Source organism: Procambarus clarkii, chromosome 62 (assembly GCF_040958095.1).
Source record: "Procambarus clarkii isolate CNS0578487 chromosome 62, FALCON_Pclarkii_2.0, whole genome shotgun sequence".
In the NCBI taxonomy this organism is placed as follows: domain Eukaryota; kingdom Metazoa; phylum Arthropoda; class Malacostraca; order Decapoda; family Cambaridae; genus Procambarus; species Procambarus clarkii.
In genome coordinates this window covers 27951165-28021713 of record NC_091211.1, presented here as the reverse complement: position 1 = coordinate 28021713, position 70549 = coordinate 27951165, and the positions used below count along the sequence as shown (strand labels likewise).

Below are 70549 nucleotides of genomic sequence, written 5' to 3'. Positions count from 1 at the left end.
ATTTGGGATTTTTTTGTCAACAACAGTAAGTTAAGGGTCCTCTGATAGCTTAGGTGGGCAGGAAATTCTCATAAAGTTTCAAAACGGTATGAAAAACGTTATTGGAAAGTTTCCTTTTCTAAGCTGGCCGAGTAAGCCGGACGACTCAAACAGAAAACGGAACAGTACGTCACTTTTGTGAGCCGATTTCATTTCAAATTACGTCCAACTTTGGCCATAGTGCGCATAGGAGCCAAAAGTAACGTTATTTTTAAGAGGACGGGTTGGCCTGAGAGATATGTTAACATGTGTCTGAGTCTGTGGGATTTTTCTGGCAAGGTTAGCACCAACCGATGAAAAGAAGCTATTAAATTAATTTGCCATTTCTTATTTATTTAGTTATTTATATACAAGAAGGTACATTGGGGGGCTAAGAGAGAACATAGAAATGAAGTTCATTTTACATTCTTGTAAAGCCATTAGCGTTTAACATTTCATAGCGTTTCGGGCAAGTCCTTAAACTAACAGATAATTTTAAATAGATAAATTACAATAAAAATTACAGGTACATTGTAAGAAATTTAGACACAAAAACAAAGATTAGAATAATACACAATAATAACAATACACTATAATGAACAAGGATTACTAGGTACATTAGGATAACATTTCAGAGTTATACATTGGTTCACTGAAGCACAATTTGAGGATTTTAAGGAATAATGCAGTAGAATATGCACTCAATATAACAACTATGATATCAGATGATATCTAAGATTACAATGGTAAAGTAATATGGCTTAGGTATAAATATTTGGGGATTAGGTAGCAGTAGATACAGTGCGAGTTAAAACACTAGGTAGGATCAGTTGGGATCATTTCTAAATCAGTTGGAGGTGTATAGTCATCCTTTGAGAGTTTTATCTGGTTATATGAGTGTTGTTTAGTTCTTAGGATATTAGAGATGGTTTTCCATGTGCTTTTCATGTTGCCTTTTGCTTCTTTGAATCAATTCTCATAATAGGAAAGTTTTGCTTTTCTTATGATACTGGTAAGCACTGATGAGTACCTTTTAACTACTTCGTAACTAGGCCAATCCTAAGTTTCTTTTCATATTCATGTCTCTTGTTGATTGATTTGAATATGCCACTTGTGAGCCACTGTTTCAGATTTAGCTACTCGAAGTGTCCATGTAGCACGGGCTATGGTGAGCCCGTAATGTGAGCCACTGATTTTTTATTCTTTTGTCAGTTACTTGCATGGTGAGGAGAGGACAATGAGTGTTGTTGAGGCTTAGAGTTTTGGAGAGGTTATTTTTTTTAGTTTAGTTCATTTATTATGCACCCCATACCCATCTTGTGGGCGGTAGTGGAAATAGTTACAGAACACATAATGGGCTCAAGGACTGAACCCCACAATTCAATCATCAATTACATAAAAATTTGTTTTTGAAAATATGAGAAGTCTTGCGAAACGCTTCTAGGCGTCAGACCATAAATAAAAATGTGAAAATGAACTTTGGAGAGTTAATTTTTCAATTACCCTCGATACAGAATACAACCCCACAACAAGCTGACTAACTTCTGGGTGCCTACTTGCTGGTAAGTGAACAGATGCATTAGGTGATAGGAAACGCACTCAACCGTTTCTGTCCCGCCCGGGATTCGAATCCGGAATTCTGGATTGTGAGTCGAGAACGAGCTTGACTTCTACCGGAAGCCTGACTATATGCATGTTTTCATATGCGGGTTTGGGTGATAAGGACCCAACTAGTGATGGCAGTGTTCAACCCAGTTAGTTTAGTTCATTTATTATGCACCCCATACCCATCTTGTGGGCGGTAGTGGAAAGGGTTACAGAGGCACATAATGGGCTCAGGAACTGAACCCCACAATTCATTTAGCTAAGCAAGTTACAATCTTGATGAGCTAGTTACAAAATTCAATAGAAGTCGTCACATCAACAATGGGTTCGAGACCGACCACAAGTACAGTTTCTAAATTAAGCAACTGACATATGTGGAGAGCTAGTGTCACAATTGATATGTTTGTCCTGCACCCCGCCCCCCATCCAGTGGGCAGCGGTGGATAAATTACAATCACTTAGTTACTACCTACAGTTAGCAAACTGGGGATATTTGGCTAAAATTTCTGGTAGCAGATCATTTTGAATGAAATATTTACACATCGCTGGAACATTGGTTATAGAATTGTCTCTAAATTCACGTATCTTTTCGCACTCCATCACATAGTGACGGAGGGTGTGCGAATGATTTTGTTGACACAGTTTACATTTGGTCAGGTCTACATCGGCAGATAATGAGAATTCCCAGAGATACTTGTAACCGAGTCTAAGCCGAGCAGTAGTAACATCTAGAAGTCTGCTGATTTTATTGGATGATCCATAGATGTGTGGCTCCTCTTGCATGATAGTATGATGATAGATGGAATTACTGGTGTCAATTTCACTTTGCCTCAGATCTACAAGATCTTGTTGAAGTTCTCGGTGTTCTGCTGCTCTCAGATTGCTCATTGACAATCCAAGGTTACACTCAACGACTCCTTTAAAGGCAAATTCTTTGGCTAACTTATCAGCTCTATCATGCATTCGGAGGCCAACATGAGATGGAGTCCACTTGAAATGGACTCTGTTACCATCCTTAATAATTTTGTTGTATTTGTGTCTAGCTTCGGACAAGAGCATGTTACAGTTATGTCTTCAAGAGTTGAGAGCAATTAAGGATGATAAGGAGTCACTTACAATTAATGTATCAAGTTTGGAGACTTGTACACATTTCAGTGCAAGGAGCAAGGCAAATAGTTCAGTCTGAAGGGTAGAGGTCCAGTTGTTTATACGGACTCCCCACTCAAAGTATAGGCCATCGCGCCCATTGTCAGGACAACTGCACTTCCAGCTGCACCCGTGGTGCGGTGTAGGGAACCATCAGTGTATATAATTTGAGAGAGAGAATGCTCTGTGGACAGAGCATCAATATGGCTTAAGGCGTTGAGTTCTGTCTCAAGACGAAGCTTGGGCTGATCTCTAATTTGCTTCTTGGGTGGAAAGGGAGGGATTAAAACTGGAAAGGGTGTAACCTCCCACGGTGCAGGAAAGTGCCGTTGTTGTTTCTCTTGGTACAAATCATGAACCTGATACATTCTTATACTTTAACATGCATTGTTCATTTCTTCCCGCCTTTCGAAGTGAGAGGATTAATTCATTAGCTCCCCCGCCTCTCATTAATCTAATCGCCGAAACTACATTTATCTCTAAAATTCTTCCCCAATACTATGTAAGTTCAATTCCGTCCTCATTATCTCAGTCATAACATTCTTGGTCATCCTAAGATTATTGTGATGACCAAACCACATATCAGAAGGAGAAACGACGTTTCGGTCCGTCCTGGACCATTATCAAGTCGGGTGTGAAGGAGAGAGATATTGTTGTCTTAGATTCAGCTACTCGAAACAAAAGTTCCAAGTAGCACGGGCTATGGTGAGCCCGTAGTGGACTTACCTGGCACAGGAGTGGGGCTGTAACTGTGTGGGCAGGGGAAGAGTGATTGATTGATTGATAAAAATTAAACCACCCAAGAAGTGGCACGGGCATGAATAGCCCGTAAGTGGTACAATTTTTTGTTCAGTAAATCTTTTCAGTGTTCTGAGGTCGCATTTAATCGTCAAGCTGCTATCGCGGGGGAGGATACTGCTTGACAGTCTTTATCAGGGCGTCCAGCTGCTGGACACCTTTGTTGACCACGAGAGTGGCTGTGTTGGTGGCTTCAGGGTGGTTACTGCAAGATTAGGTGATTGATTGATGAAGATTAAGCCACCCAAGAGGTGGCACGGGCATGAATAGCCCGTAAGTGGTGGCCCTTTTGAGCCATTACCAGTATCAAGAGCTGATACTGGAGATCTGTGGAGGTGCAACTGCACCCTGCGTGACGGGAGATGTCTCCCGTGTTAAAGAGGAATGATGATGATGAAGATTAAGCCACCCAAAAGGTGGCACGGGCATGAATAGCTCGTAAGTGGTGGCCCTTTTGAGCCATTACCAGTATCAATAGCTGATACTGGAGATCTGTGGAGGTGCGACTGCACCCTGCGTGACGGGAGATGTCTCCCGTGTTAAAGAGGAATTGATTGATTGATTGATTGATGAAGATTAAGCCACCCAAAAGGTGGCACGGGCATGAATAGCCCGTAAGTGGTGGCCCTTTTGAGCCATTACCAGTATCAAGAGCTGATACTGGAGATCTGTGGAGGTGCGACTGCACCCTGCGTGACGGGAGATGTCTCCCGGACCAAATGGTGACCAGATGGTGGTGAAGATTAGGTGACTCTTAAAGCTCTTCTAAGGTCGTTGGTTGCTTCACATTCCAGGAGATAGGGGGGGGGGGGAGGAACGTGCCAATAAATAATGAAAAAGTGAGGTGAGCAGCAGAAAGAGGAAAAGAAGGTAAGGTGAAAGGTAAGAATAGTATGAAAGGTGTAAATGGGATGAAAGGTGTGACTGGGATGAGTGTAAGAATGGGATGAGGTAAGAAAAAGGAAAGGGGGGTAGGCTTAAGTCAGGTCACGTTTGTTAAGAAGGTTAGGGCATTTAAGTATGTACTGTGAAAGGGAATTACCTCTCTCCCGTTGTGGGCTATTCATGCCCGTACCACTTCTTGGATGGCTTAATCTTCATCAATCATCAATCCTTTCTCCCTCACACACGACTTGATAATGGTCTAGAATGGACCGAAACGTTGTCGTTTCACCATCTTCTGATGCGTGGTTTGGTCATCATCAGCCCCGTTATTGTAACTCATCGTCTCCTAAGATTATTCTCTGGCTTCATTTTATACCTTCTCCAACTTGGTTAGTCTACCTGTACCAAAACCAGAACTGACAAGTGCAGCATAATCAATAAGCTCTCACTGTATACCATGTCATTACTATTGGAATGTGAGATGTAAAAGGTGATTAATATTTATGTACTGTATGGATCTGTGAGCCCTTTGAAGGACCTTAATTTGACGAGGGTAGAAATAGCCTAACTTACTCTATCCTTTTGAGATGTATTTTATTATCTCAATAAACTTACTTGGAATTGAAATAATAATAATAATAATACTTTATTTAGGAAAAGTACATACATAGTTGCAGAGTTAGAGTACAAACATTCTGTTTGATTTAAAGATAGAGGTAGTACATACAATACCTAAAGCCACTAGTACGCATAGCGTTTCGGGCAGACTCAAAAGAGTTTAGTGTTTTTTTTTATTTATTTAATATACTCTTTGTTGCAACAATTAGTTGTTGGGAATATGATGTGTTGTGGTAACTGATGCGGGATGCGGGGTGAGAGTGTAAAGCGTAGAGCTCGAATGCGGGACGAGAGTGTGGAAGCTCGATGCAGCCGGAATCTGGCTGTCTGCTCCGTAGCGAGGCTGAGGCGTCTTGTGGCGGGTGTAGGAACTAGACTCGACGAGTGTTACATTGTTGTTGGTGAATGTTACTTGGTGTTGAAGATCTGCGGTATCTCTCGAGCGTCTGTTCTGAACTACTATTGTAGTTAGACTGACTGATGATTGATTGATTGATTGAGGAAGATTAAGTCACCCAAAAGGTAGCACGGGCATGAATAGCCCGTAAGTGGTGGCCCTTTTGAGCCATTACCAGTATCAAGAGCTGATACTGGAGATCTGTGGAGGTGCGACTGCACCCTACGTGACGGGAGATGTCTCCCGTCGACTCTGATCTGATCTGCTGATTGATTAATGAAGATTAAGTCACCCAAGAGGTGGCACGGGCATGAATAGCCCGTAATCTGATCTGTTGTCAACGGCTTATATTATAAGCTTCTACTCACCTTGCCAAACTGACCAACATCTAGCTGGTTGGGAAGAGATATTAATTGTAATTAGTGGACCTAGGAATAATGTAGAACTTCCTAGAAAATGGAACTCTTAGAGATAAGAAAAGTAGGTTTAACAGGCACATCTAATTATCTGCACTGAAGCTAATGAGAATATGGAGCAAGTGTATTACTTCTTAATATTGTTGCTACAGAACACTGCGTGTTTTTACAATATCGTTTACGATATATTTTACATCACAATGTGATTGCTCGGTACCTATAAGGACGGAAGGGCAGGATGTCTTGAACACGGGAGACTTCTCCCGTCACGCAGGGTGCAGTCGCACCTCCACAGATCTCCAGTATCAGCTCTTGATACTGGTAATGGCTCAAAAGGGCCACCACTTACTGGCTATTCATGCCCGTGCCACCTCTTGGGTGGCTTCATCTTCATCTTAACACATTCACAAAGGAGACATCTCCCGTCATGCAGGGTGCATTCGCACCTCCACAGATCTCCAGTATCAGCTCTTGATACTGGTAATGGCTCAAAAGGGCCACCACTTACGGGCTATTCATGCCCGTGCCACCTTTTGGGTGGCTTCATCTTCATCTTAACACATTCACAAAGGAGACATCTCCCGTCATGCAGGGTGCATTCGCACCTCCACAGATCTCCAGTATCAGCTCTTGATACTGGTAATGGCTCAAAAGGGCCACCACTTACGGGCTATTCATGCCCGTGCCACCTTTTGGGTGGCTTAATCTTCATCAATCATCAATCAATGTCTTGAATCCTGCCTTGAATCAGATCACGATGGAAAGTCTTGATTTGAGAATGCATAGATAGCACCGTAGATATTGTTATTGGACATCACTAGGGGAGTACACAGATATTGACACCGTAGATAATGCTATTAGACATCATTAGAGAATGAACTGACATCACCACCGTAGATTCTTTTATTAAGCATCGTTCTACTGACAATATCTCTTCAAAGAAGGTTGAACTTGATGCATTACCGTGCTTAAAGGACTTAGTTAAGAAAAGTAAAGATGCCTGCCCTTTTAGTGAAAGAGTGGTGTTAGACACATCAAACAATAGATTATCAGTGTATCGACAGCTGTTGATGTAACAACATAGAGGGCTACAGAAAAAGATGTCGACGATGTGACTTGCCATATAACTTTGAAACGACTAAAGATGAGGATTGAAGTGATACAAGCGGATATAGAAGAAGTCAAGAGAGCTAAAGCGACGGACAGAAGTAGTATATTGAAACATTATGCGCAGATAAGCACCATATCTCATCTTTCTCATACTCAAACAAGGTAAACCAACTTAAAACTAGCGATTGAGGTATACATTTAACATTTCGAAGGATTTGGAAGTCATCAGTCGTACAGTTAACTTGTAAGCATGACATTAAAACTAGTATACATGCTAATTACAGTTAACTCCAAGGCAGGTACCTGCTGTTCAAATGTAGGTAATAACTACTGTATATAGCATTAGTGCAATACTAGCAATGTTGGCGATAATGGGTAATTAACCCTCTCCACTACCGCCCACAAGATGGGTATGGGGTGCATAATAAATGAACTAAACTAAAACTAACTTATATCGACGAAGAAGTTTTTAAATTAAGTTACCTGTAAATTAAGATTTTGATTGGTGACGATGAATCACAATAACGTGTCTGAAGAAATGATGACCATATCACAACTCAGAAGATGGAGAAGGGGCGACGTTTTGGTCCGGACTATAATCAAGTTGGGTGGTATAAAGACTTGATAATGGTCCAGGACGGCACACGCAGGGTGCAGTTGCGCCTCCACAGATCTCCAGTATCATCTTTTGATACTGGTAATGGCTCGAAAGGGCCACCACTTACGGGCTATTCATGCCCGTGCCACCTCTTGGGTGGCTTAATCTTCATCAATCATCAATCGCTGAAATTACACCATCTGGTCACCATTTGGTCCGGGAGACATCTCCCGTCACGCAGGGTGCATTCGCACCTCCACAGATCTCCAGTATCAGCTCCTGATACTGGTAATGGCTTAAAAATGGCCACCACTTACGGGCTATTTATGCCTGTGCCACCTTTTGCGTTGCTTCATCTTCATCTTAACACATTCACAAGGGAGACATCTCCCGTCATGCAGGGTGCATTCGCACCTCCACAGATCTCCAGTATCAGCTCTTGATACTGGTAATGGCTTAAAATGGCCACCACTTACGGGCTTTTTATGCCCGTGCCACCTTTTGGGTTGCTTCATCTTCATCTTAACACATTCACAAGGGAGACATCTCCCGTCATGCAGGGTGCATTCGCACCTCCACAGATCTCCAGTATCAGCTCTTGATACTGGTAATGGCTTAAAAGGGCCACCACTTACGGGCTATTCATGCCCATGCCACCTTTTGGGTGGCTTAATCTTCATCAATCAATCTGAAATTATCTATTGATACTGGTGATGGCTCAAAAGGGCCACCACTTACGAGCTATTCATGCCCGTGCCACCTTTTGGGTTGCTTCATCTTCATCTTAACACATTCATAAGGGAGACACCTCCCGTCACGCAGAGTGCACTTGCACCTCCACAGATCTCCAGTATCAGCTCTTGATACTGGTGATGGCTCGAAAGGGCCACCACTTACGAGCTATTCATGCCCGTGCCACCTTTTGGGTGGCTTCATCTTCATCTTCTTCATCTGTTTAAAACACGGGAGACGTCTCCCGTCAAGCTGGGTGCAGTCGCACCTCCACAGATCTCCAGTATCATCTATTGATACTGGTGATGGCTCAAAAGGGCCACCACTTACCAATTCATGCCCGTGCCACCTATTGGGTGGCTTCATCTTAACACATTCACAAGGGAGACATCTCCCATCATGCAGGGTGCATTCGCACCTCCACAGATCTCCAGTATCAGCTCTTGATACTGGTAATGGCTTAAAAAGGCCACCACTTACGGGCTATTCATGCCCGTGCCACCTTTTGGGTGGCTTAATCTTCATCATCAGGACGGCACACAGCACCTCTCCTGTGCCACGTTGGGTGGTATAAAGAGCCCGTAGGCCGCTACGGGCTCACCATAGTCAGTGCTACTTGCCCCGCTTCTCAGCCAGGTAAGTTACGGGCTCACCATAGCCCGTGCTATTTGGAACTTGTTCAGAGTAGCTGAATCTATAACAACAACAATAATCCAGGAAGGACCAAAACCTCGTCGCTTCTCCATCTTCTGAATTGTGGTTTCGTCATCAAGATTTGTATTATGAAGCCGATTTGATGATCCAGCTTCCATAACCTGGGAGCTGACCTCCCATAACCTGGGAGCTGACCTCCCATAACCTGGGAGCTGACCTCCCATAACCTGGGAGCTGACCTCCCATAACCTGGGAGCTGACCTCCCATAACCTGGGAGCTGACCTCCCATAACCTGGGAGCTAACCTCCCACTATAGTCCCAGGGTGGGGTACTAGTGAGAAAATTAGCTGTGTATATAGATTGTACAGTCAATTCTTTTCACATTCGTAGGCCTATATCTGTTAAGTTAACTTTTCAGGAAGTTGACTTGTCATAGCGCCGTGTTGTGGGTGGTGTGAACATGGACAAAAACAACTGCATGCAATTCCTTTATTATTCGTTAATTTATGAGCTTTAATTAATCATTCCATAGCTTAGATATTCTTATTTTTCAAACTTTTGAAAACTTAAATGTTATGTATGCATTATATGCCTGAATTAGAAGCATGTCCGTGTTTCTTCATTTTTCAATATGTAGTACTGAAACACATCGTGAAAAGTTTAGCTATAAGTTCTGTTATGTTTACACTATTTACATATTTTGAGTGTATTTGTGTTTGATGTTGACATTAGTGTGTCTGGAGGAGCGCGTGCGCACAGGTGAGGTGGTCACGTGACCTTCCCTCCACCAATCACATCCCTTCTTGCCATCGTCGGTCCGCGTGCTCTACTATTTAATAATTTTACAACTTTCACCTTTTTTCTTTACCTTTAGTACAAAATTACCAACGTATAATCGCATTTCTTTTCGGATTATCTCGAGTTGAGAAAAAATGGCGTAAGTAGTAATATATTTGAGTTTTCTTATTCGATTGCAAATTAGTGGGTAAATACAGTGATTGGAAGGAGGAGAGAGCAATATGGTGGTAGAGGAATGTTTGGGGGAAGGTAACAAGAGAAGTGAGAAAATTTGCGTGATGACGGCAACGTCGCCTACAGTCAAGATGGCTGCATGTCTCCCGCAAGACGGAGACTCAAGTAATCCGGACAAGCCTGGCTCTTCTTCCTCCTCACAATTCTTGAAACAACAAGCCAGTGGTCCTCAAGGGGGATCCTTAGCCTTGAGTGCCACCTCGGAGGAAATCAAGCTGGAGGGTGACAAGGTAAGTTAATATTTCGACATTGTTTTTGTAGGCGGTGACTGGTGTGGATAGTCGACTAGTGTGGCCGCCTGCGGAAAATAGTGAAACCCCGCCGTTGGTGCGTGGCTGACTGACCTATGGGCGATAGTGTGGAGAGTGAGGTGTATTTTGAGTGTGGTTGGGTGAGGGTGAGAGGGTGACGGGGTGGTTGAGGGTGACGAGGGAGGTGTTGAGGTCAGTGTGAAGGTGGAGCAGCAACGAGGCCACACAACAGGCCTCTCTCAAGTACCTGCTTGTATACACACACACACACACCTCACAACACATCTCACAACACATCTCACAACACACCACCACTGAGGGCTGTGTGAGGCAACGGGCTCAGAGAGACGTTGGCATACACGGTTTACGGAAGTCTGATAACTGAGGTGACTGGCAGGAGGTGGTGGTGGGCCTGACTGTGTGTATGAGAGAGAGCACTACGTCACATACACCGTCATACACATACACACAGCCTCGTCACATACACATATACACACACCACTGGTAAGCTTCTGCCTCGTGTGTTACTCTAATAGTGTTAACTGTGGCTACAGGCGCTCTCGCTAGCTGTGTATTGCGTGACGTTGTGTCGCGTTGTAAGGCTTGTTACTTTGCTCGACCTCGGCAACCTGTGGGGCACAACACATGCCTGGCCTCCCCAGCACATGCCTGGCCTCCCCAGCACATGCCTGGCCTCCCCAGCACATGCCTGGCCTCCCCAGCACATGACTGGCCTCCCCAGCACATGCCTGGCCTCTCCAGCACATGCCTGGCCTCTCCAGCACATGCCTGGCCTCCCCAGCACATGCCTGGCCTCCCCAGCACATGCCTGGCCTCCCCAGCACATGCCTGGCCTCTCCAGCACATGCCTGGCCTCTCCAGCACATGCCTGGCCTCTCCAGCACATGCCTGGCCTCTCCAGCACATGCCTGGCCTCTCCAGCACATGCCTGGCCTCTCCAGCACATGCCTGGCCTCTCCAGCACATGCCTGGCCTCTCCAGCACATGCCTGGCCTCTCCAGCACATGCCTGGCCTCTCCAGCACATGCCTGGCCTCTCCAGCACATGCCTGGCCTCTCCAGCACATGCCTGGCCTCCCCAGCACATGCCTGGCCTCCCCAGCACATGCCTGGCCTCCCCAGCACATGCCTGGCCTCCCCAGCACATGCCTGCTATATTACTGTTATTACTACATACCCTTACTTATATCTGGTGCTGGTATAGGGAGGGTTTGGTATTCACCCAAATTGTGATGGATTGTAGGGACTTGATCATAGCTAACTCTTATTGTAATAGTGTGATAATCTTGATGTGTGTTAAGTGACAATTAGCTTAAGTCTTGCTGGGTTAAAAATCAAATCGTGTCACTATTTTTATGAAGGTTCCAATTGCCTTTTAGAAGTTCTAATCACAAGCCTTGCTTAATTTCCTTATGCTTATAATGTACAGCCTAATTTAATGCTTAATGTTATCTTTAGAGAGGTGCTTTTGTGAATTAACTATTGAAGCATTTATCATGTTTAATTAGTATGTACACTTTTAATGATGATAGTATTGTAATTCTTTTTCATGCCTGATTTATGTAGAAGCATTCCTTTTCAAGTTCTTGTATAGTAAATGTTGGATAGATAAAGGTTGCCTTAACTAATTAGAATGGAGACAATAATAATGTCCGCCCAATCAAACATATCTTAAACTAATCCAGTCATGATAGGTTGGCTGCATTATTCATAAGAACATAAGAACAAAGGTAACTGCAGAAGGCCTATTGGCCCATACGAGGCAGCTCCTATTTATAACCACCCAATCCCACTCATATAAGAACATAAGAACAAAGGCAACTGCCAGAGGCCTACTGGCCCACACGAGGCCAGTAGTAAAGTAAAGTAAAATTCAAAAGTAAAGTCATGAAAAATGTCCTATAATGTTGTAAGTGACCTGAGATCATATGTCTAGAAAAGCATTTCTAAATCATGTAATAATTGAAAAGGTTTTCTGGCCTTCAAAACAGGCCCCTGGACCTGATAAATGGTGCCAGGAGTCGGCTGCAGCATCATTGTTACTGCCTGTGGTAGTGCTTAAAATCTGCAAGTATTCCTTTAAGACAATCATGCGCCCGAGTGGACAGTGCTCGGGAATCGTAGTCCTAATGTTCCGGGTTCGATCCCTGGCGAAGGCGGAAACAAATGGGCAGTTTCTTTAACCCTGATGCACTGTTCATCTAGCAGTAAATAGGTATCTGGGAGTTAGACAGCTGCTACGGGCTGCTTCTTGGGGATGTGTAACAAAAAGGCCTGGTCGAGGACCGGGCCGCAGGGATACTAAGCCCCGAAATCATCTCAAGATACTTAAATCACAAACCTACTCCAAGGCCTCATATCGGGAAGTGAAACTTGGTTATGAAAAAAAGAAACTTAGTTTGCAAGAGTATGAATAGTGGTATTGAGTGATGTGGTATGAGTGAAGTGGGCTGAGGGAATGAAATGTGTAGTGATGGAGTAGGTGAAATGCAATACAGTACAATATTTGTGTACAAAATGGTATGGATATGTAAACATAATGCCTGTAAATTGTTTAAAAGGTATTCAAGAGGGTCCCAAAAGGAAACGAGCAGCAGCTCAGTAGGCCTTTTTAAAAGTGCAGTATATATAATAAATGAGTTGCAACTGGTGTCACTTCTGCCTGGTAGGTTACTAAATGGCTCCAATATTTAACCATTATACAGCGTTTATCGTTATTTGTTGATTCACAGGGTAATGCAGTTATCGTCATATGAACAATTATTGATTGGGTTTTACATGCATAAAGCAAATATGGATGTAATGGAGTTTACCTTGACATGTGGAAAAAAATCCTGGTGCCATTTCATGGTTAAATATACTAGGAACAGCCTGCCATCGTGTGTGTAATTACCTAAGTGTAGTTACGGGATGAGAGCTATGCTCGTGGTGTCCCCTCGTTACAGTACTCTCATATAATGCTTTTGAAACTACTGTACTGATGCTTTTGGTCTCCTCCACTTTCTCACCTAGCTTGCTCCAACCGTCTATCACTGTTTGCAAAAGAAAACATTATAACATTTTCTGGTGGGAGTCCCTTTGGCTTCCCGGAGCTAACCAGGCTGATATGAATGTATTAGACCCTGGCATCAGTCAATGCGCATGGAGTTCTAGGCCTACCGGGGACCACGAGCCAGAACCTGGCCACCTCAGAAAGGCACGGGGAGCAATGGCCTATAGAATCCACCCCCTCCCCCCTGTGGTTGGTAGCATTCTATGCCATTCATTGACTGGGTCAGGCATCCAGAAAGGTAAGCACCCCAAAACTAACCCTTATTCTGGTTAAAATATTTCTACTGAAAGCCAAACTAGTGGACAGAACTCCCCAAATGAAAACGAGCAGACGTTACCGTCTGGCACCTCACGTTTTCACACGCCTTACCCGGGTGATGAGCCATCTATCTCTCTTTGGGGTTCGGGTTCTGGCCTACCTCGACGACTGGCTGGTGTGGGCTCCCAGCCAGTCTGCGTGTCAGCTCACCAGGGATTTGGTTCTTTCCCAGCTCGCTGGGTAAGTCCTTCTTGTTTTGTCCTTGGGTAAGTAGCTCCGGGGATCCGAAGGGGCTCCCGCCAGAAAACCAGCATTGAATGTAATGAAACGCCAGTTTTTGGGTGAGGCCCAGAGGCTCCCGTGCAGCCCTTCCTTTCTCCGGTCGGCGGTTTTTGACATCCAGCCTCAGAACTGCAGGGTGGATAGCTGGTGTGGTGGCCTGGGACTTCCCCTTCTCCCTCACGGGGGAGGGAGGTTATACAAGTCACAGCTTCCTATCATCCTTTGCAGATGACACAAAAATCAGCATGAAAATTACATCTGCTAAAGACATTGAAAAACTACAAGCAGATATTAATAACATTTTTAACTGGACAGCAGAAAATAACATGTTTAATTAACAGCGATAAATTCCAGGTACTGTACAGTGGAACCTAGAGTGATGAGCGACTCAAATTACGAGCATTTTGAGTAACGAGCGCGCCGAACGGCGACAATTTGTCTCGATTGGCGAGTGCTCATTTGATTAACGAGAAAACCACATGCTATGTTCCTGCTGCTTCTTGCACATTCTCGGACGCCTCCGATGATGCAAATAAATTATTTTTTTTTGTTTAAAGATGCTAATAATGCTGTGATGTTGCAAAGCATTGAATTTTTTTTTTAGAATAAACAAAATTTTTTTTTTAAATTTGAAAAAAGAATAAATGTCAAAAAGGTTTGTTCAGTGTTTGTCAGGTAGGCTGCTCCATGTTTCTTAAAAAAAAATTAAAAAAAAATTGAATATTTGAAAAAAGGAAAAATGTCGTAAAGGTTCGTTCAATGTGTGCCAGGTAGGCACACATTGTTCTATTATTAATATTATTAATTATTATTATCTATTATTAATAAATAAATGAAAAATACAAAACAAATTAAACACATTTGAAATAAAGAGTGTCATAATGGAGCATCCTACCTGATAAACACTAAACAAACCTTTGACATTCTTTTTTCCAATTTGTTCAACTTTTTTTTTTTTTAAGAAACATGGAGCAGCCTACCTGACATAAACTGAACAAACCTTATGCTATAAAAAATGAACAAATTTGAAAAAAGGAAAAATGTCATAAAGGTTCGTTCAGTGTATGTCGGGTAAGCTGCTCCATTATTTTAAAAAATTGAATGTCATATTGATGTTTTCGGTGATGGTACGGATTATTTTTATTTCCAATATTTTAAATGGGGAAATTCGTTTTGAAAGACGAGCCTTTCACATGACGAGCTCAGTGCCGAAACCGATTAAATTCGTTAATCGAGGTTCCACTGTACTGTAGTCCTAAAGCTCCAAATATATCAAATAATATACACATGGGAAAATACTGGATGGCCAGGTTCCAAATCTACACAGTAAAATAACAACATACTGGAGTGAACGATATGGAAGATATTGCAGAATAGAATGAGTGAAGAGCAGAGGTGCCATAGACACTATCAGGGAACACTGCATAAACATCAGAGGTTCATGGTTATTAAACGTACTCCCAGCGAGTACAGTATGAGAAATATTGCTGGAACAAATGTGGACACCTTCAAGAGAAAACTAGATAGTTTCCTTCAAGAAGTGCTGGACCTACTGGGCTGTTGTAGATATGTGGACTTGTGGGCTGCTCCAAGCAACAGCCTGTTGGATCAAGCTCTCTCAAGTCAAGCCTGGCCCCGAACCGGGCTTGTGGAGTAGAATAACTCCTAGAAACCCATCGAGGTGTAATCCAGGTACATAACTCATATGTACTACAGTATATTATGTTCTATACTAGGCCTAGGAATGCCTAAAGGCCTATACTGTACTAGGCTTTTAAATTTGGTTCTTAGCTTTTATTTTTTCTGAACTCTATAAAATTAAAAGTAGAAAGTGAACTATGGTGGTCCATCACTACATATTGGTACTGTACTCTCAACCAAATAGCTATTGTAAGTACAGTACTGTGCTAACATTTCAGGAGGATGGATTGAATTTATCACTATTAAGCATAATTTTTTTCCTTTGCCCAATCGAAGGCTGTTGACAGCATCTTGTAGTTTTTCACTGTCTTCAATGGAATTAATTTTCATGCCATTTTTTGTATCTTCCGCAAAGAATGACACGAAGCGGTGACTTGTATTTTTGCGTTTATCTGATAAAAGAAATGAGCAGTGGTGGTGTAAGGACTGTGCTCAGAAGTACAAAGTTTTTCAGTTTGCTTGTAAGTACAGTATAGTACTTGATTTTGTTTTATTGACTTTTGCATTCTGTTTGACAGGAAATTGAATATTCATCACCCTACTTTACCTGTTATTCCCACTGATCTCATTTTATTGGCTATCACTCAATGGTCACTTGATCAAATGCCTTTGTAAAGTCTCTACCTATATTCATCTGCACTTTATTTTTTCTTTTAATGCTTTTGTGATCTTGTCATAGTGGTTGAGTAATTGCAAAAGGCAAAATCCATGTTGACCTTGACTCAAGTTCATTGTTCTCCATAAAACTCCATAAAGTTGATTCCTGATTCCTCGCTCGAAAACTTTTAATTATGTGTGATGTTAGTGTGACTGGTCTATAGTTTGAGCCAATGCTTCGCTGCCCTTCTTATGCAATGGTGCTATATATACTTTAAGGGTTTCTTGTACTGTATCTCCCCTATATACAAGCTTTTTCTCCATATTACATTTAGCACTCGTGCTATTGGTATTTTTAAATTTCTTCATAAATATGGAATTGCAGGAGTCGGAACCTAAGGTTGGTTGCATGGATATGTTGGTTTCGTTTTCAAAGTCTGCTGTGTTCATGTTAATGAGTTAAATTATTAGTTTTGGATATTGCTCATAAAGAAGCTGTTTGGATTTTCATCTTTCGTGTTCTGTATATTGGGGTCGTAAACATAGCCTCACTTCTAGTTATAGGTCCAGTACTGGTGGAGGTTAGAACCCTTAAATCTCTGATCAGCGAGTGTGACATCCATCATGGGAACGTTCCTGGGAACAATAATTACAAAATCTATAAGAAATCTTAAAAAATACAGGTTGATCAGACTCCTAACAATTTGGTCCTGTCTGGTCCATAATTCTGGAACCCACTTTTGTGATTTATTGAATTGAGTGACAGGGGTTGGAATGAATACCAAATATTAAATAACATGCCTGTATCAGTACAGTACTGTACTTAGTGAAGTGTTAATTTATGAAGCATGTAAATTATAGGTGAGGAGATTGTTTTCTCAAGTTGAAAGATAATGTAAAATTTTTCAGTAAAGACAAAATTTGTTGCATGTTAATTTACTGCTTTGATGATTTTATGCATTCATGCAATTGTTGGTAATTATTGGTTAACGAACTGCTGTCGGGGACTTATCAGACTGGGAGGCTTTGGACTACAAAGTGTCGCAATTACTGATTTGAACTGGACGAATTCTTGCCAGTGATAGCAGTCATAGTTTTCTATTGAATTGATATAAATGATAAGATTGTAGCATCCCTTCAGATGGCACATAAGATAAGTTTTGTTTTACATGTACATACATTAACAGTACAGTAGTTGGATATATATAGGCCACGTGCTGTATAGTTTGTTACTAATACTATACAGTACTTGTTAAGATAGGTAATGGTTGGAAATGCCTTCAAAGGGCGGTAGCAGCTGCCCAACCTTGCCTCGAGTTGATTTTGGGGTTCAACATCCCTACATCCAAATCTCTGACCAGGACTCCTGGTTGCTGGACTGATCAACCAGGCTGTTGGATGCGGCTGCTTGCAGCCTGATGTATGCATCATCATCTGGTTGATTAGGTATCATGCAAAGGTGATCTTGCATCACCCAAGATGCAAGAGAAACATTATAAAGTCTAAGGCACTGACGTGTGAATTGCTTAATGACTAGTATGTTGTGTGGTGGAAGATACTAGTATGTTGTGTGGTGGAAGATAGTATGTTGTGTGGTGGAAGATGAGGAAAACTACAATTTTATGACATCAGTGTGTTATGGACTTTCAATGGGTTTGTGATGAATGTCTGGACAATTTGGCAGCTGTGGTAATTGGTGGAAGTAGTGCGAGTGATTCTTACCAAGAGACTAGATCTTCTGGTCAACAAAACTGATAGCTTGGGTGGCGAGTTGCAGAGTTCTGTGATTAAATTGGAGAGCTGCAATTCATTGACGAGCATTTGACATAAAGCCTAGATTTTGTGTAATTGTTGTTGACTGCTTTGGCCCAAGTTACTGGTGTAATTTGTGATGCAGAGTTCTGTGTAAGTTAAAAAGGTGAGGAAAAATATCATGCACTGGTGCTTAGTTGGCAACCTTGTAGGCAGAGCAGAGGGCTTGGGCTTCTATGGTCTTTGCTTCTATGGTCTCTTGTTTTGGTACCAGTACTTAATTTGGGGAATCTTAGCAAAAGATGTTACTCAAAAATTGTATGGATAGTGACCTCTTGTCCCTCTTGAGATTTTCTTTTATTCTCATCAAGAACCAGAGGATAAAGGAACTGTCAAGAGGCCACGCCCTTGTGCTTCAATTTAAGAGACCTAAGGTAAATGGTAAACCAGCAGGTCTGATGCTTGTTCCTGAAATTTTCAGTTATTGTCAAGAATGAATAGCAATTTTATATAGGTTTAGCTCTTGAGATGCACATACGATCCTCAGATGCTCAGCCCATAGCGTGCATAACATCCCGAGATGTTTTGGGCACTGTATCACTTGTAATTTCTGCTGGTACAAGGTGTTCCCAAGCAGCATTTGAGGCCTCCAGTAAGCATCTGCTATTTTGAAAAGTGACAATTTTTGAGACATTTTTTCTATGCATAGGGCATGCATTTTTTTAACGACAAAAACGAAGACAAAAAAAAAAAAACTATTTTTTAAAAGCATTTTTCTGTGCTCATACAGAACAGATAATGCCTGATGTAACCCTTGCCCAGTGCAGGGGTTAAGCAGATTTTTGAAGTGCATGTCAAATTGTGGATGACTAATTCCTACCATTGTTACTACCATTGTCAGGGACTGAACTCTGCAGTGAGATATCCTCTGAAGGCCAGTTCTTCCAGATGTGCATACTATGGTGGCAGTCACAGGTTGAGACACTGTCTGTTCCCAGTAGTGTTAATTGGTCTTTAAAAGTGCTGCAGGGGCTAATGAACCACTGCATCCTGTAGTAAATGTGAGGATATTACTGTTAAATTCCTGGAGGATGGGGCTACTGAATATTTGTAAAAGAAATGGTACAGATTGTTAAAGTCCGAAATTGATTCATTGCTTGCCCTCTTTAGGATTTTTTTTTATGTACATTTTGAACTGGGGCCATATGACCAGGGTACTTTTGCTGTTTAATGGTTTAAAACACACAACCGAGGTCCTCACCATAGAGACCTAAGGTCTGGCTGTCCTTCACTGCCAGTGGCACTTGGCATTTCAGGTGTAGCCTGCTCTTGTGATTTTTTACAATGTCCTAAATATCGTTAGTGTTAAACAGTACACAGGAGAGAGATACTCTGTACTGTACATACAAAGTTAATGTGATTTGGCTTCCATGAAAGGATTACTAGGTTTACACCGAGAGATGAAAATGACAAAAAAGAATGGTAATTAATCAAAATTGGGTTTGTCACTTGTACTTATCGGTACAGTGATGGCCTCGCTCCTCGTAGGTCTGTGTTTGATCCCTGATGGTCCAAGTAGATCGGCACTGTTCCTTCACCCCTTTCCTGTTCTTGTATCCCTTCCATGTATCATACAGCATAGTCATACTGACTTAGGGCTTTCATAATAACCTTTCCTTAATGTAATCTTTTGTAAGAATGTGCTAAAACAAAAAGTGTGGCATACTTCAGTAGCATTGCTTTATTGTAGTAAAAATATATTTTCTTTGCAACAGGCATATGATGAAGTAGCAAATTACAACGAAGAGGACCTAAGGAGTCTCCTGGAAGAAGTCACAAATGCTAGCAAGAGAAAAAACAAGAACACCCTCTCACCCTATGCCTTGGTTAGTGTAAATTGGTTTTATACCCATCGCATCTTTACTTCTTGCTCTCCTCATACTTGATTATTTTTCTATATACAGTGGTACCTCGCATAACGAATTTAATCCATTCCATGTTCGTCATGTGAAACGGACGTCATACAAAACGAGTGTCCCCCCATGTAACCAGTGTGATGCACTGTGTTTATTGTGAAATTCCCCCAGAGGGCATGACATCAAATGTTCCCCAAAATATCATTTTTCTTTGCAAAATGATAAATTACCATCCCTGAACATGTCTATGTAAAAATAATTACCAAATTCCACTTACTTTGACTGTGAGGGCGTGGACAAGGTGCGCTGTGACGTCATCAGGGGCTGGTGGCCCGTGTGTGAAGCTCCCAGACACGGTCGCGCAGGCCATTCAAGCACCGCGTGTTGCCACAAATATATTTTCAAATATTTTTTCTATGCATTTCCAATGCGGTTTTATTTGTTTCTTTTATCGTATATGATGCATATTTGTGACCTTTACAATATGTATACAGTAGAATGTTCATAATTTTCCATGGAACTGTGATACATGTGTCAGTAATGTGTCCACAATAAATGTTTATTGTCACAATATTACGTGGTAAAAATTCACTAAAATTACAATATGTATAGTTTCACATACTATATACACAGTAACACACTGTATTACACACTCAGTACTTTGGAGGTGAGTAATAGTCAACGAAGTAGTCCATGGTACACAGCGCGACTTTGCTCTCCTTGCACCAGCTACAGATAGATTTTCGATCCTGTTTCATCGTTCTGCGTGCTTGCAAATAACACACTCGTGTGCACCCTTGGCTTTAGTACTTGTAGGTGGTATGTAGCCAAGCTTGTAAAGCATAAGGTAGTATTGAAACGATTATAGGAAAAGCTCAATTTGTAAGGTAGTCTTGAAAAGATCGCTTTGTAAGGTCCCACACAGGAAGAGATTCAGCTAGCCTCAAAGAGTGTCCATCAGTCAGGAAGAGATTCAGGTATTCTTGAAAATATCAATGAACACCACCACCATGGAAGCCGCTAACACTTCATCTATGCTACTTGTATCAGATGCATCATCACTGAACGCAGAAAACGATTCATCTATGTATCATCTATATAAATTTGAGATGGCAAGGGTGGGGCTCAGAGCTATACCTGGATACGCTCGCTGTATCATCCTCATAGGTGCTGTATCACTGGCATCCGACCGTTGTGTTAAGCCCTTATTGCGCCTAGCTTCACCAATGTTATGACCCTTATGTTCTTCAAACAATAGGGTCTGAATTGCACCGATTGAGCGCAGTCTTTCAACACCGTGTGGGACAGGTGTTTGAGAGCCAGAGGCACGTGTGCTACAAATGGTTGTTCACGCAGTACTAACCCAGCCAGCAGCCCTAGTCTTTCATATTCATTATAGCAAAAGGTTCGTTTAGTGTTTGTTGGGTAGGCTGCTCCATTATGACAATCTTTCTTTGTTTCAAATGTGTTCCATTTGTTTTGTATTTGTCACTTACGTCTCAATAATGGAGCAGCCTACCCGACAAACACTGAACGAACCTTTATGGCATTTGTCCATTTTTCAAATTGTTTCAACAGTTTTTATTTTTCGTTTTTTTTTTATTTAAGAAACATGGAGCAGCCGACCTGTAGACCACCGAACGAACCTTTTTGACATTTGTACTGGTTTTCAAAATTCTTCATTTTTTTATTATTTACGTTTTTTGTATGTAAGAAACATGGAGCAGCCTACCTGCCGACCACCGAACGAACCTTTTGCTATAAGACAAATGAAAAATAAATATTGAACACATTTGAAGAAAGGAAAATGTCATAATGGTTTATTCAGTGTATGTAAGGTAGGCTTCTCCATTATTGAGACGTAAATGACAAATACAAAACAAATGGAACACATTTGAAACAAAGATTGTTATAATGGAGCAGCCTACCTGCCGAACACCGAATGAACCTTTTTGACATTTGTTGTATATCAGACATTTCATTTCTTTTTTCCTACAAAAACGTCAATGCTTTGCAACATCTCAGCAGTCACCCTTTTATATCCCAGCATCATTAGCATCTTTAAACAAGAACAACATAATTTATGTGCATTGTCGGAGGCGTCTAAGAATGTGCAAGAAGCAGCGCGACCCCACCATGTGGTGTTGACGTTACTCAAACCAGCGTTCGTCATACGGGACGATTTGACGCCGATCGGGCCGTTCGTTACCCAAAATGTTCGTCTTTTGGGGCGATCGTTATGCGAGGTACCACTGTATTTGTATTCCAAGCATTTCTCTCATTTTTCAGACCCTTGACTATTGTCTTTACCTATATTCCTTCCTTATAATTTAAGACTTTATCTCATTGATTTGCAATCTTTTGTGGTATAAAGCCATTCCTAATTTCTTTGTATTTAGCATTAGTGCATTTACTTGAGTATTAGCTTTAATTCCCCTCATTAGCCAGTTTTTCATGTTTAGTGTGTGCATTATTTGTAAGACGTAACACTAATGTACCGAGCCGCCTCCAGAAGTTATGACAAACTAAAACATTAGTGTATAGATTGTGTTGGTGGAAGGGAGTGATGGGTCTCTTAGGATATATTTCTCCACTGCTTTGCTCTATTTGGAATTGTTCTTTGCATTAACATAATAGTAGTATACTATTATTTATAACATGGCACTTATTAAATAATCTTACTGTAAGCGCCTTGTGGTGATATTTTGTCTACAGTATGTTGTTGGTGATAACTCTTTTTCAATGATAAGTTTTAAAACTTTCTGTGCAGATTCCCTAGTGTGTGCTACATCTTATCAACTCTATCGATGAAATACTGTACATAGATTCCAAAGATTTCCACACTATCTTTTCTTACCTTTACACCCAACTTAACCTCAAAAACTTGAGCTTGGATTTTTTTGGCCCAACCACTTGGGGTGGACGGTAGAGTGATGGTCTAGCTTCATGCAGGTCAGCATTCAATCCCCGACTGTCCAAGTGGTTGGGCACCATTCCTTTCCCCCGTCCTATCCCAAATCCTTATCCTAACCCCTTCTGAGTGCTACATAGGCATAACAGCTTGGTGCGTTCTCCTGATAGTTCCCCCCCCCTCTTTGACAGTTCAAAACTACTGCACAAGTACCTACAAATTCAATATGCATTGGTCTGGTTATAAACATTCCTCCATTTATTCCATTGTTGCATTTTTAATGTACAGGTACTTCATTTATTTAATTTAGAATTTTTAATTATTGTACTGTATATCTTTCATGGAAGTCATTGTTGAAAAATCCAGTTTAATTTCTTGAATTCTTGATTCAGGCTTTAATTCTCAAAGAACAAGATGCTTTGAGAGAAGAGTCCAGTTCTGGAGATGACACCAGGGATTTAGCATATAGACATCGAAGTAAAAAGTCACTCGTAGGACGTCGAGATCAGTCCAACGGAGATCAGTCAGCAGCTGCTCGTACAAGTACTGGTGGATCCCTTGGCTCCTTACATGACCTTTCAGAGACTAAACAGCCTAAAAAAGTTGCTGGGCCCAATCAGGGTGTGGCATCACGTTGTAGGGAGGGTGAGTAGAACCTGTATAATGTAGTAAATATATATATTTTCTTCAAGCTAAGAACTTTTGACACTTTCATATACCACACTACAGTATAACTGTACAGTGTGGTTGTATGTATGTATGTAATTTATTGTGTAATTGTTAAAAAACTGTTAAAAACTTTACTGTTAGTGTCACTGTTAAAAAACTTCAGTTTTATTTAGAATACCTTTGTATGAGAGGTTGTTTTACATGAGTGTGATATGCTATGCAAGAACAAAAATTAATATCTAAAGTAAGGTCGCTAATTTTTTTTTTTTTTTTGTTATTTCAACTAAGTGTAAATTAGACATTCAGCATGTCCTCATGCTGGAAGGTTACTTGGCACATACCAGAAATAACTACCAATTATGTTTTAGTATTCCAATACAGTTCCGTATTTAAGTTTGTCAGTTACAAAAATGTACAGTATTAATTTACTTAACAGGTAAATATCCAGGTCTTTGTCATGGCATACATATAAAACCATCTGGTGCTAGACTCCTATTCCATTTTGGTAGCAATATTTTCTTGGCTGATGATCTAAACACTCTTTTTAGCTTGGCAATAATTTCATTAGCAAGTTACAAGCTATCCACATGACTGTTTTAAATTGGCAGCCAAATTATCACCTTACTGATTAGGTTCATTAGTTTTCATTTTCTTTTAGGGTGTTACAGTGGATCCTATTCCCAGCACCTACCCCGGTACCAAATCCAATATATTAAATTTAAAGTAAATTCCAAATGCAGTGGAACCTTGGCTTATGAACGAATTTACTTACAAATTTTTCGAGTTACGACCCCAATTTCCTCAGAAAATTCGACTCGACTTACGACATTGTTGATACTGTATATGTTTAGGTTGACGGAGCCCGTGGTTCCTGGTGGGATGGGCGATCCTGCTTCAGTTTACCAGACCGTTCGCTCCTAGTGACGATCGCGCATGAATTCTTTGTAAAGAATTTCATTGATTTTGTGCTTTTTTTTTTGTTTTTGAACATAAAAGTAGTTATTATATATCATGCCATGGGTCCCAAGAAAGTCAGTGGTAAGGTTCAAATTAAAAAAAACACTTGTGAGGATGACCATAGAGGAAAAACGAGAAATCATTTATTTTGAATGAATGGGATGTCTCACTACAGACAAGTGTGTCGTTAGAGAGATTCTTAATAAGGCAAGCAAGCAGTGAGCCACAACCAGGTCCTAGTGGTATGCAGGCAAAACATAGAGTTCCCCAGAGAAGTCATTACTGCCTGATGTTATAATGTAAGGGGGGACTCCTCCTAACACTAACAACGTTAGAGGGACTAACACCTCTCTTCTTCCCCCTTTTCCTCGGTCTTTCATACACCAATAAGTCGTCAATAAAGGTAAGCTATAAGTTGTACATATTATAGTACAGAATGTATGTGTGTCTTATGTATGAAATGCATTTTGAAGTTGATATTTTTGGGAGTGTGGAGCGGATTAATTCAATTTACATTATTTCTTGTGGGAAAATTAGTTTTGAATTACGAATTTTTGTGTTACGACCCGTCTCTGGGAACAGATTAGGTTCGTAAGTGGAGGTACCACTGTACAGCAGAAAACAGGATGCAATCTTAAGATTGTGATAGTGTGATGACTGATGCAGGGGATTACATATCTGCTCAGTAGATAAAAATTTTATAATTTGCAATGCTGACATGTTCAAAATCAATATCTTGCTTTGTAATACATAAAAATTTGCACAGGATTGGATTGGTTTCCTAATATTGGGGACAGGAAGCCTGTTAGGATTATAGACATAGTCAAGCCTGGCCCTGGGCTAGGCTTGGGGAGTAGAAGAACTTCAGAACCTCATCCAGGTACAATCTTGGAGCCAACGATTGACCTTCACCAAAGTTGCAACTTACAACAGTCGCCTAACTCCCTGGTATCTATTAATTGCTAGGGGGAACACAGGCATCCAAACAAGGTAACACGTATCGCTCTGCCCTAAATTTATTATATCATTCGTAGTATTCAAACAGTGGCCAGACATTGTAAAGGTTGCATGTAATCAATAATGAAGTTCACCGAGGGTCTGGGACCAATAACTTTTCTCAAGCAGGAATCCACTGTATTAGTGAATTCCTGCTTGGACTCCACTAATACAATTAGTTGAACAAAATTCTTAAATAATAATAGTATATTACAGGTAGTTACAATTTTGGAATTGACATGGGTAAGAACTAAGCACAATTCTTCCAGGTGGTTCATGTGGGAACTTGTCACGTGGTTCGTTTGAGACGGTAAAGAGAAAGGGCCGCCGTTCCAGGGACGCTGCTCGGGCAAGCACAAGTCAACGTGAGGGAGGTTCTTTACAGGTAGGATACTTATAGGTTATTCTTTATACTTTTTTGCTTTTATTGACAAAATTAGTCCATATAATTTTCTGGGAGAGCTCCTGTGGTTGCTACTTGCTGCCTGGCAAGTTCCACCTAATTCAATCCATGCCAGGCTCTTGTGAGTCATGAATAAGGCTACACTGGACCAAAATATGACGTGACCTAAAACTACACGAGTCCAAAACTTGACCCCCCCCCCCTTTCCCTCTATAGAGGTGCAAAGAGCAGGGAATGGTAGATCCCCCCAACTAAGAAAAGGTCACCAGAGAACTGTAAAAGAAGAGTCAATGGCAAGGTAAACAAAGTAGAGAAAAGGAACACTGAAGCCTGAGATTAACAAACCACCTGGTGGTGAAGGAATTTTCACTTTAGTTCCAGGGGACTGTGCTAAACCATCAGTGAGTTTACAAGAATCAGGAGGGCAGAAGAGCAGCAGTTTGAGAATGCCATTGCAGCAAAAGCATAGAGCTAAGCTGCTGCACAACCATGTACTGAGGAAAAACAACTGTGTGAGACCATGTGATTAGACTACAGAGATAGGAGGGGGATTACTCTTGGAGAATGACAAAAAAGTGTGTGAAGAACTTGACAAAAGGTTCAAAAAGGTCTCTTTAATCAGAACTAGATTGATGTCTTAAGTAATTAAGAGACAATCCAGAAACAACTCTTACCACCCTTGGCAGTGTGGTCGGTGTTCTTTTTGCTCCTCCTTCAGAATCAGGACCTCATGTCTGATGGACCTGGTGTCTGAAATTTTGATCAGCCACTGTTTATTGGTTGAAGTGTGAGGTTCTTGATTAGTCTTGGCTTGTGGGGAGCCCCCTTTTTTCCTTAGGAGGCTTGGCATGGCATTTACCATACCCGAATGTTTGATTAGCAGACGAGTTTGATTTTTTTTTTTTTTTTTATTGGATATTGCTACCTTTGTGCTGCTTGAGTCTTGCCTGCTTGTGCTGTCCTTATCCTTGCATTTTCAGTGACTTCATTTGTTCAGGCTTTTTGAGGCTGCTATTGTGATGGATCATGGCCTGCATGCACTTGGCTGTGGTATTGCATGTTTGGGCTATCGTGGAGGTGTTCTCTGGTCAGCTCCTTGACGGCTTGGACGTCTTGGCTATAGGCACTTGTATGCCCAGCCCTACAGTTGGGGCCTTGGCCTTCATTGGACCTGGTCTGAAATTCTCAGTTGGCGTCCTATCTCCCTTCTACCTGTGTCTTTGCTCCTCTTGGACACTTTAATCTGGCTGGTGGCGGAGAATCCTCGGGTCACCTGTTGTTTGCCTGAGCAAATAACAAGTGACCAGAGGATCAAACAAGACTGGAGTCTGAACCTTACTGGCAGGTTTGGCTCCAGGTGTCATAGCATTTTCTCTGGTTCTGCTCCTTTCCATGCTGCCAGGACTGTCAAGTGCCCCATAGGGCTCCATTGGCCCTTTGACAAATTCTGGTTCACTGGTTTTCTCTTCTGACTTTAAGGGGGCTCTGTCTCATGGCGCCTTACTATCCTCCCCTTGCACTCGATCTTTTCACTGGCACTTCAGCCCTGGGTTGTGACCAGCATTCACTTGCCGCTCAGCTCATTGGGTGGATCTGTTGAGTTTGTCACTGTGGCATGAAATGGTACTGCAGCTGTACTGGGCAGATGGAATGTGGCACTCACATTAAATAAATTAAAACAAAAAAATGCATTGGCCTTTGAGCAGTGTGAGAATTGGGCAAGATTGGAAGTAAACTCGGACCAAAAAATATAACAATGTACTCTACAATAAAGATAAACAAATAACATCTGAATTACAAAATTCTAGACTGAAAACACTTGGTGAATACACATTAGAACATCATTTGAAAGCTTACGTTAACACGATGAAATAACAGTTGTGACTAAATGGTTGTTACACATGTACAAAACACTACAACCTGGACATAAAATATTGTCTGGAGAAACAGGCTAGTTGTGCCAGGTTAATAATGTTGTAATTCCTGAGCACCCAGAGGGAGACTGAAGATGATGGCGGGGGATATGTGTACTTGTACCCCTGGTTGTAATATCACATCCTTTGTCAACAGTCGAATGGTGTACAGGTGAATGATAATTTGGTGTCTCGCCAGTATATTTCATTACAGTAACAGTATGAGGTTTCTTGGTGTTCCTTCCATCTTTTTCTGTCACTTGTTCTTGGTTGTTGTACCTGTGGTTGTATCATTTTTGTGTATGTTTGTAGATAGCCTTCTCATGATGATTACTGCTGCCTCATATCATTTGGTCTTGGTGTTGTTGCAGCTGTTGGCAATCGGTGTCAACATTTTTTTTTGGCCATTTCACAAGTTATTGGTTATTTTTTCTCCATCGACTTGCTCCTGCTCCTTCTGAGGTGTCCTAATCTTTGGACGAGATTTTAGTTTTCTTCTCTTCCCTCCTTGCTGTTCTGTTGCCCCTACAATTCTGGTTGTTTCCTAGTCTTTGTTTTTGTTGGGCCTTGCTTCTGGTTGTAAGGTTGGGAGGCTTAACCCTCTCCTCCAGAAGTGGCGATTTGCCTTTTTTTTTTTTTTGTCCTTACGGTAATGTTGTACAGTATTTTCATAATCGTAACATTACATCATGTACTTTAGTAACATTGATGTTACTGTATTTATTATATTTGTATGCGTGTTACTGTATTTATTATATTTGTACGCATGTTACTGTATATATTATACAGTATTTGTATGCTTCTATTGTCTGTGGCACCATTAAGTTGTGCCAACTCTCTTTCCTGGGGAGCTGCTTATGTGGCTTTCCCCCACCCCGGTGTGTGTGTGTGCCCTATTTCATTTTTGTGGTGACGTAACATAAAGGAAACGCCATAGGTATCCTCCCATTGGAACAATTTGAAAGTTCAATCATTTCATTCTTAGTTTTTTTTTTTTGTGATAATTGCCAAAATATAGTTTGGAAAAAGTGTTATTTCATATTAAATGCTCTATTCATTATGGAAATATTCATCAAAATTTGTTAAAATAAATTTTGCTGTTATGATTAATATAATTTCAGATGATTTTTTCTATCAAGAGGGCTGCCACAGAAATCCACTAGAATATTTATTCTAATATAATTTATCTAGCTTTCCAATGGTTTGTTCAATTAATGATTGTTTCATACTCTTATACTCGCCCATCTCCCCAAATGTATGGGAACTCCAACCCATCCTCCGAATTTACAGTACGGTTTAATAATAAATGTAATAAGTACATTTCCTTACTGCCATACATAGTACATACATAATTGCACTTATGGGGCTGCTACATTTACCTCCCCATTTATTTTCCTTCTTTTCTGTTAAGACACTCGGAATTTTAGGATGACGTTTTAAAGTTCAGTTTGCTACACACAAGTTTTAAATATCAGGAATTTTTTTTCAGTTTTATTAAACAATAGACATTTTATACGAAATTTGAAAATATCCTGAGTTACTTTACAATTGATTGAAATATTTTAGTTTTATAAAACTGTTATGTCAAACTAGCTATAGGTTAAGTACTATTTGTAATTAAGAAGCAATAAAATGCTTATCTTCAAACACTAAGAAGGTTAAGTTAGGATGTGGTTTTCTATTCAATTTTTCAAGTAAACTCAAATATTCACAATATGTGTATTTGACAGTACAGTTTAATACTAAGTGAAAATAAGTACAATTCCTGACTGCTATGAATAGTACATAATTGCACATACTTGTGCTGTTACATTTACTTCCCCATTTTTGGAGGACAGGCTGGGGAACACACAAGTATTTCTGATAATTTAACTCTATCGCGCACAGCGTGCACGCGGCGCGGACTTTGACGTCATGGGGCGGATGGTGCGGGCGAGCATGCGACGACTCCTAAATGTGTATACTCGTTTCAGTTTTCTCAACTTAATTCTCATGCTATGTCGTTCGTTTTGGTATCATTGTGTTCGCAATTAAATTCCCTGCAGGTGTATATGCATATAATGTCCAAAAGCCTGGCGAGACTCCCCCACAGCAAAGCCTAAAGTTACCAGTTAACGAGCACCAATTTGCACACCACAACCTAATGCGTATACTCATTTAGCTAAAAACATAAATTTTTGTGTTACATTGCTCGTTTTGGTATCAAATTGTTCGCAATATAAAGGCATGCATTTTAAAACTACTCATAATAATAGAGCAATAACTCGAATTTTAACAAATATTTTAATTTTGGATGCTCATAATCACAATTATTTAGATCTTTCCAGTGTTCTGACATCAATTTTCATGTTACGTCGCTTGTTTTGGTATCAAATTGTTTGCAATCTAAAGGCGTGCATTTTAAAACTAGTCCCATAATAATAGCACAATAAGTAGAATTTTAACTAGGACTCAAGAGAAATAAAATGGACGTGATCGGTGTCCAAAGCGAGCAATGGTGTTAAGCACTCTGGTCAACATTTTTTAAATAGAAAAAAAAAACTGAGTTTATTGTAGCATAAAAAGTTATAAATTAAAAAGTAGAGTTGACCTTAAGTACTTTATAATATGCCTCATCTGAGACATTGATAAGTAAGCTCCATCCACAACTACCACCACCTTTACAATTACAAGCACTACCACAACTAAACCACATTATTGATATGGTTATCTTTATGACTGCAACTATTATTCTGCCCCCATTTGAAGCTTCATCTTTTAATCATTGCAACACTTCTACACATTGCGAATTGTTCACATCCTGAGCTACAGTACATGCACTGCTTGTGCTCTTTATAGCTTGCTTACAGCAAGATATATTTTACGTTACAGCACATTTATTATTTAAACAGTTTATGTAATAAAATCATTAATCCTGGAATTCATTCTACAGTATTTCTTCCCATAACAATGTTAAAACCTTCACTGTCAAAGTTGGATGGGATCTTGAGGTGGTGTGTATTTGCATAAAATTGGAGTTCCACTGTATTAATTTTCTCTACAGTTGAAGTATTGAATATATATATTATAAATTTTTACTAAAAGTAAAATTTTTATCATGAACAGAATTTAAGCAAGACTGAAGCTGCTTCAAATGAATCTAAGAAACTCCACAAGTCAGGTAGCCTGAGTCAAGTCTGTTCGGAGGTTGCTGGTGGTGCTCGCAGTAAGGTAAGCAAAATCTTTGGCTTATTTGCTTACCAAGTGAGGGTAGGATATCAATATTAGTCTTGTTTGTGCATCTTTCTATTTTATTTATGCGGTGAATAGAATCCTATACCTACAGTATTTAAAACCATAAATTGGCACAAGAATCTTCATATTTTTTCAGAGAAGCCCTCATGTTCTGAATCCTTTGGAGTAATCATGTATAGTGGAAAGAAAGGGTTTGTGCATCCTTTTGCAAAGAAATAAGAGATCTCTTAGTTATATATTCAATTATACCCATATTAATTTTAAATATAGTGCAGTAATTGTCAACATTTCCTGGAAAGATAAATGTTAGGGAACAAAATAGTAACATGCTGGAAATTTTGGATAGAGGGGAAATATGGTCAGGTTTATTTAAGTTTTGACTTGATGATGAGCATCCAGGATGGACCAAATATCGTTACTTTCCTTTCATTTTATGTGTGTGTGGGGGGCCAGGTTATTTGTTTTCTGCCATGTTATTTTAACTTATTCTTTGTAAGGTAATTTAAATTGAAGTTTCTCAAAATAAATGATCGAATAACAAACGGGCAGTTTGGTATCAACACATGTGTGTTAATATTTACTTAGTCACTGGAGGTTTTGAGAGCTGTCATTTGGGCAGACTGCATCAGTCTGGATTAAAAAAGACTTTCGGTAAAGTCTTGCGTAGGAAAATGTTCCTGAAGTTACAACCCAATGGGTAAGTAATGGGAAAGCTAATTGGGGAGCTGGTCGGCCGAGCAGACAGCACACTTGTGATCCTATGGTCCCGGGTTCAATCCCGGGCACCGGCGAGAAACAATGGGCAAAGTTTTTCACCCTATCCCCCTGTTACCTAGCAGTAAAATAGGTACCTGGGTGTTAGTCAGCTGTCACAGGCTGCTTCCTGGGGGTGGAGGCCTGGTCAAGGACCGGGCCGCGGGGACACTAAAGCCCCGAAATCATCTCGAGATAACTTCAAGATAAGATAACCTAATACCGTGGATGAAAAATTTATACAAGCATGTACTGTAGTAATTAAGACAAATTGCAATGGAGGAATATCACTAGTGGGTTCTTATCTATAGGGCTCAGTACTAGCACTTAGAATGTATTTATGTATAGTACTAGCACTATACATAAATGATCATCCTACAATGATAGTTATTTAAAAGTTTGTAGATAGTAGGAAAAATAAAAATAAAATATCTTGATTGCTTCACCCTTCAAGGTCACCAGGACAAAATAAGTACACGACACAGTAATTGGTCGACAAGATTTAATGTGGACAAATAGCTTGTAAATGAGTGTATGAGATGTTGAGACAAGACCACATTCACTGTGCAGTATAAATTACACTGAAAACTTAAGAATTGTCACGATATTGTATCCTTTTTAGACAAATTTAAGATAATCATTTCAAGGGAGTTGTTGTTGAATATTTTATCAGTAGTTTTTACTTCAATTTGGTTTATTTGTTCATCTTTAAAGAATCGACGACAGAAGACTGCAAGCGAGAGCTCCAGCTGTAGGTATTCTCGTCGTTCAGAAGATCGTGAAGCTGGTGAAGAGAGCTCTTGTGATGAAGCCATTGGGGATAATCGCTGCAGGTTATTAGCACAATCGCCTCACTCTGCAGAGCACACATTTCCTCCAGAAGGTGTTGGCGGGGCTTCTGGAGGAATTGTTCCCGATATTAGCAATGATGTAGAAGATTCTATGTCGGTACGTTAACACATTAATGGCCGCATGTAATCTAAGACCATTTTTGGAAATAACTTTTGATTTGTCATACAGAAGAACACAAAGTTGACAGTAGATTTGATTAAATAAAAATATTTCGCTTGTAAGGGCTTTATGAAGTCCAATATAGATACTCCAAATTTGCTGCTTATAAATACAGAAAGGAGGATTGGTGTAGTGAGGTCAAGGATTATATGACAAACATATTTTTAAGATGCAGTGCAGTAATACTTAAACTGCCAAATTATTGAAATGGTTGCTCAAAATTCTTGGGTTTTGTAGACATCTCAATGATTGCACACTTGGTTATGTATGCCATCACCATTTGTGTAGACCATAAGACACTCATTTTTAAACTTTTGCTTTCAGAAGAATAGTCAGGTTAAACCTTTAAATACAAGCCAGTTCCATTCATATTGTAAATTTGAAATCTATATAAATTGCTTGAAAATTTTTTCTAAATAGAAGCTGCCTTGTATGGGCCTATAGGCCTTCTGTAGTTACCTTTATTCTTATGTTTTTAATTTGTAGGTTTTAAATTTATGGAAGGCTGGACATTGCTCTGATTGGTATTTGATAATTCACCAATAATGATCCTCTTAGATGTGTTATGCCTCTTGAAATCTTGAGTCCCCCTATCACGTGCTTTGGTCACTTATCCCCAATTTGATTGCAAACCTTCTTGCTGTATTTACAACCTCTTTACTTAAGATTCCTATAACCATTGTGTGGTGATGTGTGAACCATTTGTAAATTCTCATCTTTCTGAATGTGTGAGAGTTTCCGTGGTTTGTTATAATCACTACTAGTGCTTGCTCCCTTACTCATTAGAAGTCACATATATGTATTTCCATTTTCTTTTCCAAATATCTGATGCCGTACTTATGCCTATTCTGAATCCTCTTGTCACACTCAGTGGCACAGTCACGTAGTTCAGTGACTAAGCTCATATCCCTGAACATATAAACCATTTAACTTGAACATCACAGCCCTCTTCTCTACATAACAAACCAGCAGAATTGTATCTCCACGAGTCTATGGATCCAGTGACTTTCTTCCCCAGTTTCCTCTTGATGTGCACAGAGCCTAAAACCATTTTTTTTTATTTATATATATATATATATTTGCACTTTCCTTCCTTTTTGTAGATGTAGGTATCATTTTTATGAGGATCCCCAACCCTCCTTCCTTCCTTTCTTCAACCACCTTCCCCCTTTTAGCATCTTGAATACTCAGGCTGCTCTTTACTGAGCAAATATGAATGCTGTAAAATTCACAACACAACATATAAGTGTTTCATTAAATTTAATTCTTTACTTTGTGAGCTCACCCTCGTTATCCTTCCAGACACTTCGTCTACATGTTTTCCCCCCAACCCAACAGGATGTGGCCTCTGCGGGAGAAACTACCGAGGAAGAGGATGAACCTATAGAGGAGAATGGGATAGAGCTACAAAAAGTTACTTGCCACAGAGCTGATTTTGACAACACCCATACTGAAGTAGATAAGGCAATCAGCTTCAGCCTCGGTCGTTCGCAGGTAAGATTAAGCAGTTTATTGAAATTCGTATAAGCCGTGTTTAATTATTAAGGTTCAAGTAAAAAGCATTAGGGGAAGGCTAAATAAAGTTGAAGTTAAATTAGTGCATTTGAGGCATTCAAAATGGTTTGGTAATTTGTAGAGGTGGATGAACATAGTGTAAAGTTCCAGGTCATTGTCCACAAAATCCTTGTGTTTGAGCATTGCATAAAGCTACTGCTAAAAAATACTTTTAAGATGCTCTGGTATATCACGATCGATGCGTTAATATGGAGGCTATGTAGAAATAGTGTGAACTTTGGGAGAACCTTGTAGTTCACAGTAGAGATGTGTATATTGGACCAGATGTGAAGTTGCATTGTCATACATTGAGCAGTGAGTTGGATAAGCTTCAGGATGAATGTTGTTCTTGAGAATGGCACTGTGGGAGGAGGCCAAAACTGCAATTACAAATGTAGGTTATTAGAAAATGGTCAATTGAACCCTTCAACTGCTGAATTAAATTACACTTTAAACAGGTAAATTAACACTTTCGCGCTCTCCGCAAAGGTCACTCAGCCAACTGAATGTGCGCGCTGCGTTTTTATCGCTTAAGCGTAAAAACAAAAATGTGTATACTCTTTTTACTCCTCTGACCTTAGTTCTCATGCTACGTATTTCATTTTGGTACCAACGTGTTCGCAATAAAATTCTCTAGAAGAACATCAGTAAAAAAAGTCACAAAACGTATAGGGATACCAGCACCAAATAAATAACTACGAAGATGACTCGCCGTGAGCGCCCATCAGCAACAAAATGTTTTTACTCTTGGGATTGTAATCACCTCCACACTTGTTCTACAGCGTTAATTTTGGTATCAATGGATTCGCAATGAAATTCCCAACACGGTGATATGAATATAAGCGTAGAATAATGATTGCGGCCCGCCCGCAAGAGTGTGGGAACTGGTGAAATTGTTACCCGGTATCGGTGACGGGACGACGCACGGCGCTTTGAAAGTTTATACTTATTTCACTCTCATGACATTAATTTTCTATGTACGTCATTCATTTTTGCGTCAATGTGTTCGCAATAGAATGTTCTATGTGCCCATAGGTAAAAAATATCAACAAAGCGTAAGTTAGAATAGCGCCAAATATAAAACAACGCTGGAACGTATCAGTGAGCGTCAAACACACACGAAATGTTTTTACTTTTGTTATGTTTGTCAAGTTTATACTTGATGCACACAGTTATTTTTGGTTGTATATTGATCGGAATAAAATTCCCTAAACAGACATATGCATATAATACATGATATGGGGGAAGCATTACCAGTATAAACGGCTAAAGTCACCCACCTGCAACCCGTTTGGGACAAAATACCATTTGATCGAAGTTATCCACACCTTTCATGAACTTATTGTACCATGCAGCCTAGTGGTGAGAGAGAGAGCCTCATAGCGCGCAGTTTAAAACAAACCCAAAGTAAATCGGATAAAAATTGAATTTTATACAAATATTTTGAAAGTTGACATAACTTTATGTCCACTATGCGTTTACGTTAGACGAAACCGGACGCGCCGGCGCGTTCAGATAGCGCGAAAGTGTTAAGTGAGTGAGGGACTTTTCAAATATGCTTAATTTGGTGTTATAATTAAACTCCTTGTTTGTTTTAAAAATTTATAAGCATAATTAAATAATACTTCTTGCTTTTACAGTATATCTATTTAAAAATAATGTTAACAAATTACTATACTGTACTGTAATCTGTACTTTTTGTCAAATAGTATGAGAAAGTACAGCACTGTTGGAAGTGCATTTTCCTAACACACATTTTCCCAGTGAAGGACTCCTGATGTTGTTGTTGTTGTTAAAGATTTAGCTACTCAGGACGAAGTGTCCATGTAGCACATGCTATGGTGAGCCCGTAGAAGGACTCCTTATCACTTAATTGACTGCCATTCATTAGTTTGGCATTTAAATTTTATAATTATATTTAATTAAAATAAAAAAGGGAAAGTAGCAATCTTGTTAAAGGGTGGGAAGAAAGTGAGGTGACTGAATTTTGTACATTTACCTTCAGGAGGACACCATGCTGAGCAGCTGTGGCCGCCGCGCTCTACCTCTTCAGGATTCTCAGTGTATTACTTCTATCTTCAAAGATGAAAAGTTAATTAACAAAGGTGAGTCCTACTATACTTTTGTTATGAGCCAGTGACTTGTCATTTGTGTTACCTATTCATTCACAGGAATGTGTGAATAATTTTCTGGCAAGCACTACATAATATATGCAATCTTGAGTCTAATGAATTGCATACATAAATATTGTACTAGATCAAGGAGAGGTTAGGATGGGCTGGTGCCTTCATTTTTGGCTTGGACAAAATCCAATAAAATGTGTTTTTTTTGGGTGCCACAGTTCACATTTTGCACATATACTTAAAAGTTGCTATGAGAACTATCATTTTGGAGGCCTGTACTTTCTGTACTTCCTATTCTCATTACAATTCCATGTTTTTATTAACCCCCTGGAAGGCACTAACAACACTGCTGTCCACAAGAAAAGAAAAGAAAAATTCTCCTAAGAATGCTAAAATGTGTTCCCTGATCAGGAGAAAAATAATAATAATAATCGTAGGCGACGTATTTTGGCCGCAACAGGGCGAGGAAGTCTGGCAAGATTCAGACATTGACAGAGAAGTCTCCAAGGTCGGTCTCTTCCACCTGAGCTGTCAGGCAGGAGTTGCCATAAAGATAATATTACTTAATTATTTCAATGTCTGATTTTTTTCCAGAAATATTATTCAATAGTGTGTAGTGTGATGTATTTATATATTAAATGTGTGAACAACTTTATACTCAAAAGTATGATGTGCATATGATTCATACTAGTGATTCAGTTATGATCATAAAGCAAAAATATTTTTGCTGTTAGTACACTATATACGCATATTATATATATAAGTATCTGCATGTTTTGTTCACCATAACAAACCACTAAGCTAGTATGGTGCATCGAAAAAGCAGTGGCCACCAACACACCAACCAGCAGACGACGCTACCTCCTTCACCAACATTCATCTTTCCACCATACTGTTTGTGTTGACATTACACTATATACATACGTTATATATACGTACATGTTTTGCTCACCACAACTGTACAACTAAGCTGGTATGATGTCCAAACAGCATAGTGGCCACCCTACACAGCATGACAAGTCACACACCAGCCAGCAAAGGACATCTCCCTCACCAAAGTGACTCCTCCCAACATACTCTTTTTGCTGTTATTACACTATATACACACATTTTATATAAGTATCTACATTTGTGTTCACCATAACTATACAATTAAGCTGGTATGAGGATTTCAGACAATAACAGTAGTCGCCACACACCAGCCAACTGATGCCACCTCCCTCCCTCACCAACACGCTCCTCCCAGCATATGGTTTGTGCTGTTATTACACTATATAAACACATCATATATAAGTATCTACACGTTTTGTTCACCATAACAAACCACTAAGGTGGTATGGTGTTCAAACAGCATAGCAGCCACCATACACTTAGGGGTCTGGTAGCTCAGTGGACAGCACGCGGGACTCGTAATCCTGTGGCCCGGGTTAATTCTGGATTAGGCAGAGACAAATGGGCAGAGTTTCTTTCACCCTGATGCCCCTGTTACCTAGCAGTAAATAGATACCTGGGAGTTAAACAGCTGTTACAGGAGGCTTCCTGGGGATGGGGGGGGGGGTGGGACACACACACACACACACACATGCCCCTAGTTACTCACAGTTGATCGATTGGCAGTTGAGAGGCGGGCCGAAAGAGCAGAGCTCAACCCCCGCAAGCACAACTAGATGAATACAACTAGTCACTGTATAACTCAAGTCACACACCAGCCAGCAGACAATGCCACCTCCCTCACCAACATTCCTCTTCCCAACATATTGTTTTTGCTGTTATTACACTATATACACACACACACGTTATATATGAGTACTGTATCTACATTTGTGTTCATCATAACGAACCACTGAGCTGGTATGGCGAATGACAGTTGTTGCCACACAGTCAGCAGCTGACACCACCTCCCTCTCCCCCACCAAGATTCCTCCTTACACAATACTATACACATCACTAATTCTCAGCATAATGCTGCTATTATCAGAATTCTGGTCACTAAATCCTGTAAATGAACAATTTTCCACAAGTTTATTTTGTAAAGTAACATGGCAAGTTGTTTCAAGATTCTTAGATGGACCAAATAAAGGTAATGTGCTGTGGCTAACTCTAAACATCTTGAACAGCATTGTGTTCACTGACATCTGAACATTGTGCACAGTCTTTTTTAGTCAGACTTCTGTAATACTATCATTGCTAAATAATAGCAGTTACATATATAATTTGACATTTTTAGGCGATGCTCTGGTCACAAGCTGAACAGCAGTGCTGTTAGCTCATGCTGCGTGCCAGCCTTGGTTGCTAACTCAGTACTGAGGCTCACACACCTGGGAATGTTATCCACAATTTTCTTTTTAAGCGGTGTCTGTTTACTAGAGTCCTGATGACCGAGGACTGTTTACTAGCCGCAGGACATTTAAATCTTACATGGTACTTTAAAATGTATATATATGATGTGTGCTGTTTCAGCCAGTTAGACCAGAATTGTATAAATACAATTTGCACTGTTAAAAGATTAAATGTTATGCCAACACGGAAATTTGTCCCCCTGGTGTAATCATATTTTCTGAGCTCCTTGTGGCTCCTTGAAGCCATGTCATAGGTCACATCCATGGAGTTCTGTTTAGCCTACTAGGGAACAGAGTTGGAATCTGTCCCCCCCTTCATTCAGGAGTGCAGAGAGCTTCACCCAACTGGGAAAGCATTTAGGAAGCTGAACCAATACAGACCACTGCTGGATTCAAAGATACCGAATCTTCAAAACTGCTTAATTCCTCCAACGATGTAAACTAACAATAAATCTCTTGAAACAAGCATGAGCTCGTTTCACTACTTTGCCTACCAGCTGGGGAGGAGCAGATTTTCCAGTCCCCTCTGGCTTTCCACACCAATTCTGTCGCTGATGCAGGTGCATGTGACCATCTGTAGCACTCCCGGGTCATCAGTTAGCCGTGCGAATCCCACTGCTTTTAAGCCAAGTGCTGGCCATGCGTGGACTCGTCTTGTGGGGAAGGGGGGGGGGGGGCATTTGCTTGGTACAGTATTGTTCTTTTAGTTCTGCTTCACAAATGTTTTCCGTCAGGTTTGTGTTGTGGACCTGGCTCGTAGGGAACTTGGAGCTTCATGTGCTCAGGGTTACTTTCTTGAGTGCTCCCTAGTGCTGCCCCAGCACCAACAGAGTTCTCTTCTCTGGTGTGTTTGGGAGCTTGCTATCTTAGACACTGGACTACTGGGGTGGGGGCCTCACTTTGGGTAAATTGGTGGGGGTCTTTCTGCTCTACTGTCTGGGCCCCTGGTCAGAAGTGAGCGAGCTGGCTGGGGCGTACTTCTTCACACTGCATACAGAGGTCTGCCCTCACAGCCGCATTAACTAGGCTGTGTCTTCATACTTTACAATATTCGGCGAGCGTCCCCAGTGCCTGGGTGTCCTTTGTTATTCCTTTAGATTCTGGGAATCCCCTACAGGTTTCTGTATGATGCTTGCATTCAGGGCTGATACTTTTCTGGTACCATTTCAGAAGTTCTCGCATTGTTTCACCTCTGACCTGCTCAATCGCTGCACGAGCTCACTTGGTCCTTGCACCATGTCCTTGCCTTTTCTTATTGACAATTTACAGTGTTTGCTTTAATCCAGGATTCCTTTTCTAGTTATTTTCCTATTGATGCTTGCCTCTGGTTGTAGGATTGAAAAGCTTCATGCTCTTCTCCATGGGTGTGGTTTTTGTTCATTTGGCCCCGGTAAGCATTATGTTCATCTGTAATCATTGCCTGCAAAGAATGAGTTGGTGGGCTTCTGGAAGAGTCATATGGGCGCTAATGCTTTGTTGGTTCGACTAGTGGTGCATCATGTGCTGTGTCCGATGGTGGTTCACCACCGCTACCTTCGTGTCACAAGTTCTGTCTCGATTGATGCTTTGTGGGATGATCCTGCTTTCTTGGTTCCTTGGACCAAGGTTATTGTCTCGGGTCATCCACAGTGTCAAGTCCAGCCAGTCTGCAGTGTACCCTTATGTCATGATGTTTGCAAGTATGCTGCTTTTCTGGTAATTTTTGCCAACTAGTCTTGGGTTAATGTTTAAATGTGGAGTTTTGGTAGTTTAACATGGTTCTAGAGGACTGATATTTAGTTCCTGAACTTTTGTGTGTGTGTGTGTTGCTTTGGGCTGTCTCTTATCAGCCTGTTGTATTATCTTGATTGCTTGCAGTTTCTCCTTGCTGGTGAGTCCCTCTTTCTTTGTGGGTAGTTAGCTTCAGGGAGCATTGAATGTAATGGAATGCCTCTTTTTGAGCGAGTCCTGTCACGTGTTTTGTTGTTGTTCTGACTGTCACAGCCTGTCCCTTAATGTCCTGTCATGTGCTTGGCCATGCCCCTAGGCTAGTACTTTGGTCCTATGGTTAGTTACACTTGTTGCTCTAGGGATGTATGATTGATATTAGCCTGCTGATGAAGCTTAGAGGAATACCCAGAGGAGTGTAGAAACTCCTAGGTCGAGTGACACAAAGAAATATATAATGTATTTACAAATAAATAACAATGTACATATAACAAAGTAAATTCATTTAGGAGGAAACTCCCCACATCTTTCATGTACCTTCACACATGTATAATACTAATAATAATAAGTCACCAATGTGTTTTGACACAAGCAATATATTAAACCTAAACACTGTAGTGGGTTTGATAATCGTAGGTTTAAGGAGTAACTGGACACATATGAGCTGACATATGGTGGTTACACTGGAACCAAAAGGTACACTGCCAACAAGGAAATGGTACACAGGATTAAAAAACGCTGCCACCATCTGCCTTGACCATTGAGACTATATCAAGCAATGAGGCAAGAAACATTGCTTGACTTGGAGAGTACTTTCTATAACTGTCATTAATTACGGGACAGTTGTCAGCCCACCATATCCAAAAGGCTAAGAGGATTCAACAATTGACACAGACGGGAAATTTAACAAAAGTTTATTGAGAACAAAATTATGCTAATCACCACTATAAATCCTACTCTAACACTGGCTAATAGTTAAGAAATTTAGACATGGAACAAAACCCTCAGAGATCACACTTTACCTTAAGACCTCTGTCTCCCTCCGGTGGATTCATTCTGTCCCTCCCTGGCTGTGCGATGTTCTTACAGATCCATTCCTGACCCTGGTGTCCGGCACTGTCTCCAAGTCTCTACAGGACCAATATATACACCCTAAAAGGGGGGGGGGGGGGAAGATTTGCTGTTGCTACCTACACCAAAAATGTAAGAGGTTGGCCACACGTGCACAAACACTCAAGAATTTTTCCATCAAGCTTGTTTGACATTCACCATACACTGTTCAAGAGAGGAATTATTAATTACATGTGTGACTGACCTTTGACCTGGCTAAAAGGGGGAGATCCATGGATGTTTACACATAAGAATCTGGGGTCTAATAACATTGCAATGTTTGACAACAGTATCATGAAATATTACATACTTGAAACTAGCTGACTAAGACTAACCCAGGAATTTTTAATTAACATAAAAGATAATCCAGAGGTCATCTGGACTGACCTCTTGGAGAAGGCTTCCTTGGGTGTGAACTCTTGGGGGGGGGGTCATGGGTGTTCCAAGATGTACACACACACATACTTTAATGACTAGGTACACAGACAATTTGCAATAGACATTGACAATTCAACGAGATTACAATCTTGGTGCAAAATTCTTATACTGTATTTCCAGTATATCATCAATCTTTCTGTTGTAACACATCCAGGCTATTTGTTCAGGAATAGTCCTTATCTCAGCATTTCTATATACTGTACATTAATCAACGGTCAATCAAGAACATAATGAGTAAGGGTGTGAGATCTTAACACTTTCCGGCTATGAGGACTCATCCCGGCGTCCTGTTTCGCCTACCCGCTTCCGCTATGTGGACATAAACTTATGTCCTCTTTTAAAATATTTGTATAAAATTCAATTTTTATCCGATTTACTTTGGGTTTGTTTCAAACTGCGCGCCATGAGGTTCTTTCTCACCAATAGGCTGCATGGTACAATAAGTTCATGAAAGGTTCACAAACATAACAAAAGTAAAAACATTTTGCGTGTGTTTGACTCTCACTGATATGTTCCAGCGTTCTTTTATATTTGGCGCCATTCTATCTTACGCTTTGTTGATCTTTTTTACCTACGGGCTCATAGAACATTCGATTGCGAACACATTGACACAAAAATGAATGACGTACATAGAATAATAATGTCATGAGAATGAAATAAGTATAAACTTTCAAAGCGCCGTGCGTCGTCCCGTCACCGACACCGGGTAACAATTTCACCACTTCCCACACTCTTGCGGGCGGGCCGCAATCATTATTCTACGCTTATATTCATATCACCGTGTTGGGAATTTCATTGCGAGTCCATTGATACCAAAATTAACGCTGTAGGACAAGTGTGGAGGAGATAACAATCCCAAGAGTAAAACCATTTTGTAGCTGTTGGGCGCTCACGGCGAGTCATCTTCGTAGTTATTTATTTGGTGCTGGTATCCCTATACGTTTCGTGACTTTTTTTTTACTGATGTTCTTCTAGAGAATTTTATTGCGAACACGTTGGTACCAAAATGAAATACGTAGCTCGAGAACTAAGGTCATGAGAGTAAAAAGAGTATACACATTTTTGTTTTTACGCTTATGCGGCAAAACGCCGGGAGCACTTACGGTTGTTTTTTTTACATTCGCCTGGAGCCGGAAAGTGTTAACATACCACATAGTTTAAATTTCATTTCATTGACATTAACACCTATTCCATATTTCCCAGTAATATACCCAAACCTGAGCCGCATGTGTATAGTCACTCCAAGCATTTTTCCTTTTACCATAAGTGAAAAGGGTGTTTTGACTCACACACATGTAGTGTTTGCATGGTTTGACTTCTCTCATACATTATACCTCTCCTTGCCACTTCCAGCCACAATACACAATTGTGGCTGAATATTTCTAATTTTGCTTCTTATCTGTCTTTGTTAAAACACATTCAATGTCGACTTGTGTGTGTGCGTGTGAACATTTGTAGGTGGGTGTGAGGATGGTGGCTAGTGTGAGTGGTAGTGATGCAGGATGTGTCTGTGCCAGGATGTCCCTCCCTAGTGGGTGGTTTTGTTGTGGTGTGTTTGGCCATCTACAAGTTATCCATAATAAACATGACTCCAGGTACTAGTTTCGTGGGTGGAGTGATACCAGCGTTCTATGCTTTCCCAGTAGCCAGTTGCTTCCATGAACAGATACCACCACTTGTTTTCTTACATAACCCCTCACTCTTTAGGCAAATTGTTGCATAAACTGTCTCTACACAAAATCTCTCTTACTGGAGACGAGGTTCGTAACAAGCCCCAGCGGGTACCTGATTACCTCCCTTTCTTTCAGGTTGTTGGTTGGTGGGTGGGTGTTATCTGCGCATCTGCTCCATAACTGGTGAGGAAGGCTGGAGGGGACCGTGAGCTCTGCTGCACCCCTTGACTGGTGTGGAGTAGTGCTAACAAGCTTGTGCTTGTTTCAAAAGATTCAATCATTTGTTTACATTGTTGGAAGGGGTGGGGGGGAGTTAATTTGATGGTTTTGAGGCTTCGGTCTATTCGAATCCAACAATGGTTTGCTGACCTTCTGGATGCTTTCCTGGTTGAATGGCAGTGTTACTTCCTCTCTGCATCTCTGTGAGAGGGTCGATTTGTGGCTCTGGTCCCCAATAAACCAAACAGAACTCCATAGCTGATATGACCTAGTAGTTAGGAGATATCTCGGCATGATAGGCTTGAGGAGCCACAGGGGCTCACCCAGCAAGAAGCATTTCATTACAGTGCATTCAATGCTGGTTTTGTTTTGTATGTATTTTGTTGAACAGTCTGCACTCTTGAGAGTTTGTGTGTGTTTGCTGCTCCACTTAAATTGATCTTTTCTCTTTTCAGGATCAGAAGAAGAGCTTTTAGGAAAACGAAAACTTCTAGCAAGTCGAAGTGACAGTGGAGGCAGTGAGGTAGGATCACAAATTTTAAATACCAGTTATCTTGTCTCACTTCTAGAAATTTCTTGTTTTCTGTTTACAGTACTGTTCAACCCTATACCCCATAATTTTTCTTCTTCTTTTCCCTCCTGTCTTGTATACTGTGCTTTCTCCTAAATTGGGTCTTCGCATAATTTTGTAGATTGAATAGATGCGAATAGATTTGAACCTTTAAATATACAGTCCCTACTAAACTTAATTTACCCGAGGGCCATGACCACTGTGTTTTTTCATTATTCCTTAAGTCTTTTCCATCGGAATTTTAAACTGAAGTAATGTCTTGGCATTCACAGGCAGAGGTTAGATGATTCTGTGGGTTTATTACCCTGAGAGTGGAAATGCATCTCCTGCTTCCTGTCCTATATCATGGCTTGTTGAGCTTCAAGCTGCTGCCCCTGGTATGCATTACCTTTGACACCTTGAAGTTGTCTGGTGCCACTTCTTGAGCAAATATCCTTGAACAAATTTGTTCAGTATTTCAGAGGTCTCGATGAGATCAGTCCTATTGTGTCTGGTTTGTAATGATGTTAGTCCTGAGGCCCTCGTCTGTTCCTGATGTCAGTTAATTTAGTTCTGGGCTTTTGATGTTCTGCTTTGAACTTTCTCCAAAGTAGATATGTCCTTTTGAATGTGAGGTTTCCATGCTTGGATACAGTAGGAAAGATGGCAACACCAGGGATTTGTACAGCTGTTTAACCACTTTATTTTCCTTAAAGCCAAACATTTTGTTTATTTTTCAGGAGGCATATTTTTTTTTTATCAAGTTCAGGGATTACTTAAAAGATCATTCCATAATGCTTCAATGTCTTGGTCTTGTATTAGCAGCCCATCCTCATAAACAAAGGCCAAAGTCCATTCCATGCACCTGCCAATTCCCCGTTTTTTGAATGAAAAATGGTTTACACACGACTCACAACTGATGACGTTCTAACACTTCTGGAACAAGTGCTTTGCTGATAACTTGTTTGAACCAGACAGTAAATGCCTGTAAAGCTGATAACTTGTTTGAACCAGACAGTAAATGACAGTAAAGTATGGCTTGCTTTAAAAGTTGATTGTGTCATGCCCGAATACTCCACTGTACTAACTAAAATATGCTCAGTAATTATGTATCTCCTAGTATCTCAATATGGTTACCAAGAATATATTCATAAGCAACAATATCATCATTACATGTCCCAGCCTCATACACAGGCCACTGGCTTTGTAGGGAACACAAGGGATAATCTAAACACAGCTTGGTGTTAAGCTATGTATTCGGTATATGTATACACAATATTTACACCATCTCCTACCACCACCTAGTCACAAACTGTGATCCACACCAGCCACTGCTAGTCATGTCCTAATGCAGCCTATTGCTAAATCTCTAATCCCTGAAAACCTAACTAATCTCTCACAAGTTACCAGCCAAATGTTAATCACTCGTTACGTAAAAGACACCAACTTACTGAATTCGCCACGGTTTGTTGGCTGCCCACTGGCGAGTGAGAGGTGAGCTGCGAACAGCTGGACTTGCTGAATCAATACTCGGCTAACCAGGCTGAGTCCACCCCAGGTCCTCACCTCCTGCATCCAGGTCCTGTCCAGTTCTGTGACCTCCCACTTTCCTGGTGTCTTTTATTCACCCTCCTCAGACCACTTCTAGTCTACATGTGATCCTGCACTCACAACCAATGAGGTCTGACGAGGACCGTCTTGAATTGCACTTCCGGTCACCTCTGACATGCACCACACGTTCCAAAACTACATTTAAGAGAGAGTAATTAATTTTTACACAATAATCTGGGTACAACAATTGAATAAACATTATTCAAGTACTACACTGAACTTTTTGTTCTTCTAAAGTCAGATAATTTATTTGTGCACAATTACATAAATATGAAAAAAGTATAACAAATCCCCTCGCAATGAAAGTTTGCTTTTAAACATTAGTTCTTCACATAATTGACAATGTGAGTGCAATTTATTTTGTGCCTATGCTCAAGAATATGCACTTTCAAACATTTTGATATCCTTCTTAGCCTCCTCCTGGATGGGGAGGATTGACTGGACACTAATCCTTAAATATAGCCTCTGTTCACCTAACAGTGAATGGGTACCTGGTTGTTATACGATTTGGCGGGTTGTTTGCAGGGGAAAAATTAGGATTAAGGACCTGCCCGATATGCTATGCGTGCTAGTGGCTTTACAAGAATGTAACAACTCTTGTATATATAAATAAATAAATTTAAAAAACCATAATTAGTAGACTGTCTATAAGCTTTGAAAACTGGAAATGAGTAATTTTTTCAAGTTTTGCTTCACAAATGTTTGATGGTTCTGCATGTAAATTATGTTCATAATTTATTGAATATTCATAATTTATTGAATAAACAATAATTAAAAAAAAATTCTGTCTACGTCAGTTTACGTAAATACTTTCCAGTTTCATACACTGTACAGGAAATTATACAAGACCAAAAATTGCAATGCCTCGTTTTCCTGACATTGTTTATAAAATTTTGTACATATACTCAAGACAATTAATTTATAAACGTTTTGGTACCAGAATTGATGCTGATATCTTATAAATAGGTTTACAACCTGAAATAATTGCTGTATTAGCATTTAAAATATTGCTGAAAGAAATCAAGAGGTTAGTTTACTGTGAACAAAACAGACGGTTCACACTCGGAATGCAAAAGTTGATTAATATGGCTTCGTTTCTATTTCCTGAATGGTTTCATTTAATATTGCTTATGTAAATACCATGTATGAAATAAGGACCAGGTGAAGGGTTATCTTTTATGTGGAATTTGCCTATAAGAAAAATAATTGGATTTTGTTCCTTTGTTTTATGCATTCTGGGTGTTATGTAATGCCTTCAGGTTTTTTATGCAAAATACTTTTCTGATAAAATTTATCCTTCTTTAAGGTTATTTGTTTTGTGAAGTGCTTTTTTTGCCTTTTGAGGTCTCAATTTTTCTCTCAAGTTGAATTCTATATTGTCGGCCCATGTGTGGGGGGGAGGGAGGGGGTGTTTACGTGTTTTTCATGAAAGGTGTGATCCAAAAATTTGTGCACTAAATTTTCTTTTATGTACGCAATGGGTTGCAAAGGTGAAAGGTATTATCTGTACAGTGTTGGGACTTGGCCGTTCAAGTGACATGTTGTCAAGTTTGAACTTGGTACACAATACACAGCTGTGCCACTACATACCCTTGGCACTTTTCACAATAAAGGCCTTACAGCATAGGGATTTATTCATCAATTTCATTCACGCTGTTTCTTGGAGGCATTGCAAATCAGTCATGTTCTGAAACTTTAGTTAACTGTTTAACCTTGTTGAATGTATTTGTGGTGCAATAGATGGTCATGGAGATATTTCATAAGAATTGATGCATACTGCTCAGCACTGAGAGAGAGGGTCCATCACTGAGAATTTGACCTAAAGAGATACCTCTTGCTTTTTCTATCCCCAAGTCTTTGTAGAATAAATTTACGTTGAAGCTAATTGCTCACATCTTTTAATTTTTTTCCATTGGAGCCTAGGACTTTTTTTCTTTTTTTTTATAAATATCAGATGCTTAATGGAACTTGGTTTCATAGCAAACGTTATCATAAGAGATTCATGTTGTCATCTGGTAAATGCCTTGCATTTACAGGTTGTTTCTGTTACAGAATAAATCTTCTTTGGATGAAAATGGAAATCCTGTGATGTCTACATCAAGCAATTCTGTTCTAGCTTCATTGTCGGCTAGCGAGCGGTCTAATGCTTTGGTAATGCCGACTCACCATACTGCACGCAAAAACGTGATGAACAATTCCCATAAGGATGCTAGCAGGTTTGACCGTGTCAAGGCTAGAAATGATAAGAAAAAGGTAAGATTAAAATAATTAAAAGGACTGTAATAAACAATTGTTCAGCCCGTCCTCCTGTTTTGGTAACACTTAGAGTAACGATGTAACAATGAGGACCATAGTATATATACCTCATCACCACCCTTGTGGATTTGTTTATACCAACGTACAATGAAATTACAAAGTAGAAATCTGAACTATTGAGTTGGACGCACTGGAAAACAATTTTTTTACTCTTTACAAAGACAAACTAAACTAACCTCATGTTCCTAGGCCTAATTCACAATATTTGAGGCCTAATAGAGTACATGTATGCACTATAGGTCTATGAATATTTAAGTTTTTTTTTAGCTTCATTTATTTTAAAAGAATTCCTTACAAGTCGGTATACTACTACAGTATCTAAAAGCTAAGTACTGTACATACGAATTTGTGACTATTGACGACTGGCACAATAGGCAGTATCTAAACAGGAGGAAGGGCTGGATTGTTTGAATCCTAATAATATATAAAATATCATTTAAGGATGCCAGAGAAAGGAAATTTTGGTGTATGGGAATGGTTAGTGAATGGGTAGAGCACAATAATTTACCATAATGTACGGGGTAAAAGTCGGTTTACAATAGTTTTCAAAGAAGACTACGAAATGGATGTCAGTCATTTAATGGTGGTAGCATAGTAAAGAAATTGTGTGAAATCTTGAATAATAGAAAGACTGATATTCCAAGTTTGAATGTCTTGGATGTGTGATTGGTAAAATGATGAGTATTCAAACCCTAACATTTGTGAGAAACATGGGCAGTGGGCAAGGCAAGATCATGATAGGGTGATTGAGACTAATGTTGTAGAAGTTTGGATTATGTGACATAAGATGGAGAACGTAAGAGCAGTTAGAGCCATAAAAGTGTGGTTGAATATAGTGGTGCTCAAAGTGTCTGCATACATTTGAGCTAAAAGAGGGAGGCTAAGAGCATAGGCAGAAAGTAATGATAATGTGTGAATGAAAATTTTTTCACGAGGTAATGAATATCTGATGTTGTGTTCTGTTCAAACTTCAGTATTCAAGGGGCGTGATGGCTGAGTGGACAGCACTTGGGATTCATAGTCCTAAGGTTCTGGGTTCGATCCCTGGCAGAGGCGGAAACAAATGGGCAGAGTTTCTTTCACCCTGATGCACTTGTTCACCTAGTAGTAAATAGGTACCTGGGAGTTACAGCTGCTATGGGCTGCTTCCTGGGGGATGTGTAACAAAAAAGGAGGCCTGGTCGAGGACCGGGCAATGGGGACGCTAAGTCACGAAACCATCTCGAGGTAACCTCAAGATACATGGTCTGAAAATGGCCCAAATAAAGGTGCAGATGTTTTTGCTAATATGGTGGTGGTGGTTTCCACTATGCTGCCAAATATGGGAAGTGGTATTGTACAATGAAAGGTTGAATGTCACTATATCGTCTTTTTTTGAAATGTTCAATTCTTTATGGATCAGTTCCTTCCGTTCCTCAGTCCTTAAAATTGTGAAACACACAGATGTTTTTGTCTACATATCATAATTGCTAACAAACACGAATCTTTGCTGATGTTTTAGCTGGTGTTTATCCGACTAATAAAGTGTCAATAATTTTTTTAACATTTGCTGAAGATGTTTACATAATCCATCAATAAGCAATGATTGTCAGGGTTTGAGTTGTCTAGTTCTATCTATATGTTGCTCTTTGAGCAGATCGGGTAAGCATATTATGTTTTTACTAGTAGTTGGAAAATCATTGTATTTGTAAAGATTTCCGAGATATAGATTCCAAGCTTCCTGTCAATTTGGATGTGACACATTCTGGATTGTTTTGGTTCTGCTGGTGGAGGGGAAGAGGGGGGGGGAAGATACATTAAAGACATTTCTAGTAAGAGAGAGAAGCCTATTCTTTCCAGCAGCACCATTAAAAATGTTCTCAAACTGCATAGTGGTAGACTGGCATAATGCTTTCTTTTAATAATTATTTTTGTTGTATTGAGGGGTGTGAAATGCTTTCCATTTAATAATAGAATAATAGAAAATATGGTGATCATAACCTAAGTGTTCCCACTTCATAGAATTTGAGCATAAATAAGAGCAGTAAACTTACATAGAGTAAACATACATATGGGTAATAAAAACATACCCTTTTTGTTCTCATTCTGTTGAAATATCTTTCGGTACATTTCTAATAAATATGGTCTTTAATATTTTTACCACTAATCATTATTGGAATCAGAATGGTTAAAGGTCAGTATGCTTAATTATGCTTACTGTAAATAACTTGCACACATGTCACTCTAAATTGTGTAAAATATTTTTAGAAATAGGTGCATCCCTCAAAATCCCCTTTTGTATATATTTCTAAAATGTTTTATACAGAATTTAGAGCAATACATGTAAAGGTTATGGTATGGTAAACTTAATTAAGCTTATTGAACTTTTCATTATTATGACCACTAACGTTTAGTGGTAAATATACAAAAGAATTTTTATATATATATATATTTTTTTCAGACAAGTAACAGGATATTTGCCAATGTAATGAGAGAAAAAAAAGGATAAGTCGTGAAGTATGCATGTTTACTGTTTTGAAGGCCAGATATGTAGTAGAATGTTAAAGGATGTGAAAATGGTCTCTCAGAACCTGGGCACAAGTTGGTTTTTGCATCTCTTGGTCATAGCTTCTCGAGTGAATGTACTTGCTGCTCGCAGCAAAAGTTATGACATAGACAAAATATTTTATGCCCTCGAGTAGTACACGAAATGTGTTCCAGAAGTCTAGGGCTTGCTAATTGGAATTTACATGGAGAACAGAAATGCCTTCCCAAGATCTTTTGCCACATTTCTTCCATCACCTCGATTAAACATCTGGTTTACATTATTACTAAATATACAAACCACTTCTTGGTTATAAATATACTCTTATAAAGTAGATTTGGACACTTGCCAGTGATGCAGAAGAGTTAATAGTACCTTTTGTTTGTTCATAGGAGACATCTTTGGGTGCAGCATATTTAGGAGGAATCATGAAGCAAGATATTAAAACAAAGAATACAAAACACTGGGAATCCTTGCATGAACCCAGACAATTGGACTACTCTTCATGATTTATTTTTTTTTGTTTAGACCTGGTCTTGCTGCGCAAAATAAATGGGGCCTGAACTTGTTGTTCTGGACTCACAATTGAGGATCCTAGGTTCAATCCCCAGGTGGGGTAGAAATGGTTAGGCATATTTTCTTTCACCTATTCAGCTTAGTGTAATAGGTACCCAGGAGTTAGGCAACTGTTCTATCGTGAGGGTTGCATCCTGAATATCAACAATCCTTCCTGGGGGAAACACCGGTAGAAGCCTAAGTATGGGAGCCGATCGGTCGAGCGGACAGCACGCGGGACTTGTGATCCTGTGGTCCTGGGTTCGATCCCAGGCGCCGGCGAGAAACGATGGGCAGAGTTTCTTTCACCCTATGCCCCTGTAACCTAGCAGTAAAATAGGTACCTGGGAGTTAGTCAGCTGTCACGGGCTGCTTCCTGGGGGTTGGAGGCCTGGTCGAGGACCGGGCCGCGGGGACACTAAAAAAGCCCCGAAATCATCTCGAGATAACCTCAAGATATGGGCTCTTGTCCTTGGGGATGGGAGTTATTACTGTGATTGGCTCTTTTTTATTCTCTAAATTTAGAGCTCAGTGAGCCCCAAGCTTAAATTTTAGTTCAGTAAAATAACCAGACCCATCAAGACATTTACCACTGCACTGCACACCTGGTTTTGGCAAAAACTTCTTAGTGCAATTGTTAAGGACACATTTTTATTGTTTTTAAAAAATTCAGGTAAAGTTAATGTAAAAATGTTAACAAACTCAACTATTTCCATTTAAAAACAGAGTAATGAAAACATTAGGCTATATTTTAATGTTTTTAATTAAAAAAAATAGCACAACTTTCAGAGCGCCTAACGGCACTTTGCACAGTGCATTTGTTAAGGTGTACTCTACTTGGTTAAATTGTTTTGAAACTGGTTGAAACTGTGTTATATTGTCGTCTTAATGTTGTTTCTTCATGCTTTATAGAGTTCATTTTTTAATATCTCAATTTTCTTTGCAGGCAAACAAAGAAAAGGACATTGTGAATATTAAAGAGACGCCAGGGTTTCGTGGTGACCAAGACCTCAACGATATTCTTAAATTCTTGGGAGCTGAAGTGGATTCCTCAAATGGTAAAAGTAAAAAGAAACACAAAGGTAAAAAAGATGACAATCGAGAGGAAAAGGATGGAAAAAGGAAGAATAAGACTTCTGAAAAGACAATAGAAGATACGTTAGTAGAAAAGGGTAAAAGTGACGATATCCGGTGGAAAGTTAATGAAGACAATAGTACTCTTATGAGTGAGGATTCCCGCGATAATAATAGTAGGAGAAGCAAAGAGCGAGAGGAAGAGAAAAAGGCAAATAATAATAAGAAGAATAAGAATAATAATGATGCTAAGAAAAATAAGAAATGTTCTGGCAATTTACACGAATCGAGCAGTGTCGAGGATCTTGTATCTAAGAGCAAACAGAGTGACATCGTGCGGGATATACGTAAACAAGTGACGGTAGATGATGGGGATGTGTGTCTCACTATTTTAAATACATATCACAATAATAAGAAAGTTGATAAGATGAATAACATCATAATGGATGGACCTTATATAAAGGAGCCAGCAGTAGATATAACCAATGACAATGAGTTTGATTTGCATCAAGTGACCTCAGATTTTGCAGCTGATTTTTACAGTGCAGGAGACTCATTTTTAACTGTTGATGTGTCTCGTACCCCATCATCACCATCTGGTGGTGATTTTGAAGTTGTGAGTAATAAGAAAAGAAGTAAACGATATAAGAATGGCTCCCAAATATCATCGCAAAGTTTGAAGAGTATAGGGTCGGACAAAGTGATTAATAATAACAACATGGGGGGCATGTATGGTGATGAGGGTGTGCGTTGTTCTCGATTTGTTCAGAATAAGGCAAATCAGAGGTCAAGCGCAGGTTATGAAAGACCTCATATTAACTTCATGGAAGGGCCACGCACAGCACACGATAACAGCTTTTGGGCACAACTAGGTGTTGGTGATAGATATGGGGGAGAGCGATATACCGGGACAACCACAAGTGCCCCGCATAGTGAGGATTCGGGCTCCGATGGGGATGACTCTGTACATTCGATGCCTGTTCCTTCCATAACCCCTCGTCCTGATGTCCGTAAACCGCCACCCTCCTCTGATTCAACACCTCAAGCATCATATGCAAATATTGCTAAGCTTGCTGCCTCTGCTAATCGTGCGCAAATGAAACGAATGGCACCTACAGTTGGCCACCCTGGGACTGTTGTTCTGAAAGAATTAGAAGTTGAGCCAAGTTTTAACGAAAGTGTGGAGCAATTGGACTTAAAATCGTTATCGAGTGAATCTCGTCCTACGAATATTCTAGATGACAATTTTCCGTCGTTAGCCGAAAGCTTAGGTGGTATTGGCCCTCCTAGTTCAATATCCACTTCAAAATTGGGTGAAATAAGGACCAACCCAGCGAGTGAGAATGTAGTATTGCAGTCTGGAAGTGTTTGTGTAGTGCATAACCAAGACAATTTGAAAGAAATGCCTATTGTGGGTGAGACTAATTGTGGGCAGAAAGAAAATGCAGAGAATGCATTGTTAGCTTCAACAGTTACTGTTGAGGGAGTGACAAATGAAAAGAGACCAATGAAAATCTCAAATGAATGCCCACCAAATCCTTCATTACAGTCTCAGCAATGTCAGCATCAAGACCAGTTTCATCAGACACATCAAATGCAACAGTCACATAATCAGATACAGCATCACCATCATCATCAGTTACATAATTCTCAACATCATCAGTTACATAATTCTCAGCATCAACACACTAAACATCAGAATGCAATATATCAACAAAATACTCATCATCAGTATCCCCCACCTCAGCAGCAGTCTGTACAGCATAGTAATCACCAACGACAAAATTTCTACATCCACTCGAGTCAGAATCCCTCGTACCACTCTCAGCAAAACTCTCTTCACCCAAATAATCAGAAACAAACTCAGCAGTTGCATCATCAATCTCCACCCTCTCTGCCTTTTACACAACAGAAACAGCATCCCCAGCAACCTGTGCAACCTCAGCATCCAAAGCAGAATCACCTGAACCCCCATTCCCAACCAAGTGCACATAAACAACCAAGTATTCATTCCCAATCAAGCATGCAATCTCAGCAGTGCCAACATCCCCAACAAAATCAAAATCCTCAACAAAACCCACATTCCCAACAAATTATGCCTCCCCAACAAATCACACCGCCACATTTAAATATACAGCCTCAACAGGCCAACAATCTTACTCAAATTGCATCTCACCAACCTAATCCACATTCCCAGCTAAACTCGCTTTCTCAGCAAAGTTCACATCCACAGTCAGCCCCCCAGACCCTACCAACCCCCCAATCCCAACCAACCCCCCAATCCCAACCAACCCCCCAATCCCAACCAACCCCCCAATCCCAACCAACCCCCCAACCCCAACCAACCCCCCAACCAACCCCCCAACTTCAACCAACCCCCCAACCAATCCCACAGCCCCAGTTAGCCCCCCAGCCCGTCCCCCAGCTCCAGTCAGCCCCGCAACCCCAGTCGGTCCCTCAGCCGCAACCTCAGTCGGTCCCTCAGCCGCAACCTCAGTCGGTCCCTCAGCCACAACCTCAGTCGGTCCCTCAGCCGCAACCTCAGTCGGTCCCTCAGCCGCAACCTCAGTCGGTCCCTCAGCCGCAACCCCAGTCGGTCCCCCAGCCGCAACCCCAGTCGGTCCCCCAACCGCAACCCCAGTCAGTCACCCTGCCACAACCGCAACCCCAGTCAGTTCCCCAGCCGCAACCCCAGTCAGTTCCCCAGCCGCAACCCCAGTCAGTTCCCCAGCCGCAACCCCAGTCAGTTCCCCAGCCGCAACCCCAGTCAGTTCCCCAGCCGCAACCCCAGTCAGTTCCCCAGCCGCAACCCCAGTCAGTTCCCCAGCCGCAACCCCAGTCAGTTCCCCAGCCGCAACCCCAGTCAGTTCCCCAGCCGCAACCCCAGTCAGTCCCCCAGCCGCAACCCCAGTCAGTCCCCCAGCCGCAACCCCAGTCAGTTCCCCAGCCGCAATCCCAGTCAGCCCCCCAACCCCAGTCAGCCTCTCAACCAGCCCCCCAGCTCCAGTCAACCCCCCAGCCCCAGTCAACCCCCCAGTCCCAGTCAACCTCCCAGCCTCGGCAAAACACACACCCTGAGCCAAGTTTACCATCACAACAAAACTGGCATCAAGAGCAGACCTGCAAGTCCGAACAAAACATGCTGCCTGACCAGCCCTCAGTTCCTTTGTTTAGCAGTGTTAATGGGCTGTTGATAGGGGATTCGAGTGAGGTGAAGCCATCTCTTGGTAATAAAAGCCAGAGTAAACAAACAAAGAATGGGTCAGTGGCACCCTGTGTTCAGTCAAGTGATACTAGTCGTATAAAGAAATTGGAGCCCGCAGTTGTGTTTACAGACAATGCTAAGTTTAACCACAGTGTTAGTGGAATTGAATTTGGCTTTGGGTTCGATGAGCCCATTGTGACAACTAGTGATAGTGATGAAAGAGGAAGTGACAGTTGTACGTTAGAGAATGAAGACAGTAATTGTTCTACTACTAATAATAATCACTTGAACAATATGACAGTGGCTAAAGACTTTAGCAAATGGTTTAAGGCACCCAAAAATGACAAGATCAACTTCAACTACGAAGAGCTCATTAGACATGTTACTAAAGGTAAGTTGTTGATTGTTTTCTACTGTAGCACTAATGTTTTCTTTCTGTGAGGGTGTCCCGTCGGCTTCCTGAAGCTATCCGAACTAATGTAATGCTTTATTAGTTTGGGGTCATCAGTCACAGGAGTCTTTTGCCTACTGGGAACCACGAGCCAGAACCTGGTCCACTCAGAGAGGTGCAGGAAGCAATGGCCTGTTAGCACTTCACATTTAAATTGTCATCTTTTGTCATCGACCAGAAAAGGCACCCAGAAAGATAGGCGAAACAAAATCAGCGACAGTCTGGTGAAAATTGCTACCTCCATCCAGAAAGAGCAAACAAACTCCCCTAGAAGGAAAGCAAAACCAGCAACTCGTCATGCAATTAGCACTCGCTCGTTAGTGCTAAAATCCCTCCCCTCAAAGGGAAATGGGAGAGCCGGCTCAGGTAAGCTGGCAGCCCACCACCTCAGTTCTTGAACTGATGTGTTGGAGTTAGCTCGGTCACCTCTGGCCTCAATTTCATATTCTGGATTTTGCCTTTTGTGCCTATACCAGCATTGTGTGTGGTGTGGTGGCCAGGTGTCTTATTGTGCTTGGAGCAGCATGCGGCTTTAGTCTGTGGCTCTTTGGGGGAGCTCTTTGGATGAGTTCTTGGGGTTTAGCTCTCTGTGCTGTTCACATTCAGGGAGTGTCCAATGCTCTGGCAACTAGCCTGTCGTGCTTCATTCCATGGAGTGGGCAGTTGGTGCCGCTTCTTTTGGCTTTGTCAGACATCCTGGCTCCCGAAGGTGGTTTTGTGTCGACATGGTCTTGGCATCTTCCATTGTACGTGGCGCCGTTCCCAGACCGCAAGGCCTTGCGGTGAATGCTTTTTGGCAGCACTGGTCACGGTGGGGGTTTCTGTAACTCTTTGCCCCGGTGTAGCTGTTGCTCTGGGTCCTGGCTCAGCTTGAATCCTATCAGGGGAGGGTGATTTTCCTGGCCCCATGCTGGCTAGCCCAGCCTTGGTTTCAGGCGTTGCTTGCGCGGTGTCCGAACCTGGGAGTTTTTTTTTCCGGCCCTGCCTCATTCAGCAGTGGCGGAGCTATTATTTCATCAGAAATAATGGCGAGGTACCAGTGTGGTACCTCGCTGGTTCCACTTACTCTTCCGCTCTTCACGTCTGTCTTTTTTTTTTTTTGACGTGGGTGTATCGCTATTTGTGTGGTGATCGGTTGGCTTCTTTGATGGTGTCCCACCTGCGTTCTTTGTCTCGGCGACAGTATGATGTTTCTTGGCAGTCCTTCCGCCATTTCTTTTCCCTTCGTAGGGTTTTGTCTTGTGTCGGTTAAGGTTGTCTTGGCCTTTCCTGGACCAGCCGAATACTGTCGCTTCTTATTGTGTGGCATTGGCGGAGTCACTGCAGCTTGTGCTCGGAGTGGTTGTCACTTCCACACCATTCCGCAGGTTTTCTCTGGCTTTTTTTCACCTGGCCTGCTTTTGTGCTGCCTGAGCCTTCTAGGTTTTTGGACTGGGTTCTTTTCTTTGTCTTTTTGGTTTGTTGTGGTCCCTTTGATTCGGGATTGCCTTTGGATGGCCTTGTTTTGTTTGAAAGCTTCCCGCTTTTCCCTGGTACAGAGGTTTTTGTTCTTTTTGGTCCTGGAGGTCATATTGTTTGTCTGCAGCCTTTCCTTCTTCACTGGCAAGAACAAAACAGCAGGCTTCCAGAGGGGTCTGGTCCCATGGTTGTGGATGCTTGCCTGGTTCAGCCGGGGGTGTCTCATGTGTTGTCCGGTGGCCGCTGTACGTCACTACCTTCGAGCCACTGGTTCTTTGACAGTGGATGCACTCTGGGTGGGTTCAATCTGCGTTGTCATTACAGCTAGCCAGCCTGCAGGTCCGCGGTTGTTCAACGTCCTCCCAGCAAGCATAAGAAATATTGCCGGAACAACCGTGGACATTTTCAAGAGGAAACTAGATTTATTCCTCCAAGGAGTGCCGGACCAGCCGGGCTGTGGTGGGTATGTGGGCCTGCGGGCCGCTCCAAGCAACAGCCTGGTGGACCAAACTCTCACAAGTCGAGCCTGGCCTCGGGCCGGGCTTGGGGAGTAGAAGAACTCCCAGAACCCCATCAACCAGGTATCAACCAGGCAGTATACCCTCATGCCCATGAGGATGTATGCTGCTCTTGCAGCAGTCTTTGGGAATATGTCCTGGGTCGGCATTTGTGCGCCCTGGGAGGGGGGGTATATCTCGATAACGTTCTGGGCCCTTTCTGGCCTGGCATTGCTTTAGGGCATCTGTCGCAGCTGTCTGTTTCTTCCTCGTCTCGAGACCTGGGATGCTGCTGCCTCCCAGGCAAGTCCTTGTTTTTCCTTATATCTTTGGGTAGTTAGCTTGAGGGAGCCGATGGGGCTCCCCACAGAAAACCAGCGTTGAATGTAATGAAACTCCATTTTCTTGGTAAGCCCCAAAGGCTCCCTGACTCCCACCCTCTTTCCGGTCGGCAGTTTTTCATCATTCAGGAACCAAGGTGGTGGGCTGCCAGCTTACCTGAGCTGAGTGCTAGTTGCATGACAAGTTGCTGGTTTGCTTTCTTTCTTTCTTTGGGAGTTTCTTTGCACTTTCTGGACGTAGGTAGCAATTTTCACCAGACTGTCACTTGTTTTGTTTTGCCTATCTATCTGGGTGCCTTCTCCAGTCGATGACAAAAGATGACATACTTTAAACATAAAGTGCTCATAGGCCCTGTCTCCCTGTGCCTCTCTGAGGGGACTACGTTCTGGCTCGTGGTTCCCGGTAGGCAAAAAGGCTCCTGTGACTGATGACCCAAAATTAATATAGCACTATATCAGTTTAGATAGCTTCAGGGAACCGACGGGACTCGCCCAGAAAATGTCCTTTCATTACATTCAATTCTGGTTTTTAATTAAAGGGGTTTTCAAAATTATCCCAGAAAAGTATAGTGGGCATTTCCTGTGATTATTTAGATGTCCTATTATGAAAGTTTTAATACATTCAAAAAGTTATTGGTATAACTACAGGTAAGACAGTTTGTATTCATATTTATTGAATGTATGTAAAGTTTCTAATTACCTATGCTGGAATTGTGTATTTGGCAGTTTGCACCCTAATACTGGTGATGAAGGATTAATATAGTAATACAATAATTTGGTTATTGTATTAGAACCGTCAGTCCTCGCCTTCGTTAGGTAATACAATACTGTACAGTATATCATTAGTTGTACTATGCATATGTGATATGAACACTTGTTGCCTATTCTGTGATGACATTTGTGATTTAAATTGCATTAACAGAAATATTGACACACCTGCAATGTTAAAATGGGGCAGTCATTGCGAATTTAAAGCAATACCGTATTTTGCCTCTAGTTAAGATGTTCTTTGGAGTGCTAGAATAGGCTTAGAACGGGATTACTTAACTACTGTACCTTGTGATGGTTAATGGGTTCAGTGCCCCTGTAAGGCTGTTTAATTGTGAATTTTCTTCCTCTTGGGCACCAACTTGTTTGAGTCCCCCCCCCCCCACCTTTCCTTTCCGGTCCGTTGTCGCTGTGAGGGGGCTTGGTGGGCGGCTCCCAGGGTGTGATGCTCCACTGGACAGTTCGCTGTCCTCTTGAAGCCGTATGCTCCTGCTGCCATCTTCACGAATTGTGCTGGAAGTCTTGTTCCTCTTCCTTATGTTTCCTTTTTTCCTGCCCCTTCTTCTCCTTTCTAATTGTCATTTCCATCTGACTTTATGCCTTTCTTGATTATTCTTTCAAACATCTTCTGTTTTGACTCCTGGGTGTTTGGGAAGGCATACTCTCACCCGTTGAACTGTGGTACCCGACATTGCGAGCGAGGGGGAGCTTTGTCAATCCTCGCCTTCATTGCTGAACCTGATCTCGACAGACTTAAGGTTCTTAAGGTGGCGATTATGGGGCGTATACTCACAATACACCCCTGGCGGTGCATCGTGAGTATATGCCCCCCATCGTCTTGTTAGGTATCCTATCCTCTAATTGTGGCTCCATGGTGGATATGGGGGCTTATTCGTGAATGAAATTGTTACCTGCTCGCTATTATGCCAATGATTGACCCTCTTTTCACTTCCCAGACTCGTGGGGTAGGCAACCAAGTCCTTGAGTTAGACTGTGTAGAAGACTGGGCTCTGAAGCCCCCGCTATAGTGGGCCCTGACCATGTTCCTTCTCGGACTCTCCCGACTGCCCCTCTCTGCTCCCCTTCCACCTCTGGGGCAGGATTGAGCCCCAAGCCCCCAGTGGTGACCACCTCATCACCTGGCGTGGCTCAGTCTCTAGTTGTCACCACTGCGCCTTTGACCCACTCTCACTGGGGATGCTCGGCATCGTCGCCTCCGCACTCGCTCGCGCTTGATTCCTTCCCAGTCTCCTTCTTTCCAGGCTTTGTTTGGTCCTGCTACATGGACTAAGTATTTTGATCTTAGTCATGTGGACCCTACTCGTCCTAATGATTTATTTATCCATAAGCACCTCGATTCGATGGATACGTTGGTCACCTTTAACCCCACCCCTTGATACCCGTATTGTTGCAGCCCCTTCTCAGGAAGCGGCTGCCTGCTTGGCTTCATTGTCCTGCATTGGGGAGGACAGTTCTGTTCAGATCTCCAAAAATGACTGGTTGAATGCCTGCATTGGCGCGCGCACTTCTCCCACTCCATGTTGCGACTGGTGACGGGGAACTTAAGGACTGCCACGAGGATATAAAATATATCCTTGAGGCCCAAGATCATGCTATCATCCAGGTGGATACCTTCACTCCGTCTCCTCATGGTTGTCGCCGTCAGCCTCTTCGCGTTTTGAAGGTCACGTTTGATGGTAGGTCCCTCTCCTCTTCAGTCATTCTTGCTGGTGGCAGATGCTCCATTCAGGAATACATCCCCTCTCCTCTCCTCTGCTTCAGGTGCTGGAGATTTGGGCATGGTTCCTTCAGGTGCACAAGTGAGATATCTCTCTGCCCCTTGTGTGGAACCTCGGGTCTTTCTAAGACGGAGCACCCTTCTTCCCAAACTCTCTGCATCAATTGCGGTGATGCCCACCCTTCTGTCTTCGCTACTTTGCGCAGCCCTTACAACACCATCACTCTCGCTTATGTTGTACTTTGACCGTTACCCCTCCTGTGGGGCCCTGTTCCCTTTTCACCAGACTGGTGGCTCTGTTTTGATTCCACATCTTCCCCTTTCCGTATGGTTGTCTTGCTTGCAAAGAGCTCCCAGAACCTCATCCAGGTAGGATGTATCCCTCATGGTCATTTGTCCCTCAATGGAATCATTGGTGAATCTGATTTCTTTAATTGATATCATTCACCTCGTGCACTTTTGTTCTCGTATTGGCATCCTTTGTGATATTTAGCGCCTTTTGAATATCCAGTGACACTGATAGTCTCCGGTCTCCTTGGCTTGGTGCCTTCTTTTCATAATTACTTATCAGTAATGTAAGTAAAATAAAGAATCCCTTCTTCCACCTTTTGAATTTCTTTTGCTTAATTAGTTGTGTCTATGATAGCCATGAACACTTACGGCGCTCTGTGCAGTGCAGTGGTTGAGGCGCTGGATCGAGGGTGTGCTGAGCGCCATGTGGATTTTTTAGGAATATGGAAAGATTCACAATTTCCACGGGTACACAGGGCTCGCATCCTGTGCCTCGGGACTCCTGTAAACAGACACCATCTTGGGGAAAAATTGACATCATCCGTGCTGGCTGTGAGAGCCTTAGTACTGAGTGTGACCAAGACTGGTGCATGCAGGAGCCGTGCACAGCACGGCTGTGCAGCTATGGGGCTCAGCACCACTTAGTAATTATGAATAAAATAGGTAACTTGAATTATTTTGCATTGATAGTGTTATAGATGATCCTGACTGTGATAAAGACTATATACAGCATTCAGATCTCGGTGAACACAATGTTAATGATATTCACAGCATGAGGTAGAGACACAGCACCCAGCCAATGTTTCCTGCATGTACGCATCATGAAATGACCTTGTGTTCCATCACCAGTGTTCATTTTGTTATGGAAATGGATTCATATTTGGGATTTTGTGACAGGAATATGATAACAGTGGTTTTGTAGCTAGTCCTAGAGAGATGGTTAGAATATTGGAAGCATTGTTTGCATCATGTGACTGCTAGTGTCTTCTGCTTGAGGCTCCATGCTGTGTTCTGATTTCATCACCATACTCACCAGAACTGCTTACTAGTATGTTATGGTGCCTATAAATGTTGATAATGATATATAACATGCATGTAATAACAATAGGAACACTGGATGATATAAGAATATAATGTCACCATATATGAGCTCCATATTTTTGAGAATAGTGAAGTTCCACACGTTTAACTATCCATTCCATATATTACACTATTGGATATTATTACTGCAAAAAAACTAGATATATAAACCACAGATACTGAAATAATTGTGTAAAAATGTACTTGGGGCAGCCCCTGCGTCACAGTTCTCGGCCACTAGGCTGACCTTGGATTCTTGTTCTGTGTATCCACCTCCATTGTGTCTTTCTTTTTTGTGGTGAGGGGGCTCACCTCTGGGACCAGTGAGGGTTGCCTCTGCTCCCTTTCCTGCCCCTCTTTGGGGGGTTGTACATGCGAATGGACACAAATGTAGGGTCCTTGTGAGTCACCAGACCACCCGCTGGAGGGGTCGCCTGTGAGGGGCTGCCCTAAGTGGATGGCTGGGTGTCCAGGCTGGGGCAAAAGGGAGAATGAGGTCTTTACACCAGTGTAGGAGAATGGACGTAGCAGTAGGACCCCCGTTAAGAATGGGGAGTACTGCTGAAGAAGACGCACCCCTTCCTGCACTTACCCGTGCTCAGCCTCCCTGGCTGTCCTGGTAGTGGTATTCCTTGGTTTCAGGCCCCAGACCTTTTTAAAATACATGACACATGGAAACCGACACGACCTCTCTTAACCAGGCTCATGGGTTAACCAGGCTCAAGATTCTGCTAAGCTTTTGGGATTAATCTTTGACATGCGTTTGTCGTGGTCACCCAATATCTCTTACCTCTTAGTTGAATGCTCTAGGGCCCTTAACCTACGTAAGGTTTTGTCCCATACTTCTTGGGGAGCAGATACGCACATGCTCCTTTCATTACATTCCCCTCTCGTACTGTCTAAACTCGATTATGGTTGCCCTGCTTGCTTGTCTGCTTCTCCTTCTATTCCTTGCTGTTTTGATGCTCTGCACCATACTAAGTTACGCCTCAGCTCTAGTACCTTTCGTAATCTTGGGTGGTTATAAATAGGAGCTGCCTCGTGTGGGCCAAAAGGCCTTCTGCAGTTATCTTTATTCTTATGTTCGACTCCTACCCTTGGCATGTATGTTGAAACTGGCTTTCTGTCTCTCCAGGACCGCCATGATCATTACTGTCTTGACTACCTTGCGTAGTCCTTAAAACACCCTCACTCGCCTATGTCATGCTTTGACTTTTACCCTTCCTGTAGTCCTTGTTCCCCTACACCTCTCTTTCTGTCCGGTTGTCTCGCCTACAAAATTCTCTTTCGGTTAGTGTTGCCAATATTTCTCCTTGTGGTGTTCCGTCCTTGACCCCATGGAATGTCCCCATTCCTAAATTTTGTAAAACCTTGACCCACATGACTAAAGCTTTTACACTACCTACAGTTCTGAAATGCCTTTTCTTTGAACACTTTTCTTCACACCCTGCTCCATTTCCGTTTTCACAGATGGGTCTAAGTCTACAGACGGTGTAAGATACTGTTGTTATTCCTGACCACCCCTATATGTATCGCCTACCTCCGCAGACTAGCATCTTCACTGCAGAACTTTATGCTATTCTCTATGCTCTTCGTCAACTGCTTTCTCACTGTCACTCCTCCTTTGTGGTTGTAGTTGAATCTCTGTGCCCTCATGGCTCTGGACTCCTTTAATCCAGTCCATCCGGTGATAGTTAAGAGTCAACATTGGCTGTTTCTTATCTCCAGTAGATTTAAGACAGTGGAGTTTTGCTGTTTTCCCAGCCATATTGGTGTGTGTTTAAATGAGCATGTGGATGCTGCCGCTAAGGAAGCTATCCACACTTGTCCAATCTCCCATAAAGGTATTCCTTATTCCGACTTTTACCCAATTATTCATTCCTCCATCTTTGCCCATTGTTGGTCTTCTGATATTGGTAACAAACTGCATGCTCTGAAGAGTAGTGTGTTCCTGTGGCCTTCCTCCTACCACAGTAACTGGCAGTGGAAAATGGCTCTGGCGAGGTTATGTATTTGCCATACACGTTTGACTCGTGGGCATTTAATGGAGCGCCGCCCTGCTCCTTATTGTCCAAACTGCTTTCTCCTCTTACAGTCGTGCATATCCTTGTTGAATGTCCTGACTTCCAGGATGAGCGTGTGTCTTGCTTCCCGACCATCCCTCGTGGTCACTTGTCCCTTGATAGAATTCTTGGTGAATCTGATACTTTTTATATTGTTGTGCGTTTCTGTTCTCATAGTGGCATCCTTAGTGATATTTAGCGCCCTATGATTATCCCGCACATTTGATGGTGCTACATAGCGTTCCCAGCTTGGTGCCTTCGTTTTGATAATTACTTATTTACTTGTTCTGTGTATATAAACTCTCAACACGTGTAGATAGGTGTATATACAACGTGTGTATATAGTGTAATAACAGCAAAAAACAGCGTTTGATCGTAGAATATAATATACGTCACATATATGAGCCCCATAATTTTGACATTATAAGGATGTACTTAACATGCAAATGCGTTGAAGCCCATGTGGAGACTAGTCTGGACCTTATCTCGGTTTAAAACTGCCTCTTTATGGTCTTTCTACAATTCACGTCAAACTGTTCACAAGGTCCTATTCTGTCAATGTTTTCCGCATTACTCTGTAATAAATTTTTTCAGTTAGGATTGTACTGATGATAATTTATAATTTTTATTTGGATATTTAAGCTGTTTAAGACAATTCTTTCAATCCCACTTCCTAATACCCTTGTACGGTTCTCTAACTTATTATTGTATGTTTTAAATAGTTTTTTCAGGGGTTATAACAAACAAAACACAGGTACCTGTATGTATATTGGGGTTAAATATAAAATGCATGCCCATACTTACGGTAAATAATAATGGAATTGTTTCATTTGTTGTATCATCACATTTTTCTTTTTTTTCAGAATGGGTAGTGACTTTACGGTTAATGGAAGAGGATCCTAAGAATATCCAGTACTGGAGAGCTGCTGGGAGCGCAGAAGAAGCATAATTCGGGTGTGCAACTTTGTGTGCCTTAGGGGCAGGGAAAGGAACAAGAGGGTTGGAAATACCCATTGAAGATAGGACATAGTTTGTCAGCCTCTGGATTCTGAATGCCTTTAGTTACAAGATTGTTGCCAAATATGCAAACTACAGATGGTGATTTATATCATCAGTGACTGACTGACTTATAGTGTGCGTATATAGCAATGCCTTGTAACAGTGTTGAAAAATACTTCTTAGAAATCATAGTGCATATACATGACTTGGTGTAAATTATTGAAAGTACCGACTTAAAACCTCTGCAAATTAGCAAAGACAAGAATATTTAAGACTTCATAAAGCCGGACACCAGTCTAAATATCTCAGGCCACGTCAAATTGGCAGAACTTGTATTATTGATACAATATCTCACTCCCAAAGAGGTTATTAAAGTTACTAGTATGATCTCTGCCGAATTTGTTATACCATGCAAGCAAGACCCAATATATACAAGAGTAAGGGTGTATAAGCATTTTGCCACCTCAGGTGTATCTTTAAACAATATTATTTATCCAATATACTGGAGTGGTATTAAATATTTATGAATATGCTCTTATTAACTCTTACTTAAAACAGTGCTTTCCAGAATGTGAGACAAAGAATTGTGAAAAATGTAAAATAGTGATTAGTGTTGTGATATTTCTCTTCAAAGAAGACAACAATACTTCTTTGGACCAGATTGTCAGGAGTGTATCCAGTTACTGTTGTCCAGTCCAGAAACACTTAAATTGGGATGTGAAAATAAAAAAATGGCAAAGTGTAATCTTTGGCTTCTGCTGCTCATACAAACATTTGAAGATGCAAACGCACCGTGTTTTCCTGCATATTGTGATACTTAACACGCTGTGCTTGAGGTATATTCCTCCATAAAGTGTCTTTTTAAATCTTCTAGTCTCAAGAACTATAGTAGTGAAGTCCTACTTAGAGGTGCAACTCCCCACTTGGTCTCAATTTAACGACAAGAATAGAAAGACTTAGAGAGAACTTGTAGCATCTTGTGGAGGCTGCGTTACATATTATAAGAGTCCCCAACAAAAGCTGGTCAATTAGGTGGTAGACCAGGGCATTCCTCTTGGAATTCTCTCAAAGACTGCAGCAGTGGTGCCTCAGTGTACAAAGCCTAGATGGGTACTCTTGATGTTGCCATTAATTGTTAAAAAAATTAATAATGATTATGTATCTTAATGTTTTTGTACAGGATACTTGTTTTGAGGACTTATAAAGGAAATTTCTTAAAAGTCATAAGATTTGTTGTTTTTTCCCTTAATAATAATTGAAGCTGTTTGTGGCAACACCATTGCAACATCCTCCTCCCAAGGCTAACCTGCAGTTGTGAAGTGGACAGAGACAAGGTTTGGTAGCAACACTACTGTGTGATATCACTAAAAGTCATATGGTCAATATAGTTGTTTGTGTGATGTGGTTACATCTAACTTCTACATGTATTGCTGGAATGTAACCAGTGATCATTTCTAGCCTGGTATAGTGGTGTCTTATTAAAGGTAATTTTCTTTGAATCCAGATCACCAAGTATAAACCTCATGAATCTTCCTCCTAAAGGTTTTGAGCAAATAATCTTTTCACATAATGTTCGCTGCCAGACTTTTCAGCTAGCTTCTCTACTGCCTGCATTTGCTGTGTGCACTTTGTCCCAGATAGGTGTGAGCTGGGCCCACTGTTGACATGTTATTTAGGCTGTGTTATTTTGTTGTGCAGAGTTGAAGTTGTGCAGTTATATGCTCTGCTGTAATTCCCTGAGAGAGCCAAGTAGTGTTGTGTACCAGTGAGTATCTAGTATCTTTGTAATGGATATGCCATCTGTTGAGAATCAAAAAAGTACAATACAGTGCAGTGAAATGTTAGAGAAAAAATGCTAACTACAGGGACAAGAAAATTTAGTGAAGTGTATTAGAGATGTACGAGTGTGCATGTGTATCTGCAGGCTCATTGCTCCAGATGTGAACACAAACTTCCAGATATCAGTACTCTGAATATTCACTCCAAAAACAATTTTGCTATTGTGGGAGCAATTCTCGGTATACAAACTTTGAGAGATTTACACATGAAAATGTTTTCATTAGATCTCCTTTTCTGTTAATGTGCATAAACCAAAGATTAATTGAACTAGCTGTCCATTAATTGATAGCTCCTAACCATGCTCTCTGTGACCTGAAACAGCTCACAGACTATCTTTGGGAGGCTAACTAAAATAAGCAACACAAATTTATTTATGTATGCATAATTATATATGCATCAAATGTGCTTCACAGCATATGACAGCTAATAGGAGAGTGTGCCCAGTGGATTGTGTATGAATGTGGTGTCTTTGACACACTGCCATGAATTAGCCTGCAATCCATTTAGGTCTTGATGTCTTTTGGGGATTAATGGTAATGGGGTTCTAAAGTGAACTCCATTTGACTGTGTTGTAGAACCCACCCAATTTTTTTTTAATTGGTTGGTGTCTTGTTGAAACACCATCTTACTGCTTTTCATCTGTATATTTCTTTATGGAGGCTGCTGCTTGATTGCCTCCAATATTAGCTGCCTAGTTGAGCCTGTGCAAATCTTGTTATATTTTTTGTCCTGTCTGGATGAGTGCTAATTTTTTTCAAGAAATAATAATAGTTTAGTGTGTAATCGGCTTGAAGCTCCTAGTTGATAATCTGATTGCATATGCCCAACCTGTATGTATTTAATGTGATAAAACAATCTATTAGCAGCCTGTCATATATTTTGATCATCGTTGTATTCAAATTATTTATTTAAGGTACAGCATTCAAGAGTTACACAGGCTCATTACCGCAGCTTTGAGCTGCCTTCTGTTGTTCTGATCAACGTACAAAGGCCTTGTTTTCCCTTCGTTTCAGTGCTCTGGAGGAAGTCTGCTTCATCTATCTAAACAATCACTCCCAACTGCTAACAGTTTTATGAACTGTAAGCAGTACTTTCTCACCCTTGCTGTTGACTTAATCTCATAGCATTTCATCAATCTGTTACCAGGTGATTGTATCATGTTAAATAGAAGTAACGGCTGCCATCGCCAGGCAGCTGTGCCATGTATCATTAGACCTCACTCATGCTGTCAGCAGAAAACCTCAGTAACTAAACATTTGCTCCTTTGTTAACAGCAGCAGAGATTGTTACAGAATACAGTGCTAAGAGTGGATATTTGGAAGTGTTTCCTTTTTTATTTGAGTTTATTTAGGTTGTTTTTGGTTATGCAAATTGTCAATATTGTGAAGGTACTGTATTTGGGTTGTCTTCCACCAAGGTTTATATGTAATAAGAATTAAATTATTCTACTGAAGAGAACACTCATAAACATATGCGAGAGTGGTTTTGAAAGATATAAATGCAGGAACTTTTAATTTCTGAAATATATTTTTCTTTATCAATGTCTGGTTACTCTTTCAATGGAAAAAACACAATCAACTACTTGTTCACGGCCATTCCTGTAGATGATTCACTGTATTCTGAAGGCATTTCTCTTAATAAATCGTTGCTGGAATGAAATTTTCCATACAATGTGTGCAATGTTTCAAGGCAGTTGAAAAGACCAATGTATTCTGCAATAAAGTTTCACTGCAAACACTCGCAGACTGTAATGAACATGATTAATTGTTTCTATCTTTCCTTATGCTGCTTCAGGCAAATGAGCTTTTACATTGTCGTGTTGATTGAATAAAATCAGGAAATTTCAAGTAATGTATTGACTGGAAAAGGACATGCACAAGAATATTTTTAGAGCTGGATGACTAATTATGACAAATACTTAATTGTATGGAATGCAATTTTTCATTAGATTTATAAAGCAAGTTTATATTATTTTAAATGTTATCAAAAGGCTACATAGAAAGCTTAATGATATGATGTATATAACTATCTTTAGTAAGGGTACTTATTAATTTTTAAATTGTTCCCCTCTGATATTTTGAACACCTTATTGTATTAACTTCAAACATAAAATGCTATTCTTCAGTTTGGGCAAGAAGTGTGGGTGCTAATGTAATCCCAATAATAACTTTTTATTTTTCTAATTTTGTTCCATACAATATCTAAAGCCTTTTACTTGCAATTATGATTGCATGTAATAATCGTAAAAATAAGGTTCCTTTTGTTATTGGACAGTGTAACCCAATGACAACTATTATAGAGTATTTTGTTCCAATATGCAATATAATTTTTGAAGAGTAGGGGAAACCCAGCGAGCTTTATCAACAGTTATGGGGCTACATAGTCTTCCTGGCTTGGTGCCTTCTTTTGATAATTACTTAACAGTTAGGCTTTCAACCACTAAATATACCACTACATTTCCCGGGGAGCAAGCCCTACCGTTACCTCCTCGTGGTGCTCCCTGGGTAATGCTAACAACGGAGGCAACACACACACTACACATTCACAAGGCACTGAATTCCCCAACTAGCTAGTTCCAGTACCTGGCACCAAGCCTAAATCCCCAAATAAAGTATTCACATTCCTTACTCCCAACTTGCTACCCTTCCTCTTATCACCATTCATTGTGTGCCTACACCTCCAATCAATATTATTTCTGTACTCCCTCCGACAAAACACATGTACACTCAAAAGATTTAAGCATGAATCTTCTTTATATTTCATATGTTCCTCACTTGAGAAGGAACTTTAAAAATTAGCTCGCCAAAGTTCACTAGTTATATATGGCCTGATGCTAAGGTGTATTTCATTGAACTTGTCAACATTTTCAAAGGCAGAGGTGAAGTGTATACAAATTAACTTGAAACAACTGAATAAAATAACCAAGAAGGATGAGGTTAAGTAAGTTTTGCATGGGCCAATAGGTTTTCTTTAGTTTCAGATAACACAAGAATTTGTTCTTATGACGGGCAGTGTGCTGGATATTCTGCCTTGGTCTTAAGAGAGTAGAATGTGCCCGAGTGTGGGCTGGGTGTTAGTAGTTGGTTGAGATGGCTCGATAATGTAGTGCTTCTCCGATGTCTAATCTTCTGTTGTTGTGTCTATTATCTTTGTTGTTGGTCAAAATATATCTGAAAAGGAACTGGTTCTTTGTTGAAATTTTATGTTCTTTGATGGAGTCTTGTTTGTGCATTGTCAGGTGCCTTGAAAGAGATGTTGTCTTGCCTATATACAGTGTTGAGATAATTTGGGCTGAAAGTCTCCAAGTGGGCATGAGAAGGCATAGACAACATTCATCTCA

At 41.0% G+C, this 70549-nt stretch overlaps 1 protein-coding gene across 3 annotated transcripts; it reads left to right on the top strand.

The window, feature by feature from the left end:
• The first annotated feature begins 9954 nt into the window (after positions 1 to 9954).
• LOC123766394 (bromodomain-containing protein DDB_G0280777) lies at positions 9955 to 68969 on the top strand. Of its 3 annotated transcripts, none has more exons than XM_069308415.1 (12): positions 9955 to 10240; positions 19699 to 19809; positions 23143 to 23395; positions 25642 to 25757; positions 30794 to 30898; positions 32390 to 32623; positions 34025 to 34180; positions 36246 to 36345; positions 44305 to 44372; positions 48063 to 48263; positions 52352 to 56075; positions 65235 to 68969. In XM_069308415.1, the coding sequence occupies exons 1-12, from the start codon at positions 9998 to 10000 to the stop codon at positions 65318 to 65320; spliced, it is 5397 nt and encodes a 1798-aa protein (XP_069164516.1). In that variant the 5' UTR covers positions 9955 to 9997; the 3' UTR covers positions 65321 to 68969. The 3 variants fall into 3 exon arrangements, with proteins under 3 accessions (XP_069164516.1, XP_045611412.2, XP_069164517.1); XM_045755456.2 differs by having other exon boundaries at positions 33989 to 34180; XM_069308416.1 differs by lacking the exon at positions 9955 to 10240 and adding an exon at positions 10342 to 10380 and having other exon boundaries at positions 33989 to 34180.
• The last annotated feature ends 1580 nt before the right edge of the window (positions 68970 to 70549 follow it).

Coding starts and splice junctions, on each gene's coding strand:
- LOC123766394 (XM_045755456.2), top strand. CDS start 9,998: ATGGTGGTAGAGGAATGTTTGGGGGAAGGTAACAAGAGAAGTGAGAAA. Junction 32,624..33,988: donor ATGTAGAAGATTCTATGTCG/GTACGTTAACAC, acceptor TTATCCTTCCAG/ACACTTCGTCTACATGTTTT. Junction 44,373..48,062: donor GTGACAGTGGAGGCAGTGAG/GTAGGATCACAA, acceptor TTTCTGTTACAG/AATAAATCTTCTTTGGATGA.